We start from the raw sequence: 72089 nt of genomic DNA on the forward strand, positions 1-72089 counted from the left end.
ACATATATTTCTCTATGGCTGTAATGAGAAATAATAATAACTTTACATTTTCTTTTTGCAATTATTTATCTGTGAATTTGTCAATGACCTTATCAAAATGAATCTTCTTAAAATATTTATGGTCAATAGACAATGTAACCAGATTAGTAACTCTATCACTGGTTGTAGCTGATTGAGAAGCACTTTTCATTAATTTTAATTTCAAAAAAAAAATTTCACATGATACAACTGATCCATACAGTTTTTAAAAATCTAAAATGTAACAAAAAGTTTGTCATAGAGTGATAAAAATCCCATTTTATAGTAAATTCCAGAAATTGCCATATTGCTCTACATGTTTTTTTCTTTAGGATTAATTCTAACAGCTTCCAATACTTTACACACAAATAAAAGTATAGGTGATCAAGTTTTGTTCCTTCATTTACAGTCACTAGACTATCATTGTTCATTTCTATTCTGCTGTTTAAATGGAGCATGGACTGGGCTTGAAGAGAGCTTAAATGATTCCATACCTTTATAAACTCATTGTTGAAACAAGTGCATGTTTCAAGTCCAGCTGCATAACTGAGAGTTAAATTAAATTCCATGTAGAATACAATGTTTACCAAAGGATAAGTAATAAAAATGTGCTAATTTGAAACTTACATATATATTATTAAAACTCAGTAGTAACCATAGCAATTGTTTAGAACTTAGAACAACAGATTTTTTTCTGGAAGGAAAATTTTACCACTGACTTGAAGCATGGTGTTAATAAAAAGCAGACCAACCTTAGTCAAGTTTTATTATTGTTTTTAAATTCTCTACAGACAGTGCACCTCATGAAATGCCTGCACTACAGATGGACTGCTCCTACTGCCTCATTTTTGGCATGCCTCTACCAATCACAGTGAGTGTTCTAAGATTTAAGAATAATCCAAATGTTAAACTCACTACTTTCTTTAATGAATTTCTGATTGACGTCAGTATTTAAGAACAGTGCAGTGTGTGAGAGGAACATCTCTGTTTGACATGTTTTTATGTTTTATCAAACATCTCTGTTTGATATTCAAGGAAAAAACACTGTTTTTCTTCTTGAATATCCTATTGACAGCATTAAATGGTATTCAACTTGCCTCTCAGGGAACAGATGTGTAGTATTTAGGTCAGGAAGATTTATCACAAGCTAGAAACATAGTAGTATTCTCACTTTTTGTATTTATAAACCTCACTTTGGATTTACAAGCTTTTTGTTTATCATAGTAGGTGAGTATCATAAAGTGCTCATTTTCCTCACTTAGCGTCTTCAAAGGATTCTAGTATTAACAAAAATCATAATAATTCTTTACATGTCCATGTACTGTATAGCTTCCACAAACTTCAGAACATTTTTATGTACATATACATACAAACCAAACACACATACAGTTTCTTATTGTCATCACAGTTCAGATATTATTATTTCCATTTTTCAACTGAGGAGTCTGTGACTCAGAGAACATTAACAATTTGTTTGAGCTCATGTGTTTATTCATTCAACAAATATTTATTTCTTATTCCATGCCAAGTTCTACATGAGGAAATGGGAATAAAACAAGGTCTATGCACAATTATTCCCCTTAAATGTTTTGAATTAATGTAATGGTGAAGCCTGAACTTGACCCAAGCTCTTGGCCTGTTACTCTTTCTATTTCGCTCTGCCCTGGTGAACCTCAATGAGCTTGAGAAAAGGTATGGGAAAATCCTTGCAAGAAGATGTTCAAAGTAAAAAACATTATTGAGGTTACCTGTTTTATATATTAACAGTTTCATACCTCTGATCTACTGGTTTCAAGCTCTTGACAACAGGCTGAACGCAATTCACTATATCTTATTGGAGAATACAAGAGATCTGTGGGGAAAGTGAGATACACCTTTTTAAAAGCAGAGTATTAGAATACATTCTAAAATGTGCTAAGGACTGTGTCTTTATTCCTTCTGGCAAGAAGCCAAAGTAAAAGAAAAAATTCTGTTTAATGATTGTTTAAAATCATTATTGTCACAGAAGATGTAAAAGATTTTTTTTCTTAAAACAATTCTTTCCATTGTGAGATGATAACATTTATATTCTACTAGCTTCTAGAGGGAAAAAAAGCAGAGTACAGTATTATATTTCTTATTGTGTGAAAACAATGGTGTCATTGTATTATAAGTGGAAAAGATAGAAAATGGACACGACATAATTATACTAAAAGCCTTCAGAGCAAGTAGGAAGTTAAGTGGGTTTTGTTTACTTGTTCAAAGTTCTTTCAAAGTAACTTCTTAAGTAGTTGATGTTTATAGTGTAAAGAATTTTTTTTTAAGTTAAAGAAACAAGTATTCTGGTTTTAACTTGTCATCTCTTAAAAATGTGAGAAAAGAAAAATGAATTAGAAAAAAATGAAGAGTGAAATAAATCAAGATGTCACTGTTTACCAACTTTCTCTTTTAACAAATTGTGAGGTGGATGAACAAAACCTTTCTCATATGACTTTCCTTTCCTTTCCAATTCTGCACTTTTGCAAGTAGATATATTTGTCTTTTGATATTATTTATATACCTTTCTTAGTGCCATAAAGGATTTTGAGTTTTCATTGTGCATTGTACCTAACCTCACACTCAGCATCTGCATAATTCAAGAAGGGTAATATGGGGGTGCAGCAGGATCTGATTTAGATTATCCAAAGCCTGTGAGATCTTCCTCACCGTGGAGCCTCATTTATTGAATGGTTAATGATAATTACCTTGCCTTTGTCTCAGAAACATTGGGAGGAAATATAGCATATTGGGTAGAGTCAGTTAAATGTGAGATAGCGTCTCGGCTCATTGCTTTCTAAAAGTGCCGTAACAATATAGAATACAGTATTTGTGTCTTAGGGTTTTTAATGGCTTTTTTTCTGAAACTATAAAGTTCCCTCTACAAATTGTCTGGAGACTAGTAAATACTTGGACAATGATAGCTGTTGTCATTATCAGTATTAATATATAAAGGTGAAATCAAATGATGGATGTGAAATACTGTTCACAAGTGTTCACGTGCAACTTAGAACTCTAGAACTCTATTATTATTATTAATAATTAACTTTAAAAGATACATTAATCATAATTTTTTCAATAATCCACACATAATACTCAGTTTCTTTCTTAGCTAAGGATAACAGAAGGAATCTCAGAGTTAGACATAGGTAGCCAAGTGCCCCTAAGTCAACATGATTTTTCAGATTCTCCAAATTCCCACACTTTTGTCTTATTTGATTACATATAGCAAGTCCAGGAAGGAATAATAATGTTGCTAAAATTAAATATAATTATATATGATTTCCCTGTTTTATACGACTAGCACCTATACTGTCATAATGACAGAATGAATATTCAATTAAGTTTTTTTTAGACTCAGTAACAGTTATTTTCATTAAGAATAGCATTATTTAAATTATGGGTTGCCTAGATTCAAGGCATTCTTAACAATTTCTAAGCTTTACAAGAGTGAGGATCAATGGTAAAGTTGCCCTGTATTTAACATAGCCATGCCCTAAAAATCCTTGGTTCTACAAAGCATTTATTGAAATCAAGATGTGCTTTTTAAATCCATGTAGAGAAGAAGCTCTATTGATTCAGCTACTAGCAGGTGGGAAGCATAATGATTAGTGAGCAGAACCAGATTCTTACAGTGTTCAGAGAGAGAAAGAGAGAACACACATTGATAGCTCAGCTAAATGACTCATATTCCTGCTAACACCATGTAGAACACCAAGTAGAACTCTGTTGCTTCAGCATTTCTGGTAAAACACCCCATGACTATATTTATGTGAAGTATACTATTTTTTCCCGTGTGACAAAGTACGATCTCCCACACAAGGTGTTCTTTCTTTTACTATATTATGTTCTACTATTTTTAAAAAAATATTCAATTTATTTAACCTAAAAAAAAAAACCAGTTCACCCATTTCTTTCATCCATCCCCAAATCTGCCTCTTGCAATCACAAATCTGTTCTCTGCATCTATGAGTTTGTATTATTTTTGTGGGTTTTTTTTTTTAGATTCCATGTGTAAAAGAGATAGTATGGTATTTGTCTTTCTCCGTCTGATTTATTTCACTTAGCGTAATGCCCTGAAGGTGCACAATTTCTTTATTCGCTCATCTTTTGATGGACCCTTAGGTTGTTTCTTGACTGTTGTAATTAATGCTGCAATAAACATGGGAGTGAGATATCTTTTCAAATTAGCGTTTTTGTTTTCTTTGGATAGATACCCGGAAGTAGAACTGCTGGATCGTAAGATAATATTTTTAAAATTTTGATAAACTTCCATACTGTTTTTCACAGTGGCTGAACCAATTTACATTCCTATCAGCAGTACACGAGTTCCCTTTTCTCCACGATCTCCCCAGCACATATTATTTCTTGCCTTTTTGATAATAGTCATTTTAACAGGTATGAGGTGATATCTCATTGTGGTTGTGATTTGCATTTTCCTGATGATTGGTGATGTTGAGCATCTTTTCATGTGTCTCCTGGCCATCTGAATGTCTTCTTTGGAAAAATGTCTATTCGGATCTTCTGCCCATTTTTTAATTAAATTGTTTGTTGTTTGTTTTTGTTATTGAGTTGTATGAGTTCTTTGTATATTTTGGATATTAGCCCCTTATCAGATATATGATTTGCAGTTATTTTCTCCTATTCAGCAAGTTGTCTTTTTGTTTTTTAGATGGGTTCAGTATACAGGTTCTTTACCTCCTTGGTCAAAAGTATTCTTAGGAATTTATTCTTTTTATGCAATTGTAAATGGAATTGTTTTATTAATTTCTCTCTCTGATAGTTCACTGTTTAGTATAAAGGAAGAAAACAGATTTTTACATATTGATTTTGTGTCTTGCAACTTAACTGAATTAATTTATTCATTCTAACAGTTTTTTGATGACGCCTTTAGAGTTTTCTTTAAGGATTATCATGTCATCTACAAATAATGACAGTTTTACTTCTTCCTTTCCAATTTAGATGACTTTTATTTCTTTCTCTTGCCCAATTGCTCTAACTAGGACTTCCAATACTGTGTTGAATGAAAGTGGTAAGAGTGAGCATCCTTGTCTTGTTCCTGATCTTAGAAGAAAAGCTTTCAGCTTTTCACTATTAGTGACGTTAGCTGTGGGTTTGTCATATATGGTCTTTATAATATTGAGGTATGTTTCCCTCTGTACCCACTTTGTTGATTGAGAGTTTTTAATCATAAATGGATATTTGATTTTTGTCAGAAGCTTTTTCTGTATCTATTGAGATGATCATATGATTTTTATCCTTTAATTTTGCTAATGTGGTGTATAACATTGACTGATTGTTGGATGTTGAACCATCCTTGTATCTCCAGAGTAATCCCACTTGTTCATGGTGTATGAACCTTTTAATGTATTGTTGAGTTTTGTTTGCTAATAATTAGTTGATGATTTTTGTATCTATGTTCATCAGGAATATTGGCCTGTAATTTCCTTTTTTTGTGGCATCCTTGTCTGATTTTGGTATTAGAGTAATGCTGGCCTCATAAAATGTGTTTGGAAGAGGCCCCTGCTTCTATTTTTTCAAAAAGTTTGAGACAAACTGATATAAATTCTTCTTTGAAACTTTGATAGAATTCACCAGTGAAGCTGTATGGTTCTGGATATTTGTTTGTTGGGAGGTTCTTATTACTGATTCAACCTCCTTGCTAGTAATCAGTCTGTTCAGATTTTCTGTTTCAGTCTTGGTAGGTTGTATATTTTTAGGAATTATTCCATTTCTTCCAAGTTGTCCAATTTATGGGCGTATAATTGTTCACAGTAGTCTCTTATGATCCTTTGTATTTCAGTGGTATCATTTTATTTAAAATTTTTACTGAAAAGGTAATACTCCATAAAACTGTAATAAAAATTTCACACGACTTTACATAGCCCACCTCTATCTGTGAAAATTTGCTTTCTCTCCTATTTTGAATATATCTACCTTCAAAGATAGTTTGAGATTACAGTGGTTTGGAAATGATTACTTGGGCAATTCTCCTTCTGTGAAAATTATATTGAAAAAGGATTTGCACAGGAAATCTTACAAACTTAATCATCAATATTTTTAGAAAAAATAATAAAGAAGGTATTATTTGGATGTCAATTCATAATTGCTCTATTTGGGGGAATATGTGCTGCACAGAAAAGAAAGATGTTTTCCTTCATGTTCTTTTCTCAAACACTAAACATCTAAGGAAAGTCACTAATATAGTACCAATGAAAATAATGCAAGGAAATCATTTGATCACAGTAAAATCTCAAAACATTAGGCCTGAGTAGAAATGACATATACAAACCCACTGATCTTACACTACAGAAAATTGATCTATTAAAGCTTGAAAATGAACAGGATGGAAACATGACAGTAAATGCAATACAAGGAGAATATCAGAGACCCAGTTAAGTATTTGGAGAGTGATCAGACATGTTTCAACCAGTGATGTCTAACTTTTTTCAGGATTGTGCTAAAACTAGAAAATAATAGGTTCTGAGAAACTCCACATTGTAAGTAACCCATAAACATTTGGGCCTAGGCATCTTCACCCAAGGCTTAGAGTATGTAAAATTGGTCCGGCAGACGTTAACCCACCACCACTCTCCAATAGGACCAAGAAAGGGAATGGGTCTTTAGACTTGTCCCTTAGAAAGATAATGTTTCTGAGGAGAGGTTGAAAAGGGAAGAGAGAGGCAAGGAGGCCAGTAAGAAGAGGAATCTAGCATTTTTTTCCCTTCCCTGGTTGACATCTCCATAAGTTGTTCACTCGCTAATCTGTCCCTTTTCATATCAGAGCAGAGAGAGATGGCAGTTTCAAGAGCAGGCCAAGGATGCATATGGGTTTATTGTGGATCAAATGGGTACCTGGAAAAATACCTGTGCTTGAGCAATCCTGCCTGTGTACCTTATAATAGGAATGTTTGCTGGGCAAGAAAATCCCTGAAACATGTGCCCTGTGGGGAAGAGCTAAGGGAGAGTAAATGAGGTTGTGTCAAAGCAGGATCTCTCAGATGGAGGGTATTATGTGATGAATAGGCCTGCAGAGGTCTCATATAGACTTCAGAGACTTCAGATAACCAGCAGAAATTTAAAAAATGAAAAATTTATCAATATCAGTCACATACATAGCTGCAAGTTAGAGAGAAAGAAATAAAGTAGTGACTGGTTTGAGTGATACAGGTCCCATTTTCACCCTTCCACTTGTCCCAGCAAGAAGGAGGAGCAAGGGCTTGAGGAGGGATGGAGTCTCATTCTTTATTAATGTTTAGTAAATTAGTGTTCTATATCAAGATGCTGAAATACTCACAAATGGGTTAAGTTGTGAAAACTGCAAACATCGCTGACTGCAAACAGTAGCCAGTTTTATGTATGTCTGTTTGCTTGATTCCTGCCATATTCCCAAAAGCCTTTTCAAAGACTCTTATTAAAACTTAAAGCCTTATCTATATTAAGGAGAAGTAAGAAAGTGATGTCTGCCCTCTTATTTGAGAGTGGTAAAAGAGAAAGAAGCAAAACTGAGGGCCTTGATGGTAACAGCAGAAGTTCAAGGGAGTGTCAATGAATTTAGTTCATATAAAAACTCACCATGGAAATATTATCTATTCATAGGACACAGACATGTGTTACATTTATATAGCAATCCTCAGACACAGGAATATTTCAAATCTTAGAAGATATAACAGAAAAAGGCAATGCAGCGGTATATGACATAAATGACTGAAAAGCAGTTGATAGTAAATTTAATTGGCCATCAATTATTTGAAATTATATTAAGAATTATTTCCATTAATATATTTAAATTGATCATGAAATTATCATCAACACTGGATTTACAAAGCTGTCATTTGGCTTGTTCAATCTTACTGTAAAAATCAGTCTCTATTTAACTCCATATAATTTCAAATTCCTGTAATCATAAAATGTTCTTTTCAGTATTTTAATAATTATTTTAATAATTATTTGACTCATATTTGTGTTACCACCTCTGTTGATTTTTATACATATTCTTTCCAATTATAAATCATGCAAAGAGGCCTGAGTCAAGGGGGAAACAGTAGAAACTAGTTTAATTTAATAAAATTTTATCTTCCTTTTCGAGTGAGAAAATTCAGAAATCCAAAAATAAAAATGAAGAATGGAGTTAAGTGATAGTGTCATTTGACGTTGATATTAAACATCCAATATGCCTCTAACAATTATTCTATCATTGTCATTTTTGTTTGGAATTTTTGAATTTTATTTTATTAATTTTTTTTACAGCAGGTTCTTATTAGTTATCTATTTTATACATATTAGTGTATATATGTCAATCCCAATCTCCCAATTCATCCCACCACCACCATCTATCATTGTCTTTAAAAGTTAAATATATAAATCCTCTGTTTCAAGATATCAGGCTGAGCAAATATGTATCTTTTTCTATTCTCCTAAGACCCTTCAAAATATGAAATAGGAAATAAACCCTTCCCTAGGAAGAATACCATAAAGAAGCCAAAATATTTAAATACATTTTTACATGATGGAGAAAGGATGGACAAAATATAATGGATTAAAACAGTAGAGAGAAAATAATTAAAGATAAGCCAAGGAGAGACCCAAAGTGGAATAATGAGATTTGTTGAGGAGACTACTAAGGAGATTGGTATAGATGTATTACATGAAATTTCAGTTAAAACTATATAAAGTATTTTTATAAGTTAAAAATTTTATTTGAACACTTGAAACATCTTAAGATACAACTTATCCCATTTTCTGCATTTGAATTATGGTTCAAAAGTTATTAAATTTCATTGTAATTGTAATTATAGAGAACTTAATGGAACACATAATTTAAATAGTACTAAACAGTAAAATTCTTTTGAGGTTTGGGGTGTTAAGTATAGAATGATATAGCATGCTATTTAGGAATACACATTCTGGAGCCAGATGGACATGGGCTGAAATCCAGCCCTCCTGCTCAATAGCTAAGAATTACTAGGAAAATAACTTAAACTTAGCCTTGGTTTATTTATCTGTGAAGCAGCGATAAAGATGGTACCTATTTGGTAGCATATCTATCACCTATGAAGAGGTAACACAAATAAAGTGTCTAGTTAAGACAGCATCTGGCACATTCAATAAATGTTAGCTTTTTTGTTATTATATGTTACTTATACAAAGGGTCAACACTGCTTTATTTCTTTCTCCCATACTAATTAATATAGCGATATAGCTGTGAATAAATCTGATTCTTCACTTTACATTCTGGTAGAGCAGTCAAATATCTCTCTCCCAGGAATAAATAGAAGAAACACTTTCCAAATCCTAGCTGCAGGAATATGTACTATAGTTCCTAATTTGTTGTAAAGTTTCTGCATAGAAAACAGAAAATAAAATCAAAATAAATCACATTGTTTGTGAGCTGTGGGCTGCACCTGGAATTTCATAGACCAAAAGGAGTTCAGAAAGGAGAAGAGCCATGCTTAGACTACTTTATATAATTCTATCTTTTTCTGATAAGCAGTGTGCAAAAGAATGAGTCCCACATTTGATCTCCTTCTAACAAAGGGAAGGAATAAAACCCAGATTAGATAACACCAAGTGTTAGGCAAAGAAAGGTCAGATGAAGTCACAACAGAGTGAGATTTTTCTTCTTCATTTTATTACTGTAGGCTATGTCTACAGACCACTCATTCTGTTTCTTATGGACTTATGTATGTAAAGACATGCACTAGAGATGTGGTTCCCTGTTTCAATTCAGATAAACTGATATTCTTAGTGTTAGGCAATGCCACTTAACCCTTTCATTTAGATTGAAGATAATGCTTTATGAGATTATGTAAATGAAACTTTTCAACAAAGTAGGAAATCGGGATTTCTTTAGGGAAAATTTTGGTTCATTCAAATCAAGTTCATAATGGCCCCCTTGGGAAAGAGTCAAATAAAAAAGTCTGTTAAAAATGGCTACCATATTTTGAAATTAATAGTTATTTTATCATTCAGATTATTCCTTTCTGGCATGGTATACATGTTACATTATATGACGAACATTAAAAATTAGTTCAATTATGTAAAAATATAGTGAATACGTATATACTTCACATTTATCAAATATCCATACTTATTTAATTCAATGTTAGATGCCAAAATGCTTATGATGCAAAGCATTAAGCCCTACTTCCTCGCTTCAAAAAAGAGGTTGTTTAAGTGAGATGAACTAATAAAGTACTGGAAATGCAAGCAGTAATGCAAGCAGTAATTGCTAAGAGTTAGTGAATTTGTTCTCCATAAGAACAAACCAAAGAATACTGTTAAAACAAGAAAGAGAATAAAAGAAAAGGGAAGAAATCTCAAGGAGCAGAGGTAGAAAGATATGTGGGATTCTTCTGAAATACAAGCACAGTGGGACAATAAAAAATAAAAATTGGGCTTCCCTGGTGGCGCAGTGGTTGAGAATCTGCCTGCTAATGCAGGGGACACGGGTTCGAGCCCTGGTCTGGGAAGATCCCACATGCCACGGAGCAGCTGGGCCCGTGAGCCACAATTGCTGAGCCTGCGCGTCTGGAGCCTGTGCCCCGCGACGGGAGGGGCCGCGATAGAGAAAGGCCCGCGCACCGCGATGAAGAGCGGTCCCCGCACCGCGATGAAGAGTGGCCCCCGCTTGCCGCAACTGGAGAAAGCCCTCGCACGAACCGAAGACCCAACACAGCCAAAAATAAATAAATAAATAAATAAATAAATAAGAAAATCCTTTAAAAAAATAAATAAATAAAAAAATAAAAATTAAGCCCATGCCTGGACTATTTGTCAAAGAAAATGGACTTTTATGAGTTCATCTCTGATTAGCAGGTCAAATTATTATATGCAACCTCATGACTTGTTATAAATACCTAAAAAAATGAAAATATTTTAAATTATCCTCCAGGTGGTGTTAAAGTATATGTTTTCACTGCCCTTTCTAGGTTACACACCTTTCTTAAATGCATAAAACCACATCACCTTCCTTCAAATTTCTACTTGATTCAACTCTTGGAAAACTTGTCAAACTAAATCCGCCTGGGTCCATTCATTTCAGATATTCTTTTACCTGTGTGTATCTTGACATATCAATAGGAGGATATGCATGTATCTATCATTTACATTTGCCCAGATTTACTTGTGCTGGAGCTAACTTCTGTATTACATTGCCCTTGTGAGCAAGAAATACATCTTCTGATTCATTTTAACTCCTTGTGGCAATTTAATATTGAGTAATTTGTATTCTATTAAGATGTATTTTGGTATGTTTTTGGATAGTGGTCTAAGATTTGAAGAGAATTAAGATTCATAAAAGTTTTAGGTTCTAAGGGAGAAAGATTTATCTCAAAATCATCCTTATTTACAATAAAATAGAAAGAGGTCTCAAAAATAGTTGATTAACATATGTGTTATATAATAAATATTTTCCTAGAGCCATATAGAAGTACAGATAGAAGGGGACTGTTCAGATCCACCCCAAAAATCTTGCATACATTTCTTCCACTGGTATTATTTACAGATTTGTTCAACAAACATTTATTGAGCACATGTGCTTCACTTGGGACACACTGATGGATAATTAAAGTTTTCTGTCCTAGAGAGGCTTGCAGTTCAATAAAGCCAAGAAAGCTATAAGTAAATAATAGAAAAAATTCGGCAAAATCATAGTTATTCCCAGAGTGCCATGGGAACACAGAAGAGAAACACTTAAGTTATACCTTTTATCATTTATCAAAAATTTCTTGAGCACCAAATATGTTCAAAGGCTTTTAGATAGATGGTGGGGATTCAATAGTAAATAAGTTTTCATAGAATTTATATTCTGGCAAATGGTAACAGCAAGTAAACAAGTTCTGTGTGTCATAGAAGTAGTACATGGAGAATTATCGTACAGTAAAGCAAAGACTGTTTGGCCTGGTGTGAAGTCTGTCCTTTCACTTGCTAACTGTTCAACATAGGGTAAGTTAATTAACATCCCAATACCTCAGTTTTCTCATCTCTAAAGTGAGGATAATAACCATGCTTACCTTACATCATTATTGTGAAAATTAAATACTTTAATATATGCAAAGTACATAGAAAAGTATCTGGCACATGTTAGATACTATAGGTGTTTGATATTGTTATCATACTTTGAAGCCACATTAAAGGGATAAAATCAAGACTTTGATACTCAGGGAGACTTCTGGAAGGCAGTAATATCTCGTTGACCTTGAAAATGTTCTAGAGCAAAGCTGTTGGAACGTAAAAGTGTGAGATAAGGGGAGAGGAGAGGAAAGATCAGAATGAAGGAAGAGTTAATGCAAAAGTCTACAATTGGAAAAGATCATAGCATTTTGGGGAACTGAAATTACTTTGATATTTCTGGAGGTAAGGTGATACAGATATTGGAGAAAGCTAAAAATCTGGAGAGAAATAATGACCAGACATGAAATCTGGAAAAAGTGGCACCAAACTAAATTTACATGAATTAACAATAATTAAATGGAGCAAGGCAGTAAGGTAGGAAGGAATCTCAGAAGAGCAGTGAGAGTAGAGGCAGGAGCTGTACAACATTGCAGCCTGCTCCAGGAGCTCCACACACTTTGGTTTTACCAACACATATAGTGTGAGGAAAGGAGTAAAGAGAGATAAAGCTTTATAGTCATATAAAGACCAGGTTTCAGATAAGGGCTAGAACAGAGATACTATTCATTGCCATGAATTGCCTCTTGTGAGTTATCCTGTGAATAATGGGGAACACTGAAGGATTATCCTATGAGTGATGAAGAACAACTGAAGACTTTTGAGCAGTAGATGTGGTAGATTGTTTTTGTTTCAGTATGAGGGATGGATATAATCAGGGTGACCTTCGTTGTTAGGATGCTGTTGAAATAGTACAGTAAGAGCTGAATGAAGCCTGAACTTAAGGTGGATGTAGTAGGTATCAATAAGTGGGAGGAAATATTTAAGAAATATTAAGATTAATACTTGATCGTAGCATTGTGGGTTGCACAGTAGTGAAGTAACCAATGTGCTTCCCAGTTTTCATTTTTTTGAGTGACCATGGGAATATAGAGGAAAAGGATAGAAATATCTCAGATTAATTTTGGACAGTAGTTGTGGAACATTTAAATAATGTATCATGCAGATAAGTGTCACATAAACCATCAGGAAAGATTTCAGAGTGGAAATGTCAGTGTTCAATCATCTACCTTTTATTTTGTGAAAAACATGAGAGTTGTTGAGATCACATTGGGCAAGTATTCATAGACAATAAATACCATTTATTGGGAGAATTCTGATACACCAAAGATGGACTTAAAAAGAAGGCCATCCACAACATTGTAAATCAACTATGCTTCAATAAAATATTAAAAACAAAGAAGGCCATCAATGAATAGTTTCAGAAGTATTCAGAGACTTGAGGCAATATTTGTATGGAATCTGAGACACTTTTAAGTGGATACTTCTAAGAAGGGTCAACACCAATTAACAGGGGTAAATTAGTCAAAAGGTGGTGAAACAAGTATGTGCTCTTGACATTATAGAGGTCATCAGTGACCTTTGAAATGACAGTGTTATGGAATGGTGAGGGAGAGAAAAGACCCCAGTGGGCTGATAATAGAATGGAGCACGAATCAGAGAGACAGTGATTATAGTTATGAGGGATGAAAGATCAACGGAAAGGCATTTTTTTATTATTAAAGACCTAGCTGTTTTGATTGGGCTAAATAGAAAAAGTGAATAGAGAAATAGAGGTTTGAAAATTAACCATAGTGGCAGAGAGAGAGAAGAGAAATAATAATGAAGAAAGAAGAGAATGGAGCAAACAGGATTAAGAACTACTGTGGAAGAGTTGGCTTTGAAAAATAGGAGGGAAAATAATTTTCTAATGCTAAAACGTGAAGCAGAGATGGAAAGAAAGCCTCTGCTTTCTAGATTTAAAGGGACAAGCGTAACTGGTGTGGCCCCTTTCCCATTTCCTACTTCTTCCTGCCTTTAATGTTAATACAAAGCCTGGAGCTGGAGCTACTTTCTGTGGCCATGGGCAAAGCCCAAGAGAATTACAAGAATGTTGATTGTGATGTCAATGGGCTTTTGAACCAGTTCCAACAGACTCCCCTCTCCAAGGCCATAATAATTAAAAATTTAAAAGTTTTTTATATATGCCATTCTATATGAAGTTTTTTATTCTTACAGCCACATTAATCCTAAATGTTACATTTTTGAAAGCAAATAAACAAACAAAAAACCCCTGAAAGATAGGAGAGGGAAACAACTTTTAAAAAGTGTTGAAGTGTTTTAATGGCAACAGTATTTAGCTGGTATTATATAGGAGCACAGAGTATAGAGTTGGGATTGGTCTGGGTTCTTGCTTGGTAATTATGAAAGAAGGTGTGGAATATGAGTTTTGAAGTGATAAGTCATGCCTGGCCCCAGGTCCAGGATGAAGCTGTGGGAATAAGTGACAAAATAGAGTAAGGTGAAGATCACTAGTGTTGAAAAGGCCAAGTACCTATGAAGATAAGGAGTTATATGAGTTGTCTATGTTAGTACTGAACTCACCAAGCACAATGGCATAAGTTGGGGGTTAGACGAATACTTTGAACTAAGTAGGATTACAGTAGATAACATATCTTACTTCATGGATTCAGATGCCATTTATAGGCAGATAAATTCTGAGTCTTTATTTCTAGTATTCCCTGTCCCTATCTGTCTTTAATTTTCATGAGTCATATAAGCTGCCTCATTATCTCCAATTGGATATCATATTGGCATCTATAAGTTAGTATGTCCAAAACAAACTCTTGATTTATCTCTCCCAAATCTGCTCTACCCTCGGTCTTTTCCACTCCAGAAAAATGCACACAAATCACCAATATTTTTGCACCAAAAATCTCCTCCGCCTAGGTCAAATCCATTAGCTCTTCTTCTACCTTCAAGAACATTCCTCACACCATATAAAAAAATAAACTCAAAATGAATCAAAGACCTAAATGTAAGACTTGAAACCATAAAACTCATAGAAGAAAACACAGGAAGAACACTCTGACATAAATGGTAGCAATTTTTTTTGGATCTGTCTCCTAAAGCAAAAGAAATGAAAGCAAAAATAAACAACTGGGACCTAATTGAACATAAAAGCTTTTGCACAGCAAAGGTAACCATCAACATAAGGAAGAGACAACCTACCAAATGGGAGAAATTATTTGCAAATGTTATGACTGATAAGTGGTTAATATCCAAAACATACAAACAGCTCATACAACTCAATATCAAAAAAACGAAGTACCCAAGTAAAAAATGAGCAGAAGACCTGAATAGACATTTTTCCAAAGAAGATATATAAGGCACATAAAAAAATGCTCAGCATCACTAATCATTAGAGAAATGCAATCAAAACCACGAGATGTCACCTCACACTCATCAAAATAGCTATCATCAAAAAGACTACAAATGACAAATGTTGGTGAACATGTGGAAAAAATTGAACCCCAGTACACTCTTGGCATGATTGTAAATTGGTACATCCAGTAAGGAAAACAGAATGGAGGTTCCTTAAAAAACTAAAAATAGAACTACATATGATCCAGCAATTCCACTCCTGGGTATATATCCAAAGAAATACTAGTTTGAAAAGATACATTCACCCAGTGTTCACAGCAACATTATGTACAATAGCCAAGATATGGAGCCTAAGTACCCATCAACAGATGAATGAATAAAGAAGATATGGCATATATATATGCACAATGGAATATTACTGAGCCATAAAAAGAAGGAAATTCTGCCACTTGCAACAACATGGATGGACCTAGAGAGTATTATGCTTAGTGAAATAAGCAGACAAAGAAAGACAAATGCTCTAAATTATCACTTATATGTGGAAACCAAAAAATAAAACAAATGGATGTATATAACAAAACAGAAACAGACTCACAGATATAGAGAACAAACTAGTAGTTACCAGTGGGAAGAGAGAATGGGGGAAGGGTGAGATAGAGGTAAGGGATTAAGAGACAAACTACTGTGTACAAAGTAAACAAACAACAAGGATATATAGTACAGCACAGGGAAATAGAGACATTAATTTCTAATAACTTTAAATGGAATATAATCTCTAAAACTATTGAATCACTATGAAGTACACCTGAAAATAATATACTATTGTAAATCAGTTATACTTCAATTAAAAACAAAATAAAACATGTCTCATATCTGTCCTCTTCTCTCCATCTAGACTGCTGCAACCCAAGTCCAAGTCATCATCTTTTTTGTGTTTGTTGCCTACTACAACTTGTAAATATCCCCCTGTCTCTACTCTTGAGTTCTTATAAACTATCCAAAATGAGGAAATTTAAATTGTATTGCTGGCTCTCATATCATATGACTGGTCTCTCTAAAACCTTCCAATGGATTCTTCATAAAAACAGAATGAAATTTAAATTCTCATCCTAGCTAACATATTCATTTATATCTGATTCCCACTTTTCCTTTACAATCTATTTTCCATATTTTCTCTTATTTACCATGCTTCAGTCATATGGACCTTCATTGTTTTCCTTGAACACACCAATCTGGCCCCTACCTTTAAACATTTGCACTACCTGTTTCCTCTGTCTGAAAGACTTGTCCTGATACTCACAAGGCTGACTCCTTCATGATATTGAGAATTCAAACTAAGTGTCACCTCTTCCTTGCTGCCGTCTCTGAACATGTAATCTTAAGTAACCATCCTGTTATCTTTATTAACTTTCCTCATTTTAAATAACACTTTAGTACTTGCCACTACCTGATTTTTTTCAGGTTATTTTTTATTTATGCAATGTCTTCTCCCTCCCCACACCAAGTGTTGATAACTCCATGAGAGAAGAAGTTTTGATGTCATGTGCACTGCTGCATTCCCATTGTCTACAACTCTCAGAGACACCTGTTAGATATTTATTAAACTTTTGTTGAATGAACTAAGATATTTATGTTTATTCTAGATTAGAGTCCTAGTAGCGTTGATTAAAATTTGTGGAAAACTGAGAACCAGTGGCTGGGAGTAAAAACAGAGCATTGAAGAAAGTATGAGAGGGGTATATGGAGGAGTGGTTAGCTCACATATTTACCAAAGACCATCCAGAAATAACTAGACACTTATAAAATTTAACTTATATGAATAAATGTTCTTACCCAAGATAGAACAGAACTTAGGAACATTATAATGAAGAGAGTGCATGAAACAAACATGCTCAAGCAGAGGAAGTCCACACCAATTAGGATGTCATAAAGAGCACAAAAAAATTTAGATATCTCACATATTAGCTCAGCCCCATCTGATTTTATGCAGATTCTCAGTGGAGACCATCAAAGTTTTTTGAAATCTATTCCTGACATAGAGTTTTATATTTTTTTAAAAATAAATTTACTGGGACAGCAACTACAAAAACTTTAAAGGCAACAATTTAACATAGATATCAGGAATATAGTTCTTGTTATCTTAGAAAATAAATGTGGAAAACCGAAGCAATGATAGATATTAAAACAATTTATATTGAAGTTGTGAAGATACTGGCAAGTAGATACATTAAATGGCCAAAAATTATTGTTGTGATTAAATACAGTAAGTCCCCTGCATACAAACCTTCAAGTTGCGAACTTTCAAAGATGCTAATGTGCATTCACATGTCCAATCATGTAAGTTAGTTCACATATCTGGCATACAATGTCACATGCGTGCATCCTCTATGAGTGGTTATGCTTTTTTGTACTTTACTGTATAGTACTGTATAGAGTACAGTAGTATAGTATCTTTATTTCAAGCCCAGGCTGTCCAGAAGCAAGCATAAAAGCAGCGGTGATGTAGTTGGTACTGCTAAGAAGAGCCAAGCGGTAACATGAAAACAAAAGTGAAAATAATTGAGAGAGTGGAGTGAGGCGAAAAGGTGGTAGATGTCGCTTGTTCTTATAACATGAATAGTTCAACCATTGGCACAATTCTAAAGAACAAGGACAAGATCATGGAACATGTGAAGTCTGCTGTGCCAGTGATGTCAACAATAATATCAAAGTGTGGAAAAGTGATGGAGGAGATGGAGAAACTCCTCAGTGTGTGGATGCAGGATCAGCACCAGCGTTGAGTCCAGCTAAGCTTAGTGCTGATTCAAGAGAAAGCTAAAAGTCTTTATGAAGACTCGAAGAAGAAACACAGCCAAGAAACAGAGGGTGCATCTTTTAATGCCAGCCATGGCTGGTTTCATTGGTTCAAGTCTAGAGCCAACCTTCAGAATGTAAAAGTAAGTGGTCAGGCAGCTAGTGCAGATAAGGTAGCTGCCTGGGAGTTTCCTAAAACACTTCAAGAAATTGTTGATGAAGGCGTGTATTTACCCAAGCAGGTTTTTTTTTTTTTTAATCTTTATTGGAGTATAATTGCTGTACAATGTTGTGTTAGTTTCTGTTGTACAACAAAGTGAATCAGCTGTAAGTATACATATATCCCCTCCCTCTTGAGCCTCTCTCTTATCCTTCCTATCCCACCCCTCTAGGTCATCACAAAGCATCGACCTGATCTTCCTGTGTTATGCTGCTGCTTCCTGCTAGCCATCCATTTTACATTTGGTAGTATATATATACACTACTGAGCAGGTTTTTAATGTGGATGAGACAGGACGGTACTGGAAGAGAATGCCAGACCAAAGTTATATCAGTAAGGAGGAAAAGTTGATGCCAGGCTATAAAGCAGCAAAGGATAGGCTAACTCTGTTGTTTGGTGGCAATGCTTCTGGTGATATGAAGCAGAAACCTCTCTTAGTTTATCATTCAGAGAGCCCAAGAGTCCTTAAAAACATAGCCAAGGGCTCTTTTCCTGTTGCATGGAAGAGTAACCCCAAAGCCTGGGTTGCACAGGCCATTTTCTAGGACTGGTTTTTCCACCACTTTATCCTGGAGGTAGAGAAATATTGCTTGGAGAAGGATGAACCATTCAACATTCTTTTGCTGCTTGACAGTGCTCCGGGCCACCCCCCATTCATGTACGATTTTCATCCCAACGTCAAAGTAGTGCATCTGCCACTGAATACTACATCGCTTATCCAACCTATGGACCAGGGAGTTACAGCAACTTTCAAGAAATATTATTTACATCACATTTTTCGTTGGGCAGTAAAGGTGAGTGACAAATCAGGAACAACCATGGCACGATTTTGGAAGGACTATATCTACAAGGCCATAAAAAAAATTGACTTTGCTTGGCGTGAGGTTACAGCCATCACCATGAGTGGGGTTTGGAAGAACCTTTGCCTGCAGTTTGTTCATGGATTTTCATAGATTTGAGAAGGTGGGTGAGGAGTCCAAAGAGGTCTCCAGCAACTTAGTGACCCTCAGCGAGAAGCTGGAGCTAGATCTGTAAGAGGACGATGTCACTGAACTCCTTGCTGTGCAACATGAGGCGCTTACTAATGAAGACCTGATAGAATTGGAGGCCCAGAGAAAGAATGAAGAGAGACAAGAGGAAGAAGAAGTAACGGAAGAACCAAAGAGTTTCATGATGCCTGAAATGGCAAGGGGATTTTCTTTATTTGAGGAGACACTTAGTTTTTGAGGCAGAGAACCCAAACGAAGAACGGTACACGAAGATTGCAGCAACCATTCAGAATGCAATCCAGTGCTACCGTGTCATCTATGATGAGAAAAAAGGAGCTACTACCCAGACATCACTGGATCATTTTTTCAAGAGGGTAGATAGAATTGAATCCAGCAAGGAAGCAGAACCTGTGCCATCAACATCAGGTGTGAATAAAATTGCAGCTTGCCTTCCATCTCCTGTTGCTGATGATCCTTCAGCTCTACCATCTCCCACCTCCTCTCCCTCCTCCAGTCAGTAACTCTTCTTGCCTGTACACTCGATGTCAGCCCCTGTATGCCAGCTATTGTACTGTACTACTTTCAAGGTACTGTACTGTAAGATTTAAAATGTTTTCTTTATTTCTTGTTTGTTATGTATTATTTGTGTGAAAAGTATTACAAACCTATATATTACAGTACAGTACTATATAGCCGATTGTGTTACTTGGGTACCTAGGCTAACTTTGTTGGACTTGTGAACAAATTGGACTTAATGAGCATGCTCTTGGAATGAAACTCATTTGTATGTAGGGGACTTACTATACTTTAAAATACTTAAGTAGTATTTATGATGATTTATTTATGACTTGGTGAATTGCTTATGCTATAATATGAAGCTATTAAAAGTAAAATACAAAGTAACACACAAAACATATAATCTACAAATGCAGAGAAAAAAACAACTATTAATATATCAAAATTTTTACAGTAGATATATGTGGGTGCTGAAATTATGGATAGCTGTTATTTTTTTCTTTAAACTGCCCTATTATCCAAATGAACATATATTATATTGAAAATCAGACATAGTAAATATTTAATAATGAAATTCTCATGAATAAATAAATGATTCATAACAGACAAATGAGAAACACACCACCACTTGCTATGGTATTAGTTCTCTAGAGATTTGTGGTACACTTTTCAGAGCTTTGATATTTTTAGGGGCAAAAGTTGAAGAGAAATGACTAATTTCTCCATCCCCAAAGCGGCTCTAACTTCAGATCTCAATTCATTGACAATCTGGTCAGATCATTTATTATATCACAGTTAGTTGGCCAGAAGCTTCCCTTTGCCAAGGAATTTTGGCAGACCAACTGGCTCAATGAACCATGTACTTCATTGTGTCTTGAAAAGATGGAAACCACCTTGCTTTTCTGTAGCCAAATGTGAGGTCTTAGAAAAAACTGAGAATGACAAAAATAGTTAATTTTAAGGTTTTCCATTTATGGCGAGTCATTTTTTTGCTCTTTTATTCTACTCTACCATTTGATAAATAGGAAGAAGACAAAGAAAGTCATTCTGGACTTTATCCAACCACAATTTTGGGTGGAGAATGTACACTGATTAAAATATTTCAATAGACATTTTTGTCCTGTTCTCTGCTGACCAGCTTGAGAGATAAATGTGGAATTATTACTTTCAGGTCAATTATATTAAGTCATGGATTTTGCATGGCACTGTACATTTTAGAAATGTTATTCATTGTACTCAATGAGTCTGAGTATACACAATAAAATACATATTTAAGTAAATTCAAACTACTCAACATAAGCCCCAAGCATATGTTAAACAAGTCAAAACTATATCAAATCTGAAAAATAATTATTTAACCAACGTAAAATAGTTCACATTTTACTTGACTATGCTGCATGTATTGTGCCTGAATATTCAGAATGTGCATTTCATGCCATAAATCTGAGATAAAATAAACATAACAGCACAATCTCTTGCCAATATCTAAATTTTTTCTCCTCTATAATGGCCAATACCAAATAAACAATTTTCATTTTAAAATTTATAGATAATTTGTTGCTTTCAACAAGACAGTTTCATTTTCAATTACCAGAGTCTTATCAGTGCTTTGGGTCAATCCATCACATTGTTAGAAAACTTTTCAAGTTATTCAAAATAAATTTTGTTTCTACTCATTTTACTTTTCTTCCAGCTTAAATAAGCAACTCATTTATTCTTTTTAGGCTTTAGCTTTCAAATCACGCATTCCCCAAATTAAAGACCAAAAGGAAAGACTGACCATCAGTAGACTCCAGTCTGTCCTAAATGTTCTGCTTTATATATAGAAGATTATGTTCATGTAGCATAGTCTTAAGAAAGTGACTACAGAAGTTTTAAGTTAAATAAATTGTGTCTTCCTAGCCTCTTCTTCATCCCTTTATCATATTTATACCGACCTCAGAGTTGATGTGGACTGATGCTTTCATACAGCTCCCTGGCTTCCCCAAACTAATCTTCTTCCAGCTTACCCCATGCTGATCTCTAGGTAAAGCTTTAATGACATCCAGCTTAAGCAGAGACAGAAAGGATATGTTTGGGCTCACCTTGAGCTATGTACCTTCTTTTTACTGATATACATATATATATATACACATACATATATATCATATATACACAAATGAAGTATGTTCATGGGAATGCTCTTCATACCTTCCAAGTTAAAAAATTAATCCATAGTCTGGGAAAAAGCAAGAGATATCCTTGTCACATAAAAAGACTTCTTTCCTCACCAAAATAAAGGTAAGGTATGTATATATATTGTTCAGGAGTTCTAGAAATAATCTGCTTCTTTAGTCTAATCAACATAGTTTCCAAAAGTAATGTTTCCAAGAGAAGGCAAAAATCATTTGGAAGATCAATATGGTAACACTTCCCCCGAACTAGATTTATGGTATTCCTTGAAAGACATGATGGTCTATTGTCATCAATTGCTCAATTATTGGGTAAATTCTGTCCTGAGAGGCTGAATCCTGAGAGGATTCAAGTGTTTATATCAGTAAACAATGGTCAATGAAAACAAATGGCTAAGAAAACAAATTTCACCTGCCTCATGTTTATGTATAGCCTGTAAGCTAAGAATGGTTTTCACATTTTTAGAAGGTTTAAAAAAACTCAGAAGCAGAATAATATTTTGTGATACACGAGAATTATATGAAATTCAAATTTCAGTGTATAAAAGTAATGTTTTATTGAAGCATAGCTACATTCATTAATTTATGTAATGTTCTATGGGTTCTTTCATGCTACAATGGCAGAGTTGAGTATTTATGACAGAGATCATATGGCCCACAAAGCCTAAAATATTTACAATCTGGCCCTTTACAGAAAACTTTGCCAACCCCTGGTTTACAACACAGTTCTTTTATTAATCACATCTTCACTCCATTGCCTGGAGAGATTAAGGCAGCCTGTACAAACCCCCCAATGGCACACTAGCTTCAGACAGAAATGCCTTTGGATAATTTTTAGAGGCTGAGTGACAAATAGAGCTACTGTGTCCATGAAGAAATAACCTTCTCCTTGAATAGATCTTGGCTCCCTACAATCCACAGGCTGTTGGGGAATTGTTAACATAGGAAAAGATTTTAAAGTTTTGAAATGTAGAAAATAACGGAACTTCAAGACTGTTCTTCTGATTACATACATTGTTTGAGGTGAGTATTACTTATAAACTTTCATATAGAATATATCACAATATTTATACAAGCTTTAGAATAATCTTTGTTTCATTAGGAGTAGATGAACTTTTAAAGTTTATTCAAGTGTCAGCATTAAAAGTAGAATTAAGTAGCAATTAATTTTGGTAAGTCTGTACTGTCAAAAAAAATGCTGCCTACTTTTCATTCCTACTTCAGATTCTTCGTCTGCAAGATTTAACATTTCTATTAAGCATAAACTAATCTTACTGGTAAATCCTCCTTCAGCCAGGTGGTAACTGCAAACCAAGGGCTGTCATTCAATATCATAATGACCAAGTCAGCAATAACTAGTAGCTTTTATTGCAATGTATAAACTTGATACTATCCATTTTTCCACATGTTAAACCAACAGAAACTAAAATTTCTCTGAGAAAAAAACAGATATTTTCCATAAAAATCCCTAGAATCATCATGCCTTTACTTGCTCTCTGTATAAAGGAGAAACAAAGAATACAAACTCAATTTTTAAATAAAAACACAGTATTTAATAATCTATTTTAAGAAATATATCTAATAGCAGTCAAAGAGAAGGATACTTTTCATTTATTTTAAGAAGTTATGTATTTAACTACATCTTTATGGAAAAATATCAGGAATTATATAATTTCATTTTAAAATCTGTGGTGAACCTGTCTGATGTCTTGTACTTGGTTTATCACTGTTTTTCACCAAATTCACATTTGAAAGACTAGGCATTGTTTCCTATTAAAAAGAAAGCTAAACTTAATGATTACAAAAAGTTATTTTTAAATATAAGAAATATGTAGTTATAGTAGAAACATCCCGATGAAGCCGATGTGTGGTTTAGAATTGTAATGACTGCAATAAAGTTTTTGTGGTATCAATTTACCTAGAGTAGGTCCTACTGCATTTTGACATTTCCTCTTCGAGGTGATTTCTTAAAATTCCCAACATATTATCAGAATTACATTTGAAGTGCCTATCACTGCATAAATCCCAATTTTTTGACATAGACTGACAAGATTCTATTACTGAATCAGAGTATGCTTTCATTTAGAATCTTCTTTTTAGTAAAACTGAAACACAAATAAGAAAATAATCTCACTATTATATTTAATATTTCTTGGAAGTTTTATTACCATAAATAAATGATAACTATAAGTGTTAAAAAGCAGGAGATAAAAGTTAAAAGTAGTTTACAAAATTATGATTATTTAGTCAAAGAATAACCTTGAAAGAGTATTAGAATATATGTTTAGTAAAGCTTCATTTATGAATTAAATATAATAACAATGACCAGTTATGTAAATGGAACAAAAGAACCCATTCACAATAGCTATACATTTTTTTTTAATGAGAGAAAACTTAACAAGGAAAATTTAGAGTGAGTATGAAGAAAAATATAAAATTTTCTAACTTGAAATAATAATTTCAACATCTAGGATGTATAAGCAAAAGTACACAAGAAATGATTGATGAATGAATGAATGAATGAATAACAGATATTTGAGTCCTAGTGCCCAGATTTTGGTTTTTAAAACCATTATTTGATTAAAGGAACCAGAGTTCCCTTGGATAAAGGGCTGTTCTTGGACTAGGGTAGGAAATATACAAGATCAGCCTAAAACATCTTTCAGTGCCAGAAAATAAGGTAGTGCTCAAAAAAAAAAACCCAAAAAACACAGTCATGTGGTATGTCAAAGGGAAGCGGGAGCCAGTAGTACATGCTCCCTATGGCCAAAGCTACAACAATTTGAGCAATAAAATAAATAAAGCAGTATAAGCTAAATATCCATGCATTCATACTTACATAAATAAGTGATTGAATAAATAAACAAATGGAAGAGAATAGGCAAATCCCCCATGCAGCAGAATTCCAAACAATTTATGTTTATACTCCACCCTCAAGTAAGAGGGCACAGCTCCCTACTTCTTCAGTGTGAACTGAATATAGTGACTTCCTTGCAAAGCATATAGTATGGAAAGAGGAAAAAAAGAATAACTTTACATTAGAGAAACCTGACAAACACTACCTCAGCCAAGTGATCAAGACTGACATCAATAGTGATGTCATGTTGATAGTCTGTACCCTTGATATGTAATGAGAAGAGCACTTTTCCTCTGTGGCTTTTCTTTCAAAAACACATAACCCCAGTCTAATCATGAGAAAAACATCAAAACAATTTTAAAAAAGAGGAAGTCTACAAAGTACCCGACCAGTATTCTTTAAAACTGTAAAGTTCATTGTCTTAATCCATCCTCATCTGCTGTAACAAAAATACCATTGATGAGCTAGTTTATAAACAACAGAAATTTCTCACGGTTGTGGAGGATGGGATGTCCAAGATCAAGACTCCAGCAGATCTGGTGTCTGATGAGAGTTCACTCCCTGGCTCATAGATTGCTTGCTTTTCACTGTGTCCTTACATGGCAGAAGGAGCAAAGGATCTTTCTCAGGTTTATTTTATTAAGGTCATTAATCCCATTCATGAGGGCACATTATGATGACTTAATTCCAATAGGCCCAATCTCTTAATACTGTCACATTGGAGGTTAGGATTTCAACATACTAATTTTAGGGGACACAAACATTCAGTCCACTGCAGTCATCAAAAACAGAAAAACTCTGTGTAATTTATATAGCCGAGAAGAGCCTAAGGAGACAAGATTTCTAAATACAATGTGGTATGCTGGAGGGATTCTTAGATTAAAAAAAAAAAAAAAAAAGACATTAGATAAAGACTAAGGATATCTGAATAAAGTATGGACTTTAGTTAATAATAATAATGTATAAATATTGATTAATTAACTGTGACAAAGTTCTATACTAATGTAAACATGTTAATAATTGTAACCTGGCGTAGGGTATTTAGCAACCCTGTGCACTATCTTCACAATTGTTCTGTAAATCTAAAATTATTCTAAATTAAAAGTTTGTTTACAAAAGGATGTTTGAAATTCCAAACTTTAAAGTCCACTACAGAGATGTAGTAATTTATAAACCATAACACTGTTACAAATCTGGACAAGTAAATCACTGCATAGAACATCTGAAACACACCTACAATTATATACTAAGCTTTTAAATCATTAAACAAGTATTTATTAAAAATCTTCTAAGTGCCAGGCACCATTCTGAACAATGAAGATAAAGCAGTAAACAAAATATACCAAACAAATAAACAAACAAACAAAATCCCTCATTAAGCTCATATTCTAGTTGAAGAGACAGGCAATAAACAAATAAGTAAAATATGGTATATTTTAAATGTTGGCAAATACAATGTAGGAAAATAAGCTAAGCAAGGGGAATTGGAGTGCCAGCTCTGGCATGGCAGTTTTAAATAGGATGGTCAAAAAAGCCTGACTGAAAAAGCAAAATTTGAGAAAAACTGAGGAGAGGGAATGAGGAATAGAGATATGAGGGGAAAAATCATTCTAGACAGGAGGAAAGTAAAAGTCCCTGAAATTACTATATGCTTGGTGGATTTGAAGAAAAGCAAGTGGATCAGTGTGAATAAAACAAAAGAAGAGAAAGAGCCAGAACTTGAGTCTGTGAGATGAGGGTAGTGACATGGCATGTGTTCTTGAAGAATATCATAAGGTTTCTAGAGATTTTCCTCTGGATGAGATGAGATACTTTTAGATGGTTATGAGCAGAGCAGTGTATGGTTGAATCTGTATACTAAATGCAGTATTTTGGTTATTGTGCTGAGAACTGAATGTAGGGGGAAAATAGTGGAAATCAGAGAAGCCAATTAAGAGGCTTTTATATTAATCCAGATAAAAGGTGATGGTGGCTTTGTCTAGGATGGTAGCTGTGGAAGTTTTGATTTTTTAATCAATTTGAGGTGAAAGCTGATGGGGTATTATGATTGATTAGATGTGGGATATCAGAGAACTAGAGGAGCTAAAATGAATCCAAGGCATTAGTCTTGAGCAACCTAATGGAATTGCCATTTACGGAGATAGAAAAGATTATAGGAAAAGCAAGTTTGGGAACAATGATAAAGTAGTTGATTTTTATTTTGAGTCTGAGATATCCCTTAGATAAGCAAATGGTGATATCGAATTGGCATATAGATATGTAATTTTGGAATATAGGGGGAAATTCTGGAATGGAGATAGAGGTCTCCATATGGGTATATTGAAACCAAAGAGACTAGACAAAATCATCAAGGGAATAAATAGAAACAGAAGAGAAGATGTCTAAGAACTAAGCTTTAGGAAACTCAAATGTTAAGAAGTGAAGGAGAGAGGAAGAAACAAGTAAAGGAGTCTGAGAAAGCATGACTAATGAGATAAGAGAAAGGAAGAAAAAGTAACCAATTAGGTCAAATGGTGATACAACAGGTGAGATGAGAACTGAGAATTGAAGTTTGGATTTAGTAAGGTAGATGGGGGTCATGAATGGCCTAGAAAGATCAGCCAAAGCTTGATTAGAAGGTGGTAAAAGAATTGGAAGAGAGAAATTAGAGCCAGCAGGTTAGATGACTTTCTTGACATCACATATGTAACTGTTGGAAAAGGACTAAATTATTGAATAAAGAGTACTGAAATAATTAGTTTACCACTTGCAGAAAAAAAAAATAAAATAGAAAGAAGGAAGCTTGTCAGAAAGAAAGAAGGAACGTACAAATAAATACTCAAATTATACTCAATAAAATATAAATATATAAACAAATTTACATCAATTAGGGAAGATTTTATATATATTTATATATATTATACATATATTTGTTTTTACGTATGTCAAAATACCAATGGTAGAAAACAGGAAAAAGACAAATTTTTAATAAATAAAACTCAGAACTTCTGTATGTTCATAAGACATTATAAAATAAGACTATAAATAAATGAAAACCTGGAAAATATTGTAATTTATAAGTATTATGCAAATTACTTATCATTTTTCTCTTGGTCCCACATTGGTCCTTGCCTTAACGTACTCTACTTTGTGCCACTACAGCTGTACACTTTAAAGTGCTTTCCCCAGACTCTGTAACTAGCTAGTTTTCAATTAAGTTTTGTCAGTGGGAGATAGAGGATAGATAGTAAAAGGTAGGAAGAAGGAAAATGCATGTTCTGCATCTGGCTCTGAAAATGGCAGAAGCTGGTGACCTTGGCACTAGTGACAGTGGTGAGGGGACAGTGATGGCCTCTAGTAGCCACGGCAGCGCCAGCCCAAACAACAGGGTCCCTTCTTTGGAGGTCTCTCCCCAGCAACGTCATTGCCACATTGGAGATGGAGCTGCTTCAGCTGCACCTACAACCATGCAGCAGCAGGCGCAGGGTCATGGCTCACGCTCAAGGGCATTTGTGGCTTTCTGATCTCGGGGTAATATCCTGTCATCCTTTTTATTCCTCTAGCATTCCCCTCTCATTTTGGTTCTTTCAGAGAATCCAAAACTTTATATCCTATCTCATGTATGAAATTCTCTTTGTTTGAAATAGCCAATGTGGTTTCTATTTTTTGACTGGAGTCTGACTGATACAGAAGGCCAAAGTTTTGATGTCCTCAATATTTAAATAAAATAAATGCAAAATTAATGTACCAATGGAAAATGGACAAAGAAATGAACATGTTTCTGAAATCAACAAAAAATGTCTAATATATATGTGTGTATGGAAAGATAGATAGATGATAGATAGATAAATAGATAGATTCAAGCACTAGTAATTAAATTCTCAGTGAGATTTAATTTGTATTCATCAACTGAGAAAGATTAAAAAAATTACATGCATTATTGTCAAGTGTAAATTAAACAGGAACTTTTATACATTGCTGCTGAGACAAAGTTTCCTGAGGACAATTTGGCAATATATATCAAAACTCTTAAAAATGTGCATACATTTGACTCAGCAATTCTTTCTAAGAATTTATCCTAAGGAAATAAACATGACTGTTCTCATTAAGAGTTTATGTTAGTGGTACTCTGTTAACAGTAGTAAAATTTTAGGGGAAATAATCATGGGGAGTTTGTCCAAAGTAAGAAATATTTTATGTGAAATATGGTGCATTCATAGAAAGGAATAATCTACAGCCATTAAAATTTTATGAAAAAAAAATTTATTAGCATGAGGAAATGATTATATTATATATTCAAGGAGACAAAGAATACATACTATAGAAAAACATTATTTATAGCTGTTATACACACATCTGTGCAACAGGATAATATATTAAGGACCTGATACAATAGATGTTTCATGCAAGTAAGACAAGAGAACAAAATAAATATTTAAGAATGGTTTTGTGACATGAAGACTTTTCACACTGGGTCTAGTGACCCAGACAGATGGTAGAAAAAGAGCCAAAGAATAAAAATGAAAGTTTGTGAAGACGGTTGTGTTGTTTTGCTTTCTGTTTTGGAGAGTGTGTTTCTAGGCTGTGACTCCCAACCCCCTGCCCATTACCTCAAGTCCATTCACAGGACCTCCAACAAGATCTATCAGGTAGCATGAGATGCATTTCCAGTATTTAAGTGTTGCCATCTGGAACATGCACATTGAGCTGCCATCTGGAATATGCCAAAAGTATAACAAAGCCAGAGGGCATGGCTACTTCCTTGAGGCAGGTGGGCAAGAGGAAGATCCTGGGGAAGTAAACCTTCCCAACTTAGGCACATGAATGTTTGGGGACAACAGGAAAGAGAACCTAGAGCTATTGTAAAGACTGCCCATAAAGACTACCTGAAAGGTTCTGCGGGACATTGACTACAGGAAAAATTGGGGATGTGGAAAGCATACTCACCTGGAGGAGCAGGTACATCACAGCTATGCAGGAGTTGCAGCAGTTGCAGCAGAAGGGCTTCTGAAGAACCAGGAAGTACCATGAGAGACAGAGTCAAAAATGACATACAACAACTGCCATGGAAGACCATGCCCTTCTCTCCACTCTGTCTCCCTGAGTTTGAATATAATGATTTGAGAACGAAGCAGTTACAGAGTAGTAGGGAGAAGGACATACTCTGAGCAGAGAAAAAGAAAACAAGGAAACATCCTCCCTGCCATGACCCTGGTTGTGGGGAGAGAAAAGGACCAAATGTTAAAGCAGGTTCGCAGTTTTGATCATTTTCTGGGACTGTAAAATTTGAACCACTGAATTGAGAGTGTGTTTATAATTTAAAATGACTGAAAGTCTTTTAATTTCAAAGAATGACCAAAAAGATATGATTGTGGAGAGTCTCAGCTAGAGTCCCAGGTTTCATCAAGAGGCAAGGGAAAATCTAAATTTCCCTCACCAAATACATTTTAATGGTACATTGGAGACAAAGTTACATTTTTATTGTATTCCACAAGAGAGATGGCTTTATATAAGTTGTATGCTAATATATACAGAGACAGATTGAGACAGTAAATGAGTCAGGTCACTTTATGGTAATTGTGATTTGTACATTTTCAGTATACATGATATACTCCAATAAAATGCTTATTACAGTGGAAATATGTTAACTACTATTTCTTCTAATTCAGCTCACTTGATTATTCCTGGACAAACAGTGAAAACTGGCTGAAAGGTTAAGGTTTCAGGAAAAATAATTTTATTATCATTCAAGTTTGGTCCATAGTGGATGAATATTGATGGATAGAAGAATTATACTAAGTCCAAATTGTTTTGAGAACAGGAAGCAGGTAAACATATTAAAATAGATTGTGCCCCCAAGATTACCTACAGATATAAGGTCACATGATATTTCAAAATGAGTACACTGGGAGCCCCTGTCTATTAATATAGTCCTTTAGGAAAACAACCAGAAGGTGAATTGCCTCTGAAAACTGAATTCCCTAGTGAGATGGAAGTACCAGTTATCCGCTTGAGTCAAGGCAGTCTTTGCTGAGGCTGGCATAGGGTGGGCCTGGCTCATCCTCACTGTGTTCTTGCAATGACTAAAGCTCGGTCCTTGAGCAAAATGGATTAGAAAAGATGAACTGGTTAAAAATTTTGGAGGGATAATTAGGTTACTAATGACTGCTAACCAAATAGCTAAAAACAGAGTAATCATTAATTCTTTTAAGAAATCAGCTTTCTTTTGTTTGAATAACTGACTCATCTCTAGAAACAGCTGACTCACACAATTTATTTTACTATGTGTACCAATCTCAAATCCCTTTAAGCTAGATGTCAACTCAGGTGCCCTATCTTTTTAGATTTGTTCAATATAATTGACTGAAAATCTATCCCAGCTGTGGTGGAATAAGGTTTTACATAATCACCACTAGTTATATTTGCTCATTTATGGCTGTCACACAATCCTTACTTTGCTGGCCTGATATTCTACTACATCATCCCAGGTGTGGAATTCAGCTTCTATCCTCTGAGATTCTCCTCAAACATCACTCACACAAGTGTAGACATGTATAATCTATGTTCTAGTGTGACAGAGGACTTTTATATACCCACTTGGCTCTACTCCTTCCCCACCTCAAGATCTCTTCCTCCCCCTTCAGTTTTTCTTTGCTATTCTCAGGCAACTTCTAGATCTTTTTTCCCATATTTAAAGACTCTGTAATATCTCTTCCAAAACAAAAGAAACAACTTTGCAAAACCCACTCTTTATTACAACAGAACCAACTGTTTTTGTCTTACTTATATCTCACCATCAAGTTCCAGAAAGTTTCAAAATCAACATAAATGGCTTTACCCTTTGATTTGAATTGTGCAAACCCTCTTTAAAAGGCTAGTTGGCTACAGTAGTTCTATGTGAAATGAGAAAATGTTTCTTATTTTTACTTTTTTTCTACTACTTCACTGTCTCCGTAACTTTAGCTCAATCCTGCCTTTATTTGATCTCCCTTGTTAATTTTTCCTCCGATTTTTTTCCAATTCATGTTTTTGCATCAAACTTCCCTCACTGTTTCTTGTTATGCCTTTCTTTGTACTCCATCTTCATTGCCTTATATGTCAAGGTTAAAAAAGTTGATTTGAACCCGAGTCATTCTTACTTCAATGATCATTTTCTCTCTACTTTATAAAGCTGTCTGTATATATGCACTGGCACCAACTACCTTTCTTAAAGCAATTTTCTATCATGTTTTTAAATGCTTAAAGTTATCAAAGAGCACAGTGAATCATTTTACATATGACGCTAAACATATTTAATAATAATTTAATAATATGGCAATACTAAACCTAAATACTATTTCTGTTTTTGTTTGCATGCCAGTCTTAGATTTCATTTAAATAAAAATATATTCAGATGTAGAAAACTTTTTGTTTACATTTGCACCTCTATAGTCAATATAAAACATTATTCATATTTGATTTATATATTTATATATATTAACAGATTAACATTACCTCACACCTTATGACTCTCTCATTTAGCAAATATTTCTGTTTACCTCTATTATGTTCTATATTTATCCACAGAGAAGAAAGACACATAGCAATATGAATTAAACTGGAGATATGTACAAAGTGTTTTGGAATAATGGAGGAGGAAAAAACTAGCACATACCATAATAATCATAACATAACGGCAATAATTGCTATATGGAGAACTCTCAGTAAAGTGTTACCCCATTAGCTCTCTTTTTACAGATAATGGAAAAAACAGTGTTGGTAATTTAAATATTCTAGTTTCATGTCTAGATTCATGTACTGAAAATGTCATTTAAAGGCAAGATTTGAACACTTGTCTGTCTGACTACAAAATCCATTCACTGCATTATATTGCCTCCATCTATAAATTGTACCATTCGGTGAAGTACATGAATATATACACTCATAATGGTAGGCATAAATCATTTTAATTCAATCAAAGCAGTTCTAAAAGAAATTTTTATCCAAAAAACATACTTTCATTCCTTCTATTTGTTCAGTGTATATATCACAATGTGATCACTGACAATTTCTGCCTATAGTGCCAATTAAGATTTCTACCGAACAATTGCATGTATAATGTGTTCAATGCATGTTTAGCTTGTGGAGTAGGAAAGAGAAGAACGAAAATCTGGCTGAAATGTGCATAAAAAAGTCATGCAATGGTGGTGAAAAACAGGAACACAGTAGTAGTAAAAGATGGCATTGCCCAGAGCAGTGGAGGCTAACAATTAGAGACACTCTTCCCAGGGGAATTATAGAAATCCCTAACTAGGCAACGTACTTTCTTATATAATCTGATTAATTTAAAAGTACCTGTATATTCTTTTCTTTGCAGGTTAGCCCATTCTTGCGCTAAACTGGGAAATAAAAAATCAATGGATTATGGATTTTTAAAAATTTTACCTTATATGAATGACATTTCTCATCATTATAAAATATAAAATAATTAGGTGAAATTAAAGTTATTCAACCAGGAACTTGCTTTTGCTTTTTATGACTTGAACCGCCTAACAAATTTATGAGCTAAAATGTTATATACCTTTGGTAGAAAACAGAATGAAGACCATCATTTTTTTACATTCTTTATTTTTTTTAAACATCTTGATTGCAGTATAATTGCTTTGCAGTATAATTGCTTTGCAATGGTGTGTTAGTTTCTGCTTTATAACAAAGTGGATCAGCTATACATATACGTATATCCCCATATCTCCTCCCTCTTGTGTCTCCATCCCACCATCCCTATCCTACCCCACTAGGTGGTTGCAAAGCACCGAGCTGATCTACCTGTGCTATGTGGCTGCTTCCCACTAGCTATCTATTTTGCATTTGGTAGTGTATATATGTCCATGGCACTCTCTCACTTCATCCCAGCTTACCCTTCCCCCTCCCCATGTCCTCAAGTCCCTTCTCAACGTCTGCATCTTTATTCCTGTCATGCCCCTAGGTTCTTCAGAAACATTTTTTTTTTTTTAGATTCCATATATATGTGTTAGCATACGGTATTTGTTTTTCTCTTTCTGACTTACTTCACTCTGTATGACAGACTCTAGGTCCATCCACCTCACTACAAATAACTCATTTTCGTTTCTTTTTATGGCTGAGTAATACTCCATTGTATATATCTGCCACATCTTCTTTATCCATTCGTCTGTCGATGGACACTTAGGTTACTTCCATGTCCTGGCTATTGTAAATAGACCTGCAATGAACATTGTGGTACATGACTCTTTTTGAATTATGGTCTTCTCAGGGTATATGCCCAGTAGTGGGATTGCTGGGTTGTATGGTAGTTCTATTTTTTCGTTTTTTAAGGAACCTCCATACTGTTCTCCATAGTGGCTGTATCAATTTACATTCCCACCAACAGTGCAAGAGGGTTCCCTTTTCTCAACATCTTCTCCAGCATTTATTGTTTGTAGATTTTTTGATGATGGCCATTCTGACCGGTGTGAGGTGATACCTCATTGTAGTTTTGATTTGCATTTCTCTAATGATTAGTAATGTTGAGCATCCTTTCATGTGTTTGTTGGCAATCTGTATATCTTCTTTGGAGAAATGTCTATTTAGGTCTTCTTCCCATTTTTGGATTGGGTTGTTTGTTTTCTGGATATTGAGCTGCATGAGCTGCTTGTACATTTTGGAGATTAATCCTTTATCAGTTGTTTCTTTTGCAAATATTTTCTCCCATCTGAGGGTTGTCTTTTCATCTTGTTTATGTTTTCCTTTGTTGTGCAAAAGCTTTTAAGTTTCATTCGTCCCATTTGTTTATTTTTGTTTTTATTTCCATTTCTCTAAGAGGTGGGTCAAAAAGGATCTTGCTATGATTTATGTCATAGAGTGTTCCACCTATGTTTTCCTCTTTGTAGTGTCTGGTCTTACATTTAGGTCTTCAATCCAATTTGATTTTATTTTTGTGTATGGTGTTAGGGAGTGTTCTAATTTCATTCTTTTACATGTAGCTGTCCAGTTTTCCCAGCACAACTTATTGAAGAGGCTGTCTTTTCTCCACTGTATATTCTTGCCTCCTATATCAAAAATAAGGTGACCATATGTGCGTGGGTTTATCTCTGGGCTTTCTATCGTGTTCCATTGATCTATATTTCTGTTTTTGTGCCAGTACCATACTGTCTTGATTACTGTAGCTTTGTAGTATAGTCTGAAGACAAGCAGTCTGATTCCTCCAGCTCTGTTTTTCTTTCTCAAGATTGCTTTGGCTATTTGGGGTCTTTTGTGTTTCCATACAAATTGTGAAAGTTTTTGCTCCAGTTTTGTGAAAAATGCTATTGGTAATTTGATAGGGATTGCATTGAATCTGTAGATTGCTTTGGGTAGTAGAGTCATTTTCACAATGTTGATTCTTCCAATCCAAGAACATGGTATATCTCTCCATTTGTTTGTATCATCTTTAATTTCTTTCATCAGTGTCTTACAGTTTTCTGCATACAGGTCTTTTGTCTCCTTAGGTAGGTTTATTCCTATATATTTTATTCTTTTTGCTGCAAAGGTAAATGGGAGTGTTTCCTTAATTTCACTTTCAGATTTTTCATCATTAGTGTATAGGAATGCAAGAGATTTCTGTGCGTTAATTTTGTATCCTGCTACTTTACCAAATTCATTGATTAGCTCTAGTAGTTTTCTGGTAACATCTTTAGGATTCTCTATATATAGTATCATGTCATCTGCAAACAGTGACAGCTTTACTTCTTCTTTTCTGATTTGGATTTATCCTGTATGTGATGCTCTGCACTTCCTGGACTTAACTGACTGTTTCCTTTCCAATATTAGGGAAGTTTTCAACTATAATCTCTTTGAAAACTTTCTCAGTCCTTTTTTTTCTTCTTCTGGGACCCCTATTATTCAAATGTTGGTGTGTTCAGTGTTGTCCCAGAGGTCTCTGAGATTGTCCTCAATTCTTTTCATTCTTTTTTCTTTATTCTGCTCTATGGTATTTATTTCCACTATTTTATCTGCTGGTTCACTTATCTGTTCTTCTGCCTCAGTTTTTCTGCTATTGATTCCTTCTAGAGAATTTTTAATTTCATTTATTGTGTTGTTCATCATTGTTTGCTTGCTCTTTAGCTCTTCTAGGTCCTTGTTAAACGTTTCTTGTTTTTTCTCCATTCTATTTCCAAGATTTTGGATCATCTTTATTATCATTACTCTGAATTATTTTTCAGGTAAACTGCCTATTTCCTTTTCATTTGTTTGGTCTGGTGGGTTTTTACCTTGCTCCTTCATCTGCTGTGTATTTCTCTGTCTTCTCATTTTGCATAACTTACTGTGTTTGGGGGCTCCATTTCGCAGGCTGCAGGTTTGTAGTTCCCGTCGCTTTTGGTTTCTGCTCCCAGTGGGTAAGGTTGGTTCAGTGGTTTGTGTAGGCTTCCTGGTGGAGGGGACTGGTGCCTGTGTTCTCGTGGATGAGGCTGGATCTTGTCTTTCTGGTGGGCAGGACCACGTCCGGTGGTGTGTTTTGGGGTGTCTGTGACCTTATTATGATTTTAGGCAGCCTCTCTGCTAATGGGTGAGTTTGTGTTCCTGTCTTGCTAGTTGTTTGGCATAAGGTGTCCAGCACTGTAGCTTGCTGGTCGTTGAGTGGAGCTGGGTCTTATTGTTGAGATGGAGATCTCTGGAAGACCTTTTGCCATTTGATATTACATGGAGCTGGGAGGTCTCTGGTGGACCAATGTCCTGTACTCGGCTCTCCCACCTCAGAGGCATGGCCTTGACACCTGGCTGGAGCACCAAGACCCTGTCAGCCACATGGCTCAGAAGAAAAGGGAGAAAGAACGAAAGAAAGAAAAATAAAATAAAATAATGTTATTAAAATAAAAAATTAAATTATTAAAAATTAAAAAAGGAAAGAGGAGAGCAACCAAACCAAAAAACAAATCCACCAATGATAACAAGCACTAAAAAGTATAGTAAAAAAAAAAAAAAAAAGGACAGACAGAACCCTAGGACAAATGGTAAAAGCAAAGCTCTACAGACAAAATCACACAAAGAAGCATGCACATTCACACTCACAAGAAGAGAAAAAGGAAAAATATATATATATCTATATATTTTTTAAAAAAGGAAGAAAGCAACCAAATCAATAAACAAATCTACCAATAATAATAAACTCTAAATACTAAACTAAGATAAACATAAGACCAGAAACAAATTAGATGCAGAAAGCCAACCCCAAATCTACAGTTGCTCCCAAAGTCCACTGCCTCAATTTTGGGATGATTCATTGTCTATTCAGGTATTCCAGAGATGCAGGGTACATCAAATTGATTGTGGAGATTTAATCCACTGTTCCTGAGGCTGCTGGGAGAGATTTCCCTTTCTCTTCTTTGTTCTCACAGCTCCTGGGGTTCAGATTTGGATTTGTCCCCACCTCTGCATATAGGTCACCTGAGGGCATCTATTCTTTGCTCAGACAGGACAGGGTTAAAGTGGCAGCTGATTAGGGGGCTCTGACTCACTCAGGCCGGGAGAAGGGAGTGATACGGAATGTAGGGGGAGCCTGTGGCGGCAGAGGCCAGCGTGATGTTGCACCAGCCTGAGGCGTGCCGTGTGTTCTCCCAGAGAAGTTGTCCCTGGATCATGGGACCCTGGCAGTGGCAGGCTGCACAGGCTCCCGGGAGGGGAGGTGTGGATAGTGACCTGTGCTTGCACACAGGCTTCTTGGTGGCTGCAGCAGCAGCCTTAGCGTTTCATGCCCGTCTCTGGTGTCTGCGCTGATAGCTGCGGCTCGCACCTGTCTCTGGAGCTCGTTTAGGCAGTGCTCTGAATCCCCTCTCCTCACGCACCCCAAAACAATGGTCTCTTGCCTCTTAGGCAGCTCCAGATTTTTTTCCGGACTCCCTCCCAGCTAGCTGTGGCGCACTAGCCCCCTTCAGGCTGTGTTCACACAGCCAGCCCCAGTCCTCTCCCTGGGATCTGACCTCCGAAGCCCGAGCCTCAGCTCCCAGCCCCCATCCGCCCTGGCAGGTGAGCAGACAAGCCTCTCGGGCTGGTGAGTACTGGTCGGCACTGATCCTCTGTGCAGGAATCTCTCTGCTTTGCCCTCCACACCCCTGTTGCTGCGCTCTCCTCCGTGGCTCCGAAGCTTCCCCCTCCGCCCCCCGCAGTCTCCACCCGTGAAGGGGCTTCCTAGTGTGTGAAAACCTTTCCTCCTTCACAGCTCCCTCCCAGAGGGGCAGGCCCTGTCCCTATTCTTTTATCTCTGTTTTTTCTTTTGCCCTACCCAGGTACGTGGGGAGTTTCTTGCCTTTTGAGAAGTCTGAGGTCTTCTGCCAGCATTCAGTAGGTGTTCTGTAGGAGTTGTTCTACATGTAGATGTATTTCTGATGTATTTGTGGGGAGGATGGTGATCTCCATGTCTTAGTCCTCCGCCATCTTGAAGGTCTCTCCTCCGAAGACCATCATTTATGTCATACAAAAGTAAGCATCACAGGCACAGAAACCATCATTGACCACCAAAATCATATCATCTGCTAATACAAAGGTTAACTGAATGATAGATCCAATTCAAGACTCTAATATATTCCCTAAATAAAGTTATTTTTAATTGATGCAATTTTTGGATTGTATTACTACACCTATCAGTGAGATCTCTGCCCCAAACTTGAAAGACATTGTAGACCCCGTAATGTGTGTTCATCCAATATTTCCTGTCACTGAGGAATGAACAGCAGATTTTTTTGAACCACTCTTCAGGCCGTTATATTATCTAATTCCTAAGCAAAAATTTTCATTTCAGCTAAAGAAACATGTTGATATTTAGCCATTTTGAATTTGTTAGCTCACAATTCGAAGTGTTCTCTAAAGCCCTTACTCACATTTGGAAAGTCCATTACATTCTTTTCCCCTCATAACATCTTTGCTTACATCATGCTCAAAGTTCACTGCTACATAAAGCCATTCTAAATAATCTACCTTCAGATCGAATTATCATGTTTACAGCTTCTCTTAACACTTATTTTTAAAGTACTAAGAATCTTATTTATTTATTAGTGATTTTTCTTGTAATATTTTATATTTTCCCACATGCATTTATTCCACAACACATAAATGAGAACTTGTACATTTTCTAGCCTTGTACCTCCCCAGAGCATATTTCAAGATTCTAGCTTTAACTGAACTTTCTTCATAACCTTCTCCCCCAAAAGACTTGAAGGAAAAAATAATTTGCCTATTGACTTAAATCCTGTAGAACAACCCTGAGAAAAATGTGCAGTAGATTTGTTCATTAAGCACTTAATACTAACAATAAAGGTACTAATATATTATTTTTATTAAACTGTGTAGTATATGTAGAGAGTATAAAGCACTTTATATATTTAACTGACAGCAACAGTCATGTTCAGTGTTATCTCCATTTCACAGACAAAGAAACTGAGGCATTATTTAAGTAATGTGACCAAGATCACACAACAAGTACTTGGAACTATCAACATTCTAATCAAGGTTTGTCTGAATCTAAAGCACTTTCTAATTATTATATGTAAACTGTTTTCCTGCCAACATGTGAGTTATCAGAGCAGACAGTTCAAGCAAATGTTACCTGTAGTATAAACATGTATTAAGTGTTCTACCTACATGCTACACACTCTAAGCATGTGATCAGACTTAGGACAAACCAGAGTTTTCTCCTGATGGCTGAAGCTTCATGAATTGTGTCATTAGTAGATATTCTGATAACAATATTAAATCTAAATACATTTTCATATAACATATTACTTTTGACTCAAATTGTTTTGAATATGATTTTATTTCTTACGAAGTCTGTCTCTTGGGCTGAATTGCAAAATTATGTTGCCTAATACATGAAGCTTTTTTTTTTTAACCCAACCTCTGTATGTTATAGTACAAAGATAACTAGCCCAGGAACCACCTTGCTGAGTTCTTATCCTTATTTCCTCAATGAAGAGCTATGCAACCACAAACAAGTTGTATAAGACTTCTAGACCTAAGCTTTTCTTATTTGTATATATAAAGGATTGGAATTGATTATTTTTGTGATATTATCTGGTTATAATAGAGGACAAAAGCTTACCATCTAGTTGGAATACTAGTGTGTGTATATTTATTTATTTACTTATATAAATAAAGTGAATTAATTAAGGCCTACAAATAAAGAGAACCAACAAATAAATGACAACAGGATTGTGGGGTCCCTTAGTTTATTTTTAAAAACTAGAATACAAAAAAGAGAACTATCTCAATCCTACCTAACTACATACGTGAGACATCAAATTAAGTCTCCTAGAACCCATATCTTAGGAAGCAAGTCTATTTATAGCAGCTCTGTAAGGCAACAAGGAAATAGTGTTGGAAAAACTAGCTTCCTCTGCAACTTATCACTGAACCCTCAAAGACCAAGCATCTTCTCTAAGAATGAAAGAGGTAGATAGCAATGAGTTTTCTTGGACCGTGGTTAATTGATATCAGAGCCCAATTTCAGATGCTGTTTAGCAGGTATTTAAGGAACTAAGCTCTGGTGCCAGATAGCCTGGGTTTAAAATCTGGCCACACACTCACTATATGATCTTTGTTTATTATCTTATACTTTAGTTTCCTTGTCTTTGTTTATTAATGTTCCTACCTCACAGGGTTGCTATAAAGTTTAACTTAGTTAATATAGGCAAAGAATTCAAGAAGTGCTTGGCCCATATTAATTATTCAATTAAATGTAACATACTACTTGAGATTATAACCTTCAGTTTGTTAACTAAGCACCAGCCTGTGCCCTGGGGCATTCTTCTTGTAGAACATTTCTACATTCTTCTATCTTTAGAGGAGAGATGCTCTTTATCAGTCCATTTCCTGCAATAATGCTGTATCAGAATAACGGTCTTATTTTTAGATGTCATAATCATATCTTAAGCTAACACATCAGACATGGAAATCTACTCGCTAGTTCTAAAATTTTATTAATGAAACATTTTAACAACAAATAACATACTGAATATTACATAATCAGACCTAGTTCCTTTACTCAAAGACTACCTTAGAAGTCTGTCCTTATCAGTTCTCTTTTATCCAAGATAAAATGTTCATAGTATTGATAATATCCTTTCACCCAGATAAAGGTGCATGACCTACATACATAGATGATAAGGCAATCTAGAACAATTGGAATTATCAAATTTAGATTGGATTACCTCTAAAAGATTTGATAGAGGGATTGAACTTTGGGAAAACAAACAGGGAAATGATAAAAATAGATGGAGAAGGTATTTCAGAGTTATGGCTTGACAAAAGAACTCAGAATTAAGACTGAATTTATTGAGCAATATATGGACCTAGGATAAGAAAAAGCAAAGACAACCTCCTAAATATGAAGAAAAAGAAAAAAACATACTTTTTATTGGTCGATTTAATTTCTGGAAACCTATTTCCTTTTATTATTCAGAGCAAAGCTCTAATCTAGACAAACCTCTCATTGATTTCAAATATATTAGATCTATAAAATATATCACAAAAATGATAAACTGGTTGGTAGTGCATAAAGAATGGGCAAGCAACTGGAAGCTAGTAAAAATCTGCTACACTAAATGTAACTACAATATATTGAAGTCTGCCTAACCTGAGACAAAACGAAATCCTCTGAGCCACCTGCAATAATTTCAGAGTAATCTGCTACTCTAGAAATGAAACCAACTTGGATCTATCAAAATAAGAAAAAGGCAGTGCAAAAATAGGCCTCTTAGAAAAAATGAAAATGAAAACTGAGAAATATCACATCAGGAAGCTTTCTCCAACACCCTGTTTCAAAGTCTGGAAAAGAGAAATCCTTTTTGGAAAGATTTTGAGGTATAATTACTTAAACTTTGTTTATAGTGGCACAATGAAGTCTTTTCTCTTTTTACCTTGCCAAAAAGTAAAACCGTAATAGATTAGGAACATCAACAACTGAAACACAGAAAACCTTACAGGAGAAGGATGCCAAGAAGTATGAAATGTTTCTATTTCCTCCTTTGTGTTAGCAGCTGGACTCCACATTACTTTCTTTCAACTTTATCCATGCTACCTTTTTTTAAAAGTCACTTTTGTCAGTTGCTTTCAAGTTTTCCACTTTGCATTGAATTAATAGTATTATGGAATATGCTGTCATGAGTTCTACTTCTTTTCTACTTCCATCACCTACCTGGTTTTCTCAATACATGTAATATTTATCATATTTACTAACAAACTTTATAGTCTTGAGCTGCTTCACAAAGGGATTTTCTGCATATTCAATTCAATAAAAAGTAATCAGATTTATAATTCTGCTTGACCTGTAAACATAAACTGTGAGATATTTTACATCTTATTTTGAATGGTAAATTCTATGATTTTAAATTTCTCTATTTACTTTCCATGAAAATAACTCCTTTCTCATGAACAAATTATTTTAAAAATAAAAATAAGTACATATTTTGCACTGATGCTGTTTTATTCCTTCTCATGAATGTCCCTACTATTAACAAATAATTACACATGCCAGTTCCTTGCCCACAAACTGATTTACACATGGGAAACTCTGAATAATGATTCTGGCAGACTCCAGATTTATGAAGCTCAGCAGCTTTAATGACCATGAATATGTTGTCAAACCTCTTTTATTTGTCTCCAAGCCTCTCACTGTAAATTGCAGTCCTCCTTTTCAGCCCCACCTGGTTATCCCAGCTTTGTACTATCCTCATTTCTAACCAACACATATAGCCTTTTTTCCTTATGAAGACCTCACCTTACCTGCCCCCTTCCCCTTTCCTGACCAGGCTAGGTGGTCTGGCTGCAGGTGTTTTTTAATCTCATGCTCTCATCTTGACTTCCACTCCCCCAACCTCAGTTTTCCCCTGGAGATCAGGCCACCCTGCTTTCCCAATTATGAAAATTCTAAATGCCACAAAGAAATCCAAGTCTTACTACTTCAGATACAGATTTTTTTTTCTGTTGTTGCATTTTGTGCTTGTATTAAGCACCAAACATAAATATTCTGTCATATGAGCATTCTTGACCTATTTGCTTAGAAATGAATTTTAATTATTATGATCTGGCATTAATAAACATGGTGACCATGTATCCTTTATCAAGACAGCACATTATTTCATAATGGTGGTCGATTTAGAAGCAAAGCATTATAGCCTAAAAGACAGCTAATACTGTCTAAACAACTATTTCTCAAATTTTGTGTATCCATAACCCAATTTTTTAGACTAATAACTTGACAAAAATGGTGTTGCTATTAAACATTGACATTCTTCATTACCAGATAAAATTTGTTCCATGTTCTAATACAGTCAGTTTTTATAAAACAATAATGGGGCTCTGAACTAGTTACACAATAATTTTTTTAATATCAAAGTAGTCCTGACTTTAATTAAAACTACATTAAAGTAAATACAAAAAATACAGTTCATCTCTAATACTACTAATGTCCAAAATAAATATTTTGATATATTCATTTCAAATACATTTGTAATATACTTTATTTTGAAGAATAACATATGTTGGCCATAATAAATTTAGAAAAGACAGAGAAGTTAAACATGAACATAAATTTCCCATAATTCTTATGCATAGAAATAATGCTGATAATAACTTGATAACCCTTCCCAGTCATGATATGGATAGAGAGAATTCATACCTAACAATAAGACATGTAAGGGACATAATTAATATAAAATTTAGCCTATTTTTCCTATTTAAAGGCTCCTGGACTTCTCTTATGCCATTACGTCATTCTATACTATGCTATCTAATTACAGCCGCAGAATCTCCCAACCATTTAACACACTGTCCTTATTACTACTTTTTAGATAGCAGATAATTTGTAATAGCATTATTTAATTATTTGAAACACTTTTTTTTTCAGTTTTAACCCAATGTGAAACATTTACTTAGCTTCAACTATGTACAATTTGTTTCAATGTTCACTGCCAGTTCTTTTCTATTGTAAGTTTCTATTCATAAACATTTAATTTACTTCATTTTTTATTAATTTATAAATTATATATTCTGAATATCTGCACATTTGATTATGTACTTTATTGGCTTTCACATCTGAAAATCAAGTTGGATGAATATAAAAATGTTGAGTACAAGCTTTTATGTCTCAAAGTTCCCCAATTTTAATCTTAATTTATTATTGCAGAAGAAAAGCCTGTTGCCATTCTGGTAACTCTTTTTTTATATGCAACATGTCTTTTCAACATGGCTATTTTTTATAGTGTTTTCCCTTTTGAGTGTGTGTGTGTGTATGTGTGTGTAATTTAAAAATTAGCATGTACCAAGCTGTGTATCACTTCTTATTAAAGCTACTGAAATGAAAAATTTTTAATCTGAAAGAACAAGCCAATGTATTCATCTCTAAAAAAATTTCTGATGTTACATCTTTGATTAATTGTTTTTCAAAAGCATTTGTTCTTTTTTTTTTTTTTTTTTTTTATCCTGAATGTTTCTTCAGGTCATTTTCATACCTGGAATATTTCCATGTGCCTTCATAGAGCTACTTCTATCACTTATATTACAATATGTCTTCAGGACTCTGTTTTTCTTACTTATTAACACTTAAATAAGATCTCTTTAGATTTAATATTTGCCAATGGATGTATACATATGTAGAAAGATTCTACTTTATCTCATGTTTTAACCAAGAGGTCAGCAAACTTGTCTAGCAGGGAGTCAGACAATAAATATTTGAGGCTTTGCAGATGGTAGTCTCTGCCACAACTAAATTCCATCATTGCAGCCAAAGACAATATGTAAACAAATGAGCATGGCTGTTTTCCAATGAAACTATATTTACAAAAATAGATAAGAGGCCATATTTAGATTGCAAAGCATAGTTTGCCAACCCCTGCTCTAAGCTATTAGGTGCTAGTGGCTCTCTCCCCTCCTTATAACTAGAAAACAAGTTGACATTACAGATTCCAACACAATGACCTGCCTCTAACCAACAATGATCACCAAGTTTAACACTTCTATGTTAATCAAGGAATCTCTTCCACTTCTGATATTTGAGCTTACACGTGCATCAAAAAACTTCATACCCTGGCATACTCTGCTATCCTAGATCCTCTTCAACCCCCTTACCTGTCCCCCCTAGAGTACTCTATTTAGGACTATTAATCTAACATGCAGAAGTGCAAGGCTTCATAATCTTCTAGTCACCATCTCTATTAGTTACCTATTGCTGCATAACATATTAACACAAAGCTAGCAGCTTAAAACAACACACATTTATTACCTCAAAATTTCCATGAGTCAGGAATCTGGGCATGGCTTAACTATAATATATCCTCTGCTTAAGCTCTCAGAAGACTGCAATCAAGATATTGGCTAAAGCAGTGTTCTCATCTGAAAATTTGATTGAGGAAGAACCCACTTCTAAGTTCACTCAGGTTGCTGGCAGCATTTATTTTCTTGCAGTTTTAGGACTGTGGGCACCTACTTCCTGTTTGGCTATTGGCTAGGAACAAACCTCAGCTCCTACAGGCTGTCTGTAGTTCTTTGCTGTGGGGCTTTCCCAAAATGAGGACTTTCTTTTTCAAGCCAACAAGGAGAGTCTCTAAAGAAAGTTTGCTAGCAAGATGAAGTCTTACATAAGGTAATTTGATCATGGGAGTAATATCCCATCACTTTTGTCACATTATATTGCTTAGAAACTAATGTAAACACCAGGAGGCAAGAGTAACAGGAGCCATCTTAGATGTATCTGCAACACTATTGACTCTAAGTCTCTAATTGAGGAAACAGAGAACAATAAATGTACAAACTATTTCCTGTCTTTTGAAATTTAGTCTCTTTTATAAGAAGCAAATGTATACCATAATTGTAGGTCATGAAGTTTTAGAGCTAATTCCCTGATTTGGAAAATAGGTTTTTAACCAGTAATTGTTTAGACTGTCATGAATTTTTGCATCTTTTCTAATCTTCAGAATTATTGGTGGCGGGACTTGTTAAAGATTGCATCAGAAATTTTTTAACCAGGTGGCATTTGAAAGCAGAGATCTCCAATACCAGTCAATTCTAAATGTAATATTTCATTTCAAACATCTCGTAAAGAAGGCAGAACTTTTCTGAGTCAATTTAATAGAGGTAAATACCTATTAGGCAGCAACTGCTCAAACATGATAGCTTGAATCCAAAGGTATCATCAAGATCTTGTAACAGAATCGCTTGACAAAATGACCTGTGCTTACCAAGGTTTGCCAAAGCACACTCATTATGTTTAGAAGTTACCTTGACAAGGCTAGTTCACATATGCTCATATTTCAAGCTATTTTAGCTCTGATACTTACTAGAAACACAAAGGACAAGAACATAAGTCAGAATGACTTAGCTAGATTAAGTTCAAGGATAGGTAGTTGGCTGTTATTAAAACTTGAGTCAGTCATCTACTGACTTCTTGTTCTTGAATCATCATTATATTCTTTAAGTTGCCTAGCTTACCAGTCTTTAACAAAATAGAAGTTATTTGATGAATGTAACATATACCTTTTGCTTTCTCACTTTAGAAATTGAAAGCAAAATTACATAACTTTTACAAGTTCAGATTTACATAACATTCTGTTCATCCTCTCATCTACTTTTGGGGGGCTATAATTAGTCCTAAGTTTTCTCTTAAAAAATTAATTGTTCCTTTTAAAAATACATATGGATTATTCAGGATTGATGTTCAACAATAACCACTGAAATATTTGTTATGAATTAAAAGCAAATTTTTTCCTAAAACTTAAAGCTTATCTTACACATATATTCTTAATATTTTCTTTAACACTGCACAAATATTCTTAAAATTTTATTAAATTGTTTAATTGAATCTTTCATATTTAATGGATATTAAACATTGAAACTTCTTTTTAAAAAATATTATGAAATATATCAGACATCCTTAAACATTAAAAATTAGTATGTATCCCCAATCCAGGTTACACAAAATGTTGAAACCATCAATGTTACCCTCACAAATCTCATTCCCCATCTCCTCTCATAATATTTAACCACTTCCAAAAATTTGGATATTGTCATTCCCATCTATTTCTTTTTCTTTTTTTTTTTCCTGCAAAGCATGTATATAAAAAATTATATATTATCGTTTTATACAAATATCTTTCATAAAATCTATCCTCATATATATGTACCAATATACAACTTTTTTCATTTAGTATCACATTTCTGAGATTTATTTATATTATTGTGTGAACAATAAATAATGTATTTTCACTTATTTGTGTAAATCCATTGTATGAATAACTGCAATTTATATGTCTATTCTCCTGCTGATGGTATTTAAGTTGTTTCTGTTGGTTTTTTTAAGTGTCATAATATTAAATATGTTAAATAACAGGAGGAATAAACAAGATGATGATATGGAGACTTTTCCAAGAAAATGGCTAGCTTTTCCATTTGTTCACAACATCTTTGTGTCATTCAGGAACATTTTAAGATATCTTTAATCTAGAATTTGAACATTTCTTGCAAAGTTTATTTTACATACAATTTATCTTATTCATTACTAATATTAATGGGACATTTTCTCCATCATATTTCTTCTGGTTTGTAGCTGTTGTTGAAGTATATGAAAGTTACTGATGTTTTACATTATTAGCTATTAGTATATGCTAATTTTTGTTCTACAACCATAATAAGTTATTTTTACTTGATTCTCTTTAACTTTCCAGGTGCAAAATCAAGTCAACTGCAAATGTTAGTTAACCCCCTTCAGTGTTTATATGCTTTTATTTCTAATTTTATTGGATAATGGCAACAGAGAGTTTTTGAATAACAGTGGTAATAGATTATATCCTTGTCTTATTCCTGACCTTAGTGAAAAAGCTTCTAGTATCTTCCCCTTTTGAGTAATATTAGCTTTTGGTTTGAGATTAATATATGTCATCATGCTAAGAAAGCTTTTATCTATTCCTATTTTTTCAAGTTTTGAGTTTTTTTAAATAATCCACGGAATTGAATTTTGTCAAAAGACTTTTCAGCATCTACAGAAATGCTCAGGTGATACTTCAGCACTTCCCAAATAATGTAAATTATGTTAATATATAACCTTAATATTGAACTAATCTGTTCCTGGGATAAACCCCACTAAATTATATTACGCTCTTAAGTGTGCCTGGATTTCTGCTATTATTTTATTGAACACTGTTACATCAAAACCCATTACTTATTTTTACAGTTTTATTGAGGTATAATTGACAATTAAAATTGTTTATATTTAAGGAGTACAATTTGATGATTTGACATACATTGTAAGATAATCACCACAATCAAGCTAATTAACATAGCCATTTCTTATATACTTAACATCTTTTTGTGTGTGTGGTGAGTACACTGAAGATCTAACCTCTCAGCAAATTTCCAGCATAAAATACGACATTGTTAACTATAATCGCAGTGCTGTACTTTAGATCTCTAGAACTTACGCATCTTGTATAACTGAAATGTTGTACCTGTTGACCAACATCTTCTCATTTCCCCCTTCCTTTAGCCCTTGGCAGCCACCATTCTACTCTCTGCTTCTATTAATTTGACTACTGTAGATTCCACATTAAAGTAAGATCATGCAGTATTTGTCTTTCTACCTCTGACTTATTTCACTTAGCATAATGTCCATCAGGTTCATCCATGTTGTTGCAAATGGCAGAATTTCCTTCTTTTTAGGGATTAATAATATTCCATTGCATATATAACTACTTTTCTTTATCCATTCATCCAACAACAGACATTTAGGTTGTTTCCATATTATCCATGTCTTTGTCTTTTTAATTATTTTAATTAAAATAAAATTATTATTATACTTGAGGTGTGAGAAGAATTCAGAAATTTTCTAAGTTCTAAAAGGCCTTTTTTGTCTTTAAATATTTCATAGTATTTCTTGTGAAACCAAGTGAGGTTCGAGCTTTTTGTGGAAGCAGTGGTTATTACTTTGTAAATGTTTTTCTGTGGAAATTGATTTTCTCTCTCTCTCTCTCCACACACACACACACACACACACACACACACACACACACACACACATATATGTGTATGCTCCATTTTCTCTGACTCTAGCAGTAAACTGTTATAAAACATGGTATTTCTGTATAGTTGGCCCTCCTAGAACCTTATCTTGTTCAAGAGAGCTTTTCCATAATCTGGCAACTCTCTGGTTTCTTAGAGTGCTGAATCTAGGGATGATATCACTTGTCTTCCTAGATGATGCATTCATTTTTCCGTGTTTACTTTGCTGTCACTTTCTGCCATCTGCCATCTCTGGAACATCTCTAGTCCTTTACCATGTCAATTTTGCTCAGAGTAGTTCCCTGGCAGAATGGATCTCCCTTCTGAGAGTGAATATTTGCTGAAGATTTCTGAGATGTACCACTAGAAGGCCCCATTCACACTCCTTGCTCTTTCCCACAGAACTGTTATGGTTTGCACAGACTTCCAAAAATAGTTCCTTTGGTCTCAGATGCTTTAGGTATCACTCAATGGTAATTAGAGTTCTGAGTTTTTTCTGACTTCTCATTGCATTGAAAGTGTATTCAATGTTTGTTTTTGTTTTCCAAAGACAATTTTTAGAACAGTTTTAGGGTCACAACAAAATTGACAAGGAGGTACAGAGATTTCCCATACACCTCCAGCCCTCACACATACATAGTCTCCACCATTATTGACGACCCCAATAGAGTTATACATTTGTTGCAATTGATGAGCCTACACTGACACACTGTAATCACCCAAAGTCCAATGGTTTACATTAGGGTTCACGCTTGGTGTTGTACATTCTATGGATTTGGATAAACATATAATGACCTGTATTCATCATTATAGCATGGTACAGAATATTTTCACTGCCCTAAAAATCTTCTTTGTTCCATTTATTCAACCCTCCCTTGTCTCCCCAACCCCTGGCAACCACTGATATTTTTACTATCTTCATAGCATTATTGCCTGTTCCAGAATGTCATATAGCTGGAATCACCCAGTATACAGTTTTCTCAGATTGTCTTCTTTCACTTAGTAATATGTATTTAAGGTTCCTACATGTCTTTTCATGACTTGATAGCTCATTTCTTTTTAGTGCTGAAAAATATTCCATCGTCTGGATATACAGCAGTTTATGTAACCATTCATCTACTGAAGGACATCTTGATTGCTTCCAAGGTTTGACAACTATGAATAAAGCTGCTATAAATATTTACACACAGGCTTTTGTATGGACATACGTTCTTAACTCCTTTGGGTAAATACCAAAAAGCATTATTGCTGGATTGTAGGATAGGAGTATGTTTAGTTTTCTAAGTAGTCACTCGATTTTTATTGCTATTATTCTACTTGCTTTGTATGGGACACTTTAGAATTTAACATTGCCATTTATGCTTCTAACTAGAACCAAAAGTCCTGCTCAAGTCTTCTTCAACAAGGTATCTCAAAATCAAAAGCTAACAGAATGCAGTCAAAAATAAAAGAAATTTGGCTGGATTTATTAAAATGCTATTTTGAATTTTTCTGGACATACATATTTCATATATAAAAAAGTAAGAATATTCTTCATTTCCACAGTAAAGTGCCCACTCTAATTTCCTTGAAACCCTCTCTTTTATGTTCCACTTTTGGTTGTCCAAGGAGAAAAAAAGCAACAGAGGAACACAATGCTATATGTGAACTAAGACTTGACCTCATGCCTGGGAGTCATTACAGATTGACAAGGAGGGTGACAAGCTAGAAAGTGTGCACCACTACCTGGCTTGGGTCCAATGTGCCAACTATTCAAATTGTTCAAGAAAACGCAGAAATTTGGATTTGTATATGAAATCCCCTCCATTTTAATTGGTAGCATATTTTTAAAACCATATTCAATTCAAACATTTTGTGAGCTGTGTCTGAGCAGCAGACTTTCTGCATACGGAGTTTTCTTGAACTCTTAAACTTCGGTGTTATTGTTACATTTGACATCATCTCGATTTCTCTGTGTCTGGAAGTGTGCACATGAATGGCATATTTCATTTTTGATTTTACTGTCTACAAATCTCACTGGAAAGTGTAGGCTTATTAATTTCTTTTAATTTATGGAGTACACATCTGCTTCTATGTCAGTAAAACCTTTTAATCATTTCTCATTTAAACATTTGTTCATTAAATTATGATTTTTTCTATTCCATGATTTTGCTTTATTTTAGACCTTGATAAATTGAACACTTTTACTTTTTTCTCTCAGACATTCTATGCCTGATGCTTTTTTACTATACCAACATAAAGGATGGATTAATGATTTTCTTATGAATACAGGGACATCCATTTACAATGAAATCACAGGCATCACAGGCCTGTATAGTGCTCTAGATAATTACAAGAGCAAATGCCCAAAGGAAACATCATAAAATGACAGAGGGGAAGGAATGAAGTAAAATCAGATTGTATTACTTAACACAAAAAAATTTTTTTAACATCTTTATTGGAGTATAATTGCTTTAACCTGGTGTGTTAGTTTCTGCTGTATGACAAAGTGAATCAGCTATACATATACATATATCCCCATATCTCCTCTCTCTTACGTCTCCCTCCCACACTCCATGTCCCACCCCTCTATGTGGTTACAAAGCACTGAGCTGATCTCCCTGTGCTATGCAGCTGCTTCCCACTAGCTATCTATTTTATATTTGGTAGTGTATATATGTCCATGCCACTCTCTCACTTCGTCCCAGCTTACACTTCCCTCTTCCCATGTCCTCAAGTCCATTCTCTATGTCTGCGTCTTTATTCCTGTCCTGCCGCTAGCTTCTTCTGAAACTTTTTTTTTCTTAATATTCCATATATATGTGTTAGCGTACAGTATTTGTTTTTCTCTTTCTGACTTACTTCACTCTGTATGACAGTCTCTAGGTCCATCCACCTCATTAAAAATAACTCAATTTCGTTTCTTTTTATGGCTGAGTATAATTCCATTGTATATATGTGCCACATCTTCTTTATCCATTCATTTGTCAATGGACACTTAGGTTGCTTCCTTGTCCTGGCTATTGTAAATAGACCTGCAATGAACATTGTGGTACATGACTCTTTTTGAATTATGGTTTTTTCAGGGTATATGCCCAATAGTGGGATTGCTGGGTCATAAGGTAGTTCTATTTTTAGATTTTAAAGGAACCTCCATACAGTTCTCTATAGTGGCTGTATCAATTTACATTCCCACCAACAGTGCAAGAGGGTTCCCTTTTCTCCACACCCTCTCCAGCATTTATTGTTTATAGCTTTTTTGATGATGGCCATTCTGATTGGTGTGAGATGATACCTCATTGTAGTTTTGATTTGCATTTCTCTAATGATTAGTGATGTTGAGCATCCTTTCATGTGTTTGTTGGCAATCTGTATATCTCCTTGGGAGAATTCTCTATATAGGTCTTCTGCCCATTTTTGGATTGGGTTGTTTGTTTTTTTGATATTGAGCTGCATGAGCTGCTTGTAAGTTTTGGAGATTGATCCTTTCTCAGTTGCTTCATTTGCAAATGTTTTCTCCCATTCTGAGGGTTGTCTTTTCATCTCGTTTATGGTTTCCCTTGCTGTGCAAAAGCTTTTGTGTTTCATTAGGTCCCATTTGTTTATTTTTGTTTTTATTTCCATTTCTCTAGGAGGTCGGTCAATAAAGATCTTGCTGTGATTTATGTCATAGAGTGCTCTGCCTATATTTTCCTCTAAGAGTTTGATAGTGTCTGGTCTTACATTTAGGTCTTTAATCCATTTTGAGTTTATTTTTGTGTATGGTGTTAGGGAGTGTTCTAATTTCATACTTTTACATGCACCTGTCCAGTTTTCCCAGCACCACTTATTGAAGAGGCTGTCTTTTCTCCACTGTATATTCTTGCCTCCTTTATCAAAGATAAGGTGACCATATGTGCGTGGGTTTATCTCTGGGCTTTCTATCCTGTTCCCTTGATCTATATTTCTGTTTTTGTGCCAGTACCATACTGTCTTGATTACTGTAGCTTTGTAGTATAGTCTGAAGACAAGCAGTCTGATTCCTCCAGCTCCGTTTTTCTTTCTCAAGATTGCTTTGGCTATTCAGGGTCTTTTGTGTTTCCATACAAATTGTGAAATTTTTTGTTCCAGTTTTTTGAAAAATGTCATTGGTACTTTGATAGTGATTGCATTGAATCTGTAGATTGCTTTGGGTAGTATAGTCATTTTTCACAATGTTGATTCTTCCAATCCAAGAACATGGTATATCTCTCCATCTGTTTGTATCATCTTTATTTTCTTTCATCACTGTCTTATAGTTTTCTGCATACAGGTCTTTTGTCTCCTTAGGTAGGCTTATTCCTAGGTATTTTATTCTTTTTGTTGCAATGGTAAATGGGAGTGTTTCCTTAATTTCTCTTTCAGATTTTTCATCATTAGTGTATAGGAATGCAAGAGACTTCTGTGCATTAATTTTGTATCCTGCTACTTTACCAAATTCATTGATTAGCTCTAGTAGTTTTCTGGTAGCACCTTTAGGATTCTCTATGTATAGTATCATGTCATCTGCAAACAGTGACAGTTTTACTTCTTATTTTCTGATTTGGATTCCTTTTATTTCTTTTTCTTCTCTGATCGTGTGGCTAAATCTTCCAAAATTATGTTGAATAATAGTGGTAAGAATGGGCAACCTTGTCTTTTTCCTGATCTTAGTGGAAATGGTTTCAGCTTTTCACCATTGAGAACGATGTTGGCTGTGAGTTTGTCATATATGACCTTTATTATATTGAGGTAAGTTCCCTCTATGCCTACTTTCTGGAGGGTTTTTATCATAAATGGGTGTTGAATTTTGTCAAAAGCTTTTTCTGCATCTATTGAGATGATCATATGGTTTTTCTCCTCAATTTGTTAATATGGTTTATCACATTGATTGATTTGCATATCTTGAAGAATCCTTGCATTCCTGGGATAAACCATACTTGATCATGGTGTATGATCCTTTTAATGTGCTGTTGGATTCTGTTTGCTAGTATTTTGTTGAGGATTTTTGCATCTATGTTCATCAGTGATATTGGCCCGTAGTTTTCTTTCTTTGTGACATCTTTGTCTGGTTTTGGTATCAGGGTGATGGTGGCCTCATAGAAAGAGTTTGGGAGTGTTCCTCCCTCTGCTATATTTTGGAAGAGTTTGAGAAGGATAGGTGTTAGCTGTTCTGTAAATGTTTGATAGAATTCGCCTGTGAAGCTATCTGGTCCTGGGCTTTTGTGTGTTGGAAGATTATTAATCACAGTCTCAATTTCAGTGCTTGTGATTGGTCTGTTTCTATTTTCTGTTTTCTCCTGGTTCAGTCTCGGAAGGTTGTGCTTTTCTAAGATTTTGTCCATTTTTTCCAGGTTTTTGTTTATCTTCTCAAAGAACCAGCTTTTAGTTTTATTGATCTTCGCTATCGTTTCCTTCATTTCTTTTTCATTTATTTCTGATCTGATCTTTATGATTTCTTTCCTTATGTTAAATTTGGTGTTTTTTTGTTCTTCTTTCTGTAATTGCTTTAGGTGTAAGGTTAGGTTGTTTATTTGAGATGTTTCTTCTTTCTTGAGGTAGGATTGTATTGGTATAAACTTCCCTCTTAGAACTGCTTTTGCTGCATCCTGTAGGTTTTGGGTTGTCGTGTTTTCATTGTAATTTGTTTCTAGGTATTTTTTGATTTCCTCTTTGACTTCTTCAGTGATCTCTTAGTTATTTAGTAGCATATTGTTTAGCCTCCATGTGTTTGTATTTTTTACAGATTTTTTCCTGTAATTGGTATCTAGTCTCATAACTTGTGGTCGGAAAAGATACTTGATACTGTTTCAATGTTCTTAAATTTACCAAAGCTTGATTTGTGACCCAAGATATGATCTATCTTGGAGAATGTTCCGTGAGTACTTGAGAAGAAAGTGTATTCTGTTGTTTCTGGGTGGAATGTCCTATAAATATCAATTAGGTCCATCTTGTTTAATGTATCATTTAAAGCTTGTGTTTCCTAATTTATTTTCATTTTGGATGATCTGTCCATTGGTGAAATTGTGGTGCTAAAGTCCCCTACTATGATTGTGTTACTGTCAATTTCCCCTTTTATGGCTGTTAGCATTTGCCTTATGTATTGAGGTGTTCCTATGTTGGGTGCATAAATATTTACAATTGTTATATCTTCTTCTTGGATTGATCCCTTGATCATTATGTAGTGTCTTTATTTGTGTCTTGTAATAGTCTTTATTTTAAAGTCTATTTTGTCTGACATGAGAATTGCTACTCCAGCTTTCTTTTGATTTGCATTTGCATGGAATATCTTTTTCCATCCCTTCACTTTCAGTCTGTATGAGTCCCTAGGTCTGAAGTGGGTCTCTTGTAGACAGCATATATATGGGTCTTGTTTTTGTATCCATTCAGCTAGTCTATGTCTTTTGGTTGGAGCATTTAATCCATTTACACTTAAGGTAGTTATCGATATGTATGTTCCTAATACCATTTTCTTAACTGTTTTGGGTTTATTATTGTAGGTCTTTTCCTTCTCTTGTGTTTCCTGCCTAGAGAAGTTCCTTTAGCATTAGTTGGAGAGCTATTTTCGTCATGCTGAATTCTCTCAGCTTTTGCTTATCTGTAAAGGTTTCAATTTCTCTGTCGAATCTAAATGATATCCTTGCTTGGTAGAGTAATCTTGGTTGTAGGTTTTTCCCTTTCATCACTTTAATTATGTCCTGACACTCCCTTCTGGCTTGCAGAGTTTCTGCTGAAAGATCAGCTGTTAACTTTATGGGGATTCCCTTGTATGGTAATTGTTGCTTTTCCTGTGCTTCTTGTAATATTTTTTCTTTGAATTTAATTTTTGATAGTTGGATTAATATGTATCTTGGCATGTTTCTCCTTGGATTTATCCTGTATGGGACTCTATGCTTCCTGGACTTGATTGACTATTTCCTTACCCATATTAGAGGTGTTTTTGACTATAATCTCTTCACATATTTTCTCAGTCCCTTTTTTTTTTTCTCTTCTTCTTCTGAGACCCCTAAAATTCAAATGTTGGTGCATTTAATGTTATCCTGGGGGTCTCTGAGACTCTCCTCAATTCTTTTCATTTTTTTTTCTTTATTCCAGTCTGTGGTGGTTATTTCCAGTATTTTATCTTCCAGGTCACTTATCCATTCCTCTGTCTCAATTTTTCTGCTATTGATTCCTTCTAGAGAATTTTTTATTTTATTTATTGTGTTGTTCATCATTGTTTGCTTGCTCTTTAGTTCTTCTATGTCCTTGTTAAACGTTTCTTGTATTTTCTCCATTCTATTTCCAAGATTTTGGATCATCTTTACTATCATTGCTCTGAATTCTTTTTCAGGCAGACTGCCTATTTCCTTTTCATTTGTCTGGTCTGGTGGGTTTTTACTTTGCTCCTTCATCTGCTGTGTATTTCTCTGTCTTTTCATTTTGCTTAACTTACTGTGTTTGGGGTCTCCGTTTCGCAGGCTGCAGGTTCGTAGTTCCCGTTGCTTTTGGTGTCTGCTCTCAGTGGGTAAGGTTGGTTCAGTGCGTTGTGTAGGCTTCCTAGTGAAAGGCACTGGAGCCTGTGTTCTGGTAGATGAGGCTGGATCTTGTCTTTCTGGTTCGCAGGACCACATCCGGTGGTGTGTTTTGGGGTGTCTGTGACCTTATTATGATTTTAGACATCCTTTCTGCCAGTGAGTGGGGTTATGTTCCTGTCTTGATAGTTGTTTGGCATAGGGTGTCCAGCACTGTAACTTGCTGGTCATTGAGTGGAGCTGAGTCTTAGCGTTCAGATGGAGATCTCTGGGAGAGCTTTCACTGTTTGATATTACGTGGGGCTGGGAGATCTCTGGTGGACCAGTGTCTTGAACTCAGCTCTCCGACCTCAGAGGCTTAGGCCTGACACCCAGCCATAGCACCAACACCCTCTCAGCCACACGTCTCAAATGAAAAGGGAGGGGAAAAAAATAAAAAAATAAATAAATAAATAAAGTAAATATATCAATAAATAAATAAAATAAAACAAAGTTATTAAAATAGAAAAGAATTATTTAAAATAAAAAAATTTTAAAGAAATAAAAAAAGAGAGAAAGAAAGAATGGAGCAACCCAACCAAAAACCAAATCCTCCAGTTATAACAAGTGCTAAAAACTATAGTTAAAAAAAAAAACAAAAACGGACAGTCAGAACCCTAGGACAAATGGCACAAGCAAAGCTATACAGACAAAATCACACAAAGAAGCATACACATTCACACTCACAAAATGAGGAAAAGGAAAAGAAAAAAAATATATATATATATATAAATTTTTAAAAGAATAGAGCAAGCAAATCAACAAACAAATCTACCAGTGATAATAAGCTCTAAATACTAAACTAAGATAAACATAAAACCAGAAACAAATTAGATGCAGAAAGCAAACCCCAAGTCTAGAGTTGCTCCCAAAATCCAGTGCCTCAATTTTGGGATGATTTGTTTTCTATTCAGGTATTCCACAGATACAGGGTACATTAAGTTGATTGCGGAGATTTAATCCACTGCTCCTAAGGCTGCTTTTGGGAAGTCTGAGGTCTTCTGTCAGCATTCAGTAGGTTTACTGTAGGAGTTGTTCCACCTGTGGATGTAGTTTTGATGTATTTGTGGGGAGGAACGTGATCTCCACGTCTTATTCCTCCGCCATCTTGAAGGTGCCCCTAAACAAAATAGTTTTGTAACTCATAAGATATATGTGTTTATGATGCATTTATGCTAAAAAGGAAGAAATGAAATTAATGAGACAGTTCAAACAAAAAAAAAGAACTGTCTTTTTCTTTCTTTTTTTTTCTTTGCTTCTAAGTATGTCTTTTAATAAACTTTCAGCATAGAGTAAACTTCCAACTTTCCCTAAATCACAGTGGACTAAAGACTTCTTTCCTTCCTACTTTTAAACTTTAACAATTTGAAGAATATTATGTTATCTTTATTGTAACCACCACCTACAAGCACACAATAGGTGCTCAACCAATATTTTTTAAAATATAAAATTAATGAATTAACATCATTGTATATATGTTCTTTCATTCATTCTAGCCTCATGCTAGAATTCTCACCAATGTGGTGAAATGGGTTAACCTGATTTTATGGAAAAGGACACCTATATTGTATCTTTGTATACACCCTCAATTACTACTTAATTCAGTAAGGTCTCAGGCTATGGAGTCTGGCAGAGTAGGCAGCATGCTAAGTTTTGGGATTTGAAAAACTCTTACAATTCAATAGATTTGTTAAAATGTCTTAAACTGCATATCATTTAACCTAGTGATTCAATTTCTAGATTATATTACAGATGTACTCCCTCATTTGAGAAATTACAGCACTACTTCTTTAGAGTATAAGACTAGATCCTACTTTATAGCCACCAGTAGGGAAGAAGATAAAGTATGGTATATTTATGTAATGGAAGACTTTGCAGCATAAAAAAAAATAGTTCTCTATTTGTTCACATGCTATCCATTATATTTTAAGTGATACATGCTAGATAAAAATATTACCTGTATTACGTTTCCATTTGTAAAAGAAAATGAAAAATATGTATATTTATGTATACCTCTACATATATACAAATATATATATATAATATCATATGTGTAAAATTATATATCATATGTATATAATTTCATATATATAAGAACTATCTCTATATGACACAGAAGATTACCAGTTTTCTTTTGTTGTGGGGAACTGAAGGACTGGATATCTGGAATGAGACGTTTATATTATAATGAAGTAATAGTGGTAATAGTAGTCATCACCACAACATCTAACTGTATACCAAGAAGTTCCATTCATTTTACACAGATTTCATTAAATCTCCATAAAAATGACCAGTAGGTTCTAGTATCATCTCTATTTTTCAAAGCAAGAAACTGACTCACAGAGAAATTAAATATTGTGTCTAAGATTACAGAATTAGTTAGCACAGAATTAGCCCAACCTGTCTGACTCCAGAGCCAATACTCATAAACATGTGTGTATGTGTAACTTTTTCCTACTCAAATATTTTTAACTAAATTAAAGTTGAACATGCAAATTGCTTAAAAGAGCAAATAGTTCCGTAAGGATTATTATGAAAATTCTTTATCACCTACCCTGTAATTTTTTTCCCTCCCCAGAATCACCTACTTTCAACTCTGTGTGAATATTTAAAATGCTTCACCTAATCCATATTTAATATTGTTGTATAGCTACATCCCAATTTTTCAGTTTTAGGCATTATCTATTTTTATTGCTCACTTAAAAAGATGGTATTTCATTTTTATTATTACCTTCTCTTTCCCTCCATAATTCCTACAACAAACAAGCACACTTCCCTCCCACACTGTTAATGCAATTACATCAAATTCTTTTTAAAGAATACAATTCAGTGGTTTTATTAGATTCAAAGATATGAACAACTATCACCAATGTCATTTTTAGAACATTTTCATTACTTACCCTCTCACCTCCACCAAAACAAAATCCCTATTCATTGACCATTCCCTCACACTTACCCTCCCCATTCCTAGGAAATCACTAATCTACTTTTTGTCTCCATAGGTTTGCCTCTTCTGGACATTTCATGTAAATGGAATCATATAATATATGGTCCTTTGTGACTGGCTTCTTTCACCTTGCTTAATATTTTCAAGATTCATCTATGTTTTAGTATATTCCAGTACTTTATTCCTCTTCATGGTTGAATATTATTCTGTTTCTTTTAAAGTAGCTGATTTAAAGTCTTTGTCTAGTTAGTTCATCATCTGGGTTTCTCAGGGACAGTTTGTATTGATTGCCCTTTTTCGTGTGAAAGAATGGGTCATAATTTCTAGTGTTTTTTCATGTCTCCTAAATTTTTGCTGAAATTTGTGGATTTAAAAACACAATATGGCAAGTCCAGAAATCAGATGCTTCCCCCTCCTCCCCATTAAGGTTTGTTGTTCTTGCTGTTTGTTGTAGATGTTGTTGTTGTTTGTTTGTTTAATGACTTCTCTGAACTGGTTTTGTAAAGTCTGTGTTGTTTGTCATGTGTAACCACTGAAATCTCTGCTTGGTTAGCTTAGTTGTCAGATAGGGAATGAACAGAGCTTTCCTTAGATAAGTCTCCCAGTCTTTGCCAAGGGGATCTGTGTTCATTCTGGGGCACAAACTTAACTCTCAGCCAGGCAATTCATATCATTTCCTCCTTCTTTTGCCTTCACTTGCTTGTGTAGCTCCTCAAAGTCAGCCAGAGATGAGAGTTGAGGGCCTTCTTGGAACATTATACAGAGTTTAAAATAATGACTATATCAATGTTATTCACCACTGAGCCATGGGGCATAATATAATTATTTCTTTTATTTCCTTAACTCCTTATTTTCCTCAGAACGAATTTTATCTTTTTTTCTCTTGCTGTTTATTTGGATAGTTTTCTAGTTATGTAACTTAAAACATCCAGCCAAGTGTCCAAATCTCCTTGAAACACATTCAGACTTAGTAGGTGTATGTCAATTGAATCTTCTTAAAGAGTCTCTATTGGCTGCTTCTCACCAGCTTCAATCCGGACTTTGACCTCTACCTTTAGAACACAATTATGTAAGGTTCTTTCTTCATCATCATCCTGGAGTCTCCCTTTGCCACTCTGCCATATTTGGATTCCCTGATTCCTGGGTCCTGTCACATGTTTTCTGCCTTTGAAATTTTTTTGTTTGATTTCTCATTTAGGTTGAGGATGTCAACAGTCTTTGCTACCTGTCTGAATTTGTCTTTATCCTAATCTTTGTATGAGAGTTTAACTGGATGCAGAATTCTGGATTGGATATCTTTTTTGCTCAGTAACTTGGTGATGTTGCTCTTTTACCTTCAAGTATCCTACACTAAAATTAAAATAATAAAAATTATTCTTTTTCCTGTGCCTTTTTATAAGGCAAGTTTTTCTCAGAGGAAACTTAAAGGATTTTCTTTTTGTCTTCATGATTTGAAATTTAATGATGATATAGCATGGTGTGCATCTGTTTTCTCCCATGGTTCTGGATATTGAGTAAGTGCTTTCAGTTAGGAAACATGATTTTTAGCTGTTGGAAATATTAATTAATAATTTTATTATTTTCTTTGCTCCATTTTCTCTGCTGCCTCTTTTTGGATTTTCTAGTGCTAGGATTTTGAACAACTAGACTAGCGGTTTAATTTTAATTTTATGTCCTGTATTTTACTCTGTTTTGTTTTGTCTTTGTTTGGAGGGGAAGAAACTTTCCAAAAATTCTGTTGCATTTTTCTATTCCAGTTTCACAGTTTTTATTTTGAAAAGTTTGGTTTTTGTTTCTGATTTTTCTTTATTAAAAATATAGCATCCTCTTGTTTGTAGACATAACACTTCCAGTATCTCTGAGAAAATGAATGATAATGTTGTATTTTTTGAGTTAGCCAATTTCAGTGGTATAAAATACTTCCACCATGGTGGATTTCAAGGTACCAACATGTAGTTTAGGGTTACCAACATGTAGGCACCGAATGAAGAGTAGGGAGAAGATACTAACAATTGGCTCTTGCCCTCAAGCTGGTAGGCCCCAGCATACTACTGGATGATAGTTTACTGAAAATTACTTCTTTCTTTAATTTATTTGGTGTTTGCTTTCCTTAGATATATGGTGATCCTTGCTTGCCATTATCATTTTAAGAGTGAGATGCTATAAAGCAACTAGAAACCTTATGTACCTGTGGGGCTTATCAACTGGACTTTGCTATAAAGTATCTAGCTGGAAATCCCCAATGTTAATATCTCTAGTATTTTCTCTTAGGTTACTATGTTTTTCAAAGAAGGATCTTTTAGTATCTTGCCTAAAGAATAAAGGCCTAAATGTTAGTGTTTTCAAAACAGAGGTGGAAAGGACTTGTACTTATTCCAGAATATATTTGCTTGTTTGATTCCCTTGTTTTCTGTAAAGTACCCATAATTCATACTATTCAGATATGAATGCCTCCCTAGGATAGATGCCCTCTTTTACCGTCTTCAGAAAATAAGTCTTCTGCATTTTGTGTCATTCAGAATTTGCATGATGAAGGCCTATGGGCTTTTGGTGGCAATTGGCACTTAAAGATAGAGATTTTTTTTTTGTAATGTATACTATTTTGAAACACATTGTTAAGAAATGAAAGTAAGAATATAGTGAAAAGAAATATTTTCATGGTTCTTACTATCCTGTCAAATTCCTGTGTTACTAAAGCTCTCTTTAGAAAAGATTTTATTTAAATTTGCCTTCTAGAGTGAAAGAAAAAAAGAAAGTTTCTGTGTATAGCCACCAGTCCTTAATTCAAGCCAAAGCACCAAGAGTTCTCACATCAACTGTAAACCTCACTTAGTCCCCATTGTACTGACCTCCACTGAGGTCATGAAAGCATCTACATTGCTTTGTAGTATAGTAGTTTTTTAGTCACTGCCATTTAAGACTTGCTAAATTCCTAGGATCTCATTCAATATTTTGGGGCTTCAGTTTTTCATACTCTGATTTGGGTTGTATACTTTTTGCTTAATAATGTAAAAGCAGGCTTTGGACGATAGCTGAGCAATGATGTATCACTCCTCTTAAATACAGTAATACCCTGGTTATATCTATTGCATTTTCTGAGAAATTATGTTCATATATTCTTGAGAACACAGAAAAATTTATAACATTTTTTCCATTTTTAATCATTTTTATGACTTAGTTTACTTGATAACTTCCTTGCATCTATATCTACTCATCTGTAGAGGTATCATTAATGATGATCAATGAATAAAAATAGTGAAGAGCTGTATTTCTAACAAAATATCTAATAAATAATATGCATACAAATGTTTAATAACATTTTCAACAACTTTTATCTGATACTCCAAACACTTTGGCAGAATTAATTTTTTTATATTAATGAGAGAAGAGTCTAGAGTTTTTGACACAAGAAAAAAATATATATAATTCTACACTGAAATTTGTTTCTTGTGGAAAATTTAAACAAAGTTTATCTGAGAATCATTTTTAGTAAAAACTCTATTAATAAATCATTACTGAATTACAGGAATTTATGACAATATCATTGTGAAAAAATTATGCTTCTTTCATGCATATTGATGCCAGCTCTATTGGGTAAATAACTTTTTTCTTTGCATACCGTGATCTGAATGAGAAAATGTGTGTATATATTTTCAGCTACTTACTTTAAAATCTTTAATGATAATTTGAAAGATACACAAAAATGTTCTTTTATACATTAGAATAAGCAATTTTTTATTTAATTTTTTTCATTTTAACTTCAATTAAAGAAGCTAAATATTGTATTTAGTGATGCTTTATTTCTTGAGAAAGGTTTCCTACAGAGTTGTTGACTTAGGTTGTCATTTTAATATGAAATTAAGACTTCTGAAATGCAAGCATAATTTATCAGTGGTCCTTCAAGATCCATAAGCAAAGTGTAAGCTCTCAGAAAGTAAAAATCAAACAATGAGACATCACTTAATGTATATACAGAGAATGAACTTGATTTCATAACTGTTGATTTGTTATCTTTGGTCTTTAACCTAACATTAAGAAATGCATTTTAATATTTTGTACCACTGACAAATTAACAAAATAATAAAAATAAACCAAATGACACTATAATGTTGTTAGGAAAAGCCTCATTGCTTATACCATACTTTTGGAGAATAATATGTATGGCAAAATTTTTTAAATCATAGTTGGTTTCATACCTTTCAAAAATGTCATCTGATTCCAAATAATTAAGCCTAAATAAATAATTCAAGCAAAGGTATATGCGCTGAGATTTTTTTAGTTCTCTGTATACATAATTTTAAAACAGTCTAAAAGTCTCATAAGAGTAGGGTATAGTTCAACTAAATTATGGAATGTTGACTCAGTGGCATTTTAAGAGGACATTTAAATGATAATACAGTGATTATATAAAAACAGAGATTGATGTTTATGAACTAATAATAAGTGAAAAAGTGACACACACAATGCATGTGCATAACTAATGTAACTGCATTTATGCTTATGAATGGAGATGGAAAGGTAATACACAAATGCAAAGACTTATCTGTAAGTTCATGAAACTGGGAATAGTTTTAAAAGGTCTTTTATTTCATTTAAAAAAAAGAAAAGAGTAAGAAAAATATTTGATTTAAAAGTCTCCATTTTTTAATATTACATATATCTTCCAAAGTTAATTATAAGCTAATATTATTATTGTTGTAGTACAAACTAATTATTTTAATCATTAATTGAATAGGTTAAATATCAAAACTTGGGACAGTACAGAATCCCATAACTCATGGGTTCCAGTTTCAATATTGCTGTGTGATAGTGAATAAAATAAAATGTTATCTTCATTGACCTTTAGAAGGGTCTTTCTCTAGTTGTTTTAGATGTAAGGTTAGGTTGTTTATTGGAGATTTTTCCTGTTTCCTGAGGTGAGATTGTGTTGCTATAAACTTCCCTCTTAGAACTGCTTTGCTGCGTCCCATAAGTTTTGGATTGTCATGTTTTCATTTTCATTTGTCTCTAGGTATTTTTCAATTTCTTCTTTGATTTCTTCAATAACCCACTGGTTTTTTAGCCTGCACGTATTTGTGTTTTTTGCAGTTTTTTTCTTGTAGTTGATTTCTAGTCTTATAGCATTGTGGTCAGAAAAGATGCTTGATATGATTTCAGTTTTCTTAAATTTACCTAGGCTTGCTTTGTGGCCCAGTGTGTGCTCTATCCTAGAGAATGTTCCATGTGCACTTAAAAAGAATATGTATCCTTCTGCTTTCAGATAGAATGCTCTGTATATATCAACTAAGGCCATTTGGTCTAATATGTATGTAAGGCCTGTGTTTCCTTACTGATTTTCTGTCTGGATGATCTGTGTACTGATGTAAGTGAAGTATTAAAGTTCCCAACTATTATTGTGTTACTGTCAATTTCTCCTTTATGTCTGTTAGTATTTGCATTATATATTGAAGTGCTCCTGTATTGGGTACATATATATTTACAAAATAAGGGTATCTTCTTCTTGGATTGATCCTTTGACCATTATGTAGTATCCTTCTTTGTCTCTTGTGACAGTATTTTAAAGTCTTTTTTTTTTTCTGATATAAGTGTTGCTACCCTGGCTTTCTTTTGATCTTCATTTTCATGGAATACCTTTTTCCATTCCTTCACTTTCAGTCTGTATGTGTCTCTAGATCTGAAGTGAGTCTCTTGCAGGCAGCATATATATGACTCTTGTTTTTGTAGCCATTCAGCCACTCTGTGTCTTTTGTTTGGAGTGTTTAGTCTGTATATCTGTTATAGATTTTTGGTTTGTGGTTACCATAAGGTTTTTGTACAGCAATCTATATCTATACCTATCTCTCTCTCTCTCTCTCTCTCTCTCTCTCTCTCTCTCTCTCTCTCTATATATATATATATATATATATATATATATATCAGATTGTTTTAAGTTACTGAGCTCTTAATTTCAAGTAAATTTTTAAACCCCTGCATTTGTACTTTCCTCCCCTCATGACTACTGTTTTTGGTATCATATTTTGCATCTAATTGTTTTATGTATCCCTTAACTTCTTATTGTGGACACAGATGATTTTACTACTTTTATCTTTTACCCTTCCTGCTAGCTTTAAGTGTGGATGATTTTCTCCCTTTGTTGTATGTTCACCTTTACCAGTGAGCTTTTCCATTTCATAATTTTCTTGTTTTCAGTTGTGGGCTTTTCTTTTCTGCCTAGAGAAGTGCCTTTAGCATTTGTTGTAAAGCTGATTTGGTGGTGCTGGATTCTTTTACCATTTGCTTGTCTGTGAAGCTTTTGATTTCTTCATCAAATCTTAACAAGAACCTTGCTGGGTAGAGTATTCTTGTTTGTAGGTTTTTCTCTTTCATCACTTTAAGTATATCATGCCACTCCCTTCTGGCCTGCAGAATTTCTGCTGAAAAATCAGCCGATAGCCTTATGGGAGTTCCTTTGTGTGTTATTTGTTGCTTTCCCTTGTTGCTTTTAATATTCTCTCTTTATCTTTAATCTTTGTTATTTTGATTACATTGTGTCTTGGTGTGTTCCTCTCTGGGTTCATCCTGTATGGGTCTCTCTCCACTTCCTGGACTTGGGTGACTGTTTCCTTTCCCAGGTTAGGGAAGTTTTCAGCTATTTTCTCTTCAAATATATTCTCAGGCCCTTTCTCTCCCTTTGTTCCTTTTGGGACCCCTATAATGTAAATATTAATTCACTTGATGTTTTCCCAGAGATCTCTTAAATTGTCCTCATTTCTTTTCATTCTTTTTTCTTTTTCCTATTCAGTGACAGTGATTTCCACTATTCTGTCTTCCAGCTCACTGATCCAGTCTTCTGTACCATTTAGTCTACCATTGATTCCTTCTAGTGTATTTTTCGTTTCAATTATTGTATTCTTCAACTATGTTTGGTTGTTCCTTATATTTTCTAACTCTTTGTAAAAAAAACTTCTAACCTCGCTCAGTGAATCCTTTCCCCTCCTCAGTTCTTTGATCATCTTTATAATCGTTACTCTGAACCCTATCTCCATTTCACTTAGTTTTTCTGGGGTTTTATCTTTTTCTTTGTCTGGAACATATTCCTCTGCCACTTAATTTTGTCTAAGTTGCTATTTGTGTTTTTATGTATGTGGTAGGTGAGCTACATTTCTTGACCTTGGAAAAGTGGCCTTCTATAGGAGATGTCCTATACATGCCAGCAGTGCACTCCCCATCACCCAAGCTATATTGTCTAGAAGTTTCCCCTAAGAGGGCCGCACAGGTCCTTCTGCTGTGACTGGCTATGTAGGTGATCACGTAAGCTTGGTTGTCCCCTAGTCCAGTTGGTTGACAGGCCCTGCCTTGTGTGGATGCTGCTGGCTGCTGTTTAGCGAGGCCTGGTCATAAGGTGGCTGGTTGCAGAACACTAGGGCTTGTTCTGGCTCATTGGTGGGCAGATTCAGGGTCCTAAAGACTGTGGGGCTGTTGCCCACCCACTGGCAAATAAAGCCAGATCCTGGGGTTAGTGCCAGACTACTGGCAGGAAAAGCTGGTTCCTGGGGTCTAGCTGCAGGCTCCAGGGACCCCAAAGCTCATTTCAGATCATTGTGGGGGAGGGGCTGCCAGTTCCTGACACAGTTGGGTATGGGGTCTGAGTTATCCTGAAGGTTGCGCTGGCCTGCTAGTGGGCAGGGCCAGGACCCAACTGGTCCCAAGATAGGGTCTGGCCTGCTGTTGGCAGGCTTGGTCCACAGGCTGTGGAATCATAGTTGTCTTGCTTCTGGTGTCTGTCCCATGGTGGGTGAGACTGGTCTAGAGGCTAATGCGGGTTTCCTGGTGGGAAGGGTCGGTGCCTGCCCACTGGTGAGTGGAGCTGGATCTTGGCCCTCTGGTGGGCAGGGCCATGTCTAGTGGCATATCTAGAGGTGGCTGTGGGCTCAGGAAGCCTAGGCAACCTGTCCTCTGATGGGTGGGGCTATGTCACTACCAGGTTAGTTGTTTGGCCTGAGGCATCTGAGCATTGGCACCTACAAGCTGTTGGGTGGGGCCAGGTCCTGGCTCTAAGGAGCCAACACAGCAGCAACCAGCAGCAATGTTCATGTGGTTGAATGTTTCTAAATATGTCTGCCACCAGTGTCTATGTCCCCAGGGTGAGCTGTAGCCAACACCTGCCTCTCTGGGAGACTCTCCAAGACCAGCAGGTAAGTCTGACCCAGGCTCCTATCAAATTATTGCTTTTGCCCTGGGTCCCAGTGCACATGGTCTTTTGTGTGTGCCCTTTAAGAGTGAAGTTTCTATTTCCCTCACTCCTGTGTGGCTCCTGCAATTAAGCCCTGCTGGCTTTCAAAGCCAAATCCTCTAGGGACTTGTCTTCCTGGTGCCAGACCCCTGGGCTAGGGAGCCTGATGTGGGACTCAGGACTCTCACTCCTATGGGAGAGCCTCTGCAGTATAATTTCTCTCTAGTTTGTGGGTTGCCCACTAGGGGAGTATGGGATTTGTTTAGGTCATGAGTCTGCCCCTCCTACCCATCATTTTGTGGTTCCTTCTTTATGTCTTTAGTTGTAGAAGATCTTCATCAATGGTTGTTGTGCAGATAATTGTGACTTTGGTGGACTAGTGACAGGAAGTGAGCTCAGGGTCTTTCTACTCCACCATCTTGTCCACTCTCTAGCCTGTTGTTATCAACATACAATTAATTTCATTGATTATCAGAAGTATTTCATATGATTCAGTGAAACTATTCCCTGAATTGAAAACCAGGGCACTAAACAAAAGAAATTATTTTTTTCCTTTTATGTATAACTTATTATTCATAAATAATTTTTATAGTTATAAAAATTAAATTCTGCTACTTAAGCTTTTAAGTTATTACCTTTGATGAATACAATTTCATTTATTAGAACTGGCCCATAAAATTGAAGCATGTAATTTAATTATACCTATCACTATTGTTATATTTCCACTTTAAAATACACTGCCATACAAATTCATGCAAACACAGTGATTCACTAGAATCCTAAGAAACTAGCTAAAAGCTCACATTAATTGAGCACTTACTGTGTGCAGGTTAGTTTACAACAATTATTTCATTAAATTATCCTGCTCATAATAATATTTACACATTTTCAAAATAAGGAAGTTGTATAAATGTGTATAGCTAGTAAATGGTAAAAGTGCAATTGAATCCTAAGTAGACATACTTTAGAGCTTGTTTGACTAACCACTACCCATACAGCTTCCCATGAAATTATAAAGATATTTGTTACATCATTAAGTACTTAACAGTGTTTACTGGTGATATATCCATACATTTATTTGTATGTATGTATGCATGTACCTGCATGGATACATGTATATGTATGTATGTGTGTATACATATATTTCTTTTTTTTCTGTTTTTTTGAATTTTATTTTATTTTATTTTTTATACAGCAGGTTCTTATTAGTTATCTATTTTATATATATTAGTGTATATATGTCAATCCCAATCTCCCAATTCATACCACCACCACCACCACCCCACATATATTTCTATATGCATATTTGTATGTGTGTATTTCTATATGCATAATTAATTATTCCTACCTGTGTAAATATACATGAACATAAAATGTGTAAACATGTATGCACATGGTCTAAAGGCCTTACCATATACACTGCACATAATAGGGGGTAATTTTTAAAAGTCTCTTATGAAAGTTAGTTCAAATAACATATGTGTCAAAATTATTATCAGACAACTGTTACAGAGTTTGTAATTAAAACAATACAAAATGCAGTGTCTTGGACTCAGTGGTCTTAGTGTTACTTCACCTTTTCCAAAAACTTTTTAAAAGGGAAAGAAAAAGCAAAACATATACACTAAAGCCTGATTAAACTTAAGTTTATACAAAGTCCTCAATTTGAGACTATAGATCAAATTTCATTTGCATAAGTAGATTCATAGTAATCAGAGAACTAAATGCAAACAGTAGTAAAGTCTGTAGTTGGTTCTGTGATAAATAGGAGAGAAATGGTTTAATAGCAAAAGCCATAATTATCCACAGCTCTCAGTTTACAATTAGTTTTCTTTGACAGTTATAGTCATAAATGCCAGCTTTAATCATGTGTTCAGGTTGAATTAGGCTCTGCCAATGCTGGAAGAGATCTAATCCTCTTTCTTTCCTACTCATAATGAAATAATAATGCAAATTCACTGCATTGATGGGACGACCCACGTGAATTTATTATAGGCTTGGAGAAGTCTCTTGAAAGGGATAAATTCTTTCTGGGTACAGACTTGAGGTAATTCAAACCAGACAAGAAAAAAAATGGAGCTGTCATCAGGGTCCAGGATATGGAATGGATTTAATTTGTATGAATAGGCTTTTTAATAAGTATAACAGGGCTAAGCTCCAGCTTTAGTTGGGGAATATTACTGCTGTCAGTTTCCAAATCTGGATGCACTAACTTTATTTGTGAGGATAAAGACCATTTCCAAAACTCATTTCTTGTAACAGCACAGGTCACTGTAGCTAAAAGCACACTATGCAGCAGCCATGGTGAACAGTTCTAATTGTAGGAGTTAAGTCAATAGGACAAACCATTTTCATCAGTTGGCCAGTGTCAAATGCAGTTGACATTTCCAGCTGCTGTTTGAATGCATATTTTAGGCTACAGAAGACATGTCAATGAGATAGACTATATTTTAGTGGCTTGCTTTTTTTTAAGTAAGAAGCATGTTAATTTAATACCACCTAAAGGATAAAAATCATTTTTTGAAACCAATAGAAGAAGCATATGTAAAGCACAGTTTGAAAACAATACTAAAGACATAGCCTTCCATCATCATATCAACACACCAGGAACCAAAGTTTGACCATTAGAAATATTTCAGGCTGCTAAAAATTCATTTAACTTGGCGCATATATATATATATATATATATATATATATATAAAACTTGACCTGTATTTGTGTATACATACACACACACACACACACACACACACACACACACATCCTCCTGAGGCTATATGACAAATTCAGCCTATTTCCTCAATACTTTAAACTGTGTCAGTATCAGTGAAATAGGACAATGGTAACATTAGCCTTTTGGTTTAATATCATTGATTACTTTGATAAGAAACATAATAAAGCAAAAAATCTGAAAAGAAGCAAAATTTAAACATTTTAAATAAAAATACTTATTTCTCAATTTATTGTTTGGATCCATTAAATACATTATTTTGCCTTGCATTACACTGAAGTATAGTTTATTGATTTTAAGAACCTAAATATGGACATCAAATAATTATTTTTCTCACATTAAAATAATTTTTATGAATAAAATTCCAAATGCATTTTTTATCTGAAATTATTGCAACATAATTCTTGATCTTGTTTTACATGTGCATTATGCAATCTTTATATAATGAAAAGTGTCATTGATTTTTAAAGCAATACAGAGTCCATGATTACTTCATGAAACACTAAAAATAAGGTGACTTAATAGATTATCAAAGAATAAACTACAGATAAATTCAATATTTCTTCAGAAACCATTTTGAGGATGATAACTGTATCAAAAAAATTTATTTCTACTGTTTTCTGGTTAGCCCTACTCATATGGACTCCTTTGTTATGAGTTGTCATTTAATGTTTTTCCATTCAACAAACCTCCAAATCATGCCTATATACTTATCATGTTCAAAGAGTACATTTTACCCAGTGACAATTGCACTGTTCACATTACAATGATAACTGAAGCACTGTAAGTAATTACTGCATCCTAAAACAAGGAATGAATGTACATTATTGCAGGGGCTCTCAGAATAATGGCTACCTTATAAGTTATATAATATGTAATGCCAGGGGGAAATGTGGGAGAAAGCAAAGAGTGAATGGGAGGGCTTTTGTTCATGCAAGGACTCTGTGATTTTTCATCTTAAAATTATTTGAGTTTGATGAGAAATAGGTTAAATATTATAGAGTGAAATTTATGGTAAATTGTACATCTGATAAGTTAAATGTACTAGATAAAAAATCAGTAGCAAAGTGGAAGTTTGATAAATTTTTCAGAGAGTAAAAATGACTCAAATATTGTTCAATGAATAACAAAATAATTATATTAAAACTTAATGAAATCAATATATGCATTCCAGTGGAACTGGTGGAAATGAAAAAGCTGAATTATTTAATTTATATTGTAAAAGCAACAGCAAATGTATTTTCAAACACATACTTCAGGAGCAGAGTGACAATCATTAGTTAATATGCAGATAAGATATCACATAATTTTTAATGCCCCATATAAACATTCAATAGTCACACGAATATATCCCTATTATACTGAAAATTAAGACACGTATTACTACGTTTTCACAAATATTATTTCAAGAAACCATCCAAACTAATTGAAAGTTTATGTTGTGGATTAAATGGGTATGCATTTCCATTTCTTAATTAGTTTAAAATAAGCACTTAATAAATATTATATGCTATTATTGTTATTATTTTTTATACCTATTAGGTAAGTTGGTTCACTTACAAAGTACCATAAGTATTTGAAGGGTTGAGGATAAAGAAGAAACAGTTACAGGTTTAATTAAATTATACACAAATGGGATTTATAGGACTAATATATACCACATCAACAAAATTTTGCATTGTTTCAGGTTGTTTTGAAGAGAGGTTGTCTGAGAATTAATTGAAAAAAATGATCCATAATTTAGTTCTTGCAGTGTAAAAATGAAAATTTTTCTTTTTCTCGTAT

The sequence above is a fragment of the Balaenoptera acutorostrata genome, chromosome 2 (genome assembly GCF_949987535.1).
Source record: "Balaenoptera acutorostrata chromosome 2, mBalAcu1.1, whole genome shotgun sequence".
Taxonomy (NCBI): domain Eukaryota; kingdom Metazoa; phylum Chordata; class Mammalia; order Artiodactyla; family Balaenopteridae; genus Balaenoptera; species Balaenoptera acutorostrata.